The 53,686-nt window shown below is 49.0% G+C and overlaps 1 protein-coding gene and 2 long non-coding RNA genes across 8 annotated transcripts in view; 2 read left to right on the top strand and 1 right to left on the bottom strand.

Moving 5' to 3' along the window:
* LOC148007762 (uncharacterized) overlaps positions 1-523 on the top strand; it is a 16,205-nt gene extending 15,682 nt beyond the window's left edge. The window contains exon 3 of the long non-coding RNA XR_015652096.1: positions 1-523. This exon is cut by the window's left edge and continues 2,107 nt beyond it. This is a non-coding gene — a long non-coding RNA (uncharacterized LOC148007762).
* Positions 524-4,652: 4,129 nt separating this feature from the next.
* Positions 4,653-46,086, top strand: LOC120099888 (uncharacterized). Of its 5 annotated transcripts, XR_015652081.1 has the most exons (7): positions 4,653-4,704; positions 9,419-9,454; positions 31,369-31,456; positions 33,192-33,260; positions 40,176-40,263; positions 42,892-42,980; positions 44,691-46,086. It is a non-coding gene; the product is annotated as an uncharacterized LOC120099888 (long non-coding RNA). The 5 variants fall into 5 exon arrangements; XR_015652088.1 differs by lacking the exon at positions 31,369-31,456 and having other exon boundaries at positions 40,174-40,263; XR_015652083.1 differs by lacking the exons at positions 31,369-31,456; positions 33,192-33,260 and having other exon boundaries at positions 40,174-40,263.
* Mogat2 (monoacylglycerol O-acyltransferase 2) lies at positions 21,424-45,276 on the bottom strand. 2 transcript variants are annotated; one of them, NM_001109436.2, is given in 6 exon segments: positions 21,424-22,292; positions 24,385-24,584; positions 25,128-25,302; positions 25,641-25,845; positions 36,128-36,306; positions 45,157-45,276. In NM_001109436.2, coding segments are annotated over 6 exon segments (1,005 nt in total). In that variant the 5' UTR covers positions 45,248-45,276; the 3' UTR covers positions 21,424-22,137.
* Positions 46,087-53,686: the final 7,600 nt, after the last annotated feature.

Consider the following 53,686-nt stretch of genomic DNA (forward strand, 5'->3'; position numbering starts at 1 on the left):
TGCCTCCTAGTTCTAGTATTGCACCATATCCTACCTAGACCATTTTTAATTAACTAATTTATTTCACTGAATATCCTTTAATTATTGGATTGTAAGAGCTTTTCATAATTTAATAACAGCTCTTTAGTACACGAGAGATCTATTTAAGGGAAGAATGGTTCATTTTCATCTCAGCCCACAATAAGCTTCCTCCACTGCTGCAGGTTTGATGTGAGGTAGACCATCAAGGTGGAAAGAGCATGCTCTATAGGAACTTGCTTTGTTCTTGGTGTCTAGGGAGCAGTGAACACATCGAGAAAGGGCCAGGACCAAGATGCACCTTCCAAAAGCAGGCCTTCCTCAAACCAGGCCCTCCCCTCCACTCTTCTACTTATTAACAGCCCATTCAAGATTCACAGGGACTCAGTTGGTAGAGTGTTTGTCTAGCATGCACAGGGCCCTAAGTTTGATCCCCAGCACCACAAAGTCTGGGCATGTACCTAGAATCACCACACTCAAAGGAGGCTACATGAAACTCTGGCTCAAAAGAAAAAAAAAAAAAAAAACAAGTAAACAAGCCAATCAGTGAATTAAATCATTGTGTCAAAAGTTTCATGTCAGTTGTTTTCTGGAATTGCCCTCTCAGAACCACTCACAGTTCTGCTTGGCCAGTTTCCTAAGCACCTCAACCCCATGAAGTTGTCAGTCAAATTAAACCATTGTTATCTCCCACCGAATGGCCCAGCAATGACTTTCAAGTAAAAGAGCTAATAGTTTTGATGCAGTCTTGCTCAGGGCTCACCCCGTTTGGAAGGTTTCCATAAATACATTGTTGTGGGCAGCATCCCCCCACAGTTCTGCCCTATTCAGTGTAAACTGCTGTAGGCTTGCTGATAGTCACCATACACACAGTGGGGACTCTATTAAATGGGTCAAGCTTGGGCAGGCCCAGCTTCATCTACTCGGTCTTGAAAGTGGGTCTTTCTTAAAGACTTTAGATGAAATTTAAGTCTATTTGAGCATTAAGACTCATCAATTGGACAGCGTTCACAACTGGAAGAGCCCAGAAAGGTCCAGCGGGACAGCTCAACAGCAAGCTTTTATAGGCTGAACGAAAAAAGAAATAAAATTACCCAAAAATAAGATCAGCTACAGAAGGGCATTTGCCCTTTGGGAAGGAGGCTGGGCCACACAAAGTCCCCAGGTAGATGTTACTTGGCAGCTTCTGTTGCTTACATCAACTGGATTTTGTTGTTTTCATTACATGGGAACTCAGGACCTCGAAATCCTATCTGCCTACTCCCCCCCCCCCCCCCCCCCGCGCCCAGTTAGTTATTTCACAAACTTTCTCTGTGTCCCTGGAACCTCTCCCATGGCAGCCACCTGCTGCCTTGGATCCACAGTTGGTCTTTGGTAGAAGAGAGTTCTCACTCCTCCATTGTGGTGGCCCCCCTGTGCTTAGGATCATCGAAGAAGAAGATCCAGATCACAGGATGGAGACAATCTCCTGGCCCTCCCCAGGCAGGCTTCCTGTGTCTACCACTCCTACAAGGGTCTCTTAGGACCACCAAGGAATCGTGTTTTGGGAGCCGCTTGGGCTCTTCTCCAGAGGAAGCATGCAGAGATAACCTTCTGTTGTCTTTCTAGGGGCTTCTAGCAGACTTTTTTTGCTTTGCAAGTGGTGGGCCAGAGAAAGGGGTAGACTTCCTGACTGCAAAACAGCATAAAGCCCCATGCATCCTTGTGCGTACTCTTACAGTTAGAATTCTGGAGAGGAGTTTGTAAATCCAAACCCCTTCTTTCCCCCTCTGGACACCAGAACTTTATGAGTAAGCAAAGATGTTTTTAGATCACTTCTTAGGAGTTTGCACAGAGGCAGTCTCCTGTTGTATACCCACAAAGAAAGACTCCCATGAAGGACACTTGGTGACATGTGGGAAGCCCCAGAGGACTTGTCACGTGCACTCCAAGTCCAAACTTTGCAGAGAGAGATTAATGTCCCTTCAAATTCAAGGCTAGCCTGTACTCCAGAGTGAATTAGAGCCAGGCTGAACTTAGTGAGATCCTGTCTCTAAAAAGCAGAAGCCTGAGGCTGCAGCTTGTCTAGCATGGACTGAGTTCTAGTTTCCATCCGTAGTGCTGGCGACAAAGAAAAGGAAAGGTGAACTGAGAGAGAAAAGAAAGAGGGGAGGAGAGAGAAGAAAAGGACTGTGTCCCTGTAGGACGGTCCCAACTACAGAACTGTGAGCGGGGGCTGGGCTCAGACACCCCATTGGCATGACCTCAGCCAACCCCCTCTCAGTCTTCTGAGCTGTGGGGTGTAGCTCCCCACAGTGGAGCACTCAGAACGAGAGAGATCCACAATTAGGCTGAGTGGTGCGAACCCAGCCTCACCATACCTTGTAGTGTGGTCCTAACCTGGGCAAGCAACCTCCCCTTTCTGTGTCTTGGTTATTTCTCCTTCCAGAGTGTTACCCAACTTCACAGAGATGGTGTGAGATTAAACAGGACCATTTAATACTCAAAAACAAAGCCTCGGCAAGTAACCATTAACAGTCCCCGCTTCAGCAGTCTCAGCGATCAAGGTAGCAAAAGCAGCGCCCCTCCCCCACAACACACACACAGGTGGACGGCCTCAGGCACTAACTGCTGGAGAGACCCTGCAGGTTTTGTTTTATTTGTTTTGGTGAGAGGATCTGGTAGGCTCAGGTAATGAAGTGACTCACTTAGGAAGAGGAAGATAGGTCTGTTTGCTTTGTGACCTCTGGCCCAGTCCCGGGCTGCTTCAGGACAATCCTGTCTCTATGGTGGAGGTGACAGCATTAGGTCTGGGGCTGTTTGAATCTGTGTCAAGGAGCAAGGGGGTGGGGGATGGGGAATAAAGGACAGCTTTGGAACAGTCACAGAGATGACTATTTAAAGGACAGCTCACATAAATTACCATCCACAGAATGTGGGCAAGCGGAGCCCCGGGGTTCCTGGAGCAAAGCTAGCCATTTGATCTGGTCTAGCAGGGACAAGGGTGTGTGAGGCACGTAGGGTGCTGTTAATTCATTTTTGACAATAGAGGGAGGGGAAGGAATTAAAGAAAGGTCACAGAACTCTTGTAGAGCTGGACCTAGTAACTGAGCTCCCAAGGCACTGTTCTTCCCAGACATCCAGAGAATATGATACCTGTTCTGCAGATCTCCCTAGCAACTGTGCATCTCTCAGGTGGGAGCTAGCTCAGTGGAGAGGCACAGGGATGGGAGCTCCATCACTCTGACACCAGTCAGAAAAACTCCAGGAAGAGGAAGAAAGGGGATCTTATGTTGCTACTTCCTGGTTCCACAATCCTGATAGGAAGGCAGAGGAGGTTTGTTGAATGACTAAATGACAAAATTTATCTTTTATATATTTTCAAGCTCATTGAATCTTAAATCTTTACAGCTTGTGATAACCTGTGAGTCTCCTCTGCATTCTAGGTTGGGCACCAGGCACATAGGAAATGATCAATAAATCTTTCTTTTTTTCCTTCTTTTTGTTTTTATTGTTGCTTATTTGTTTTTGTTTGTTTGAGACAAACTATGTAGCTCTGGCCGTCCTGGATGGAGCTCACTATGTAGATCAGGTTGGCCTTGAACTCAGAGACTTTTCGGTGGTGGCTCAGTGGTTAAGGGTACCCACTGCTCTTCCAGGGGACCTGAGTTTGAGTCCCACACACACACACAGCAGCTAACAACTGTCATTAGTTCCAGTTCAGAGGATTCTACGCCTTCTTCTGACCTGCTTGGACACAAGGCAAGCTTGTGGCGCACATGTGTATACACAAGCAGAACACTCAGACACATAAACTAAAATATTGAAGGGAAAGGGAGCAAAGGTGTTGGAGAGAATGGAAAGTTAGGGTCTAGGCTCTATGAGAAAGCAAAAGTCCTGGACGTAGCGTGATTGGTGTGCTTGAACAACAAGACTTAAGTTACCTGTGTTGCTGTAATTAAAAGATTAAAAAGTGGGCTGGAAAGATGGCTCAGTGGGTAGAGGAGCTTGCTGCTGAGCCCAACCCTGAAAATACATGGTGGAAAGAGAACTGAGGTGTTCTGATCTCCAAATGCAAACCTCCTTCAGCACTGCATGTTATAAATAACATATAAATTGGAAAAGGGGACTCTTACCAAGATAAATGCATTTCTAACTTGAAGAAACAAGATGGTGTCAGGATGAGGGCTGTCAGGGAAGTAGGGCAAAGGTGAAGCCTGCATGACGCTTGTTCACCTCAGGGAATAGAAGGAAACAGGGTTGGGCTATGACAATCAGTAGGACCTGCTGATACTGAGACATGCCCACCCCAACCCAGGTGAGCTCACCTGCCCTGTGCATCCAACTGGGTGCCCAGAACTGTGGCTGAAGCCCCTAGGAAAGGCATGAGAGGTGGTGCAACTGGACCAGGGAGGTAAAACCCTTTAAAACCTTTCCCACCAGCACGTCCTTTATGTGGCGTCCTTTGACTGTCACAAAGCCTGGGAGCTTCGTTAAGTCTTCGAGCCACAGGACAGATTCAGTTATACAACCTTGGTACATAACAAGAATAAAAATAGCCACCAGATCTCAGAGCTCTCGGTGTGCCAGGGGCCTGCCAAGTGCTCTCTGTGTGCTAGCTCCCCACCTTAGACCTCACCAGGACCTTTGAGGTCACTCCCATGACGGTCTTCATTGACAGGGGTAGGAACCTAAGTCCCGAGCTGGGTAAGTAACCGGTTCAACTATTGTAAGATGTGGAACTGAGGCTTGACTCTGTTGTTTTGAGACGGGATCACCTGTAGTTCAGGGGGCCCTGGGGATCTTCTGATCCTCCGGCTTCTGTCTCTCAAGCCCTGGGAGAAAAATGCATGAACCGCCATGCTAAGTGGTGGGTGTTGGAGATCCAACCTAAGGCTCCAGGCATGGCAGCCGAGCACTCTACCACACCCATAGCCTGAGGCTCGGATCTCTGCGCTCTGAAAGCTCTGAATGCTGGCCCTCGACCCGTTTCCCTCCTGGCATTCTGTGCACAAGAGGTTGGGATGTCCCAGAGAATCGGTTGACCCCCTTAAAGCCACTCAGCCAGGTGCCAAGAGAGTGGAAGCTGGAATCCAAGTCTCTGGCTTCTGAAGTAGGGAGGGGCCTTCCATCATGCAAGGCCCACCTGACAGGTCCCAGCTTTCACCACCCAGAACCCGTCTGTTGGTTGACTTTGTTTTGCTTTGTCTCAAGAGTGTTGGGATTTAAAGGCATGTGCCGCCACACCTGACTTGGGTTTCTGAGACAGAGTTTCTCTGTGTAAACCTGAGTGTCCTGGAACTTGTTTGGTAAACTAGGATGGCCTCGAAATCAGAGAGCCACCTGCTTCTGTCTCCCAATTTACCAGGATAAAAGGCATAAGCCACCGTGCCTAGTTAAGGGGACCACCCCAGGACTTGGGAGACCCCAGCTGGATCAGAACCTTTCCAAACCTAGAGTGTTTTTGAGATCATGGCCAAGATGGCTTCAGCCCTGCAAGGGAGTTGAAGTGAACACATATCGCCTTAGCTGGCCAAGGAGGGTCTCTAAATCCCCACATGGTGTTTGCACCTCAGTGCCCTCTTGGTACAGCAGGTTGTGGGAGCCTGGGTAATAGTTCTAGGCCCATTCTTCCTGGCTTGTCCAGAAGCAGACTCCTAAGGTGAGGAGGACCCATGAGACTGGCTAATGAATGAAATGCCCTGGCAATTGGAAGGCTAAGGCAGGAAGATCAGCAATTTCAGCCAATCTGGCTACATAGCAAGACCCTGTGACAAGCAAGACAAACCAACAGTAATAAAAGAGAAATCTCAGAATGGAACTGGAAAAGCAAGGAAAGGCAGAAAACAAGCTGAACAAACCACCCAGCTAGGACCAGGGCTCAGCCCAACCCCGAAGGGGGCCCTGGAATGTGACTTGTGTCCTAGAGTTTGTTCCAACTTGCATGAGACAGCGGCATTTTCCCTCTTGGCTAAAGGTCACCAGACCTTTGCCATGGTCTGTAAATGGGAAGTGTTTTTGGGGGTCCTGGCAAACCAAAGAGATGAGCAGGGTTAGAAGCCCAGAACTGGAGTCTGAAGGTTGGCAATGCAAATCCCAATGCAAATCCAGTGGTGGAATTTGCATAGCATATTTAGAGCTTAATCTCCTGTACCACGAATTTCTAAGAGGGGTCGCAGGAGTCTGTTGGAGCAGAGAGCTCACCCTTCTCTCCTCAGAGTTCTGGTCTCTACTAACAGTACTGGGTTGATACAGAAATGGGTCAGAATCCCTAGAAACTGGGATCCCCAAGCATTGTGTTAAGTAAGAAGACTGGGGAGTGGCACAGGGCCATTGGAGCTCCCAAGAACCAGTTATAATGGTTGGGAGAAACTAAAGGGACCCCACTGTCACACAGGCATAGCCATTCACACTCTTTCCTAGGATACAGGAATATACTCTCAGGTGTGCACACTAGTAGTGTACAGTCACACACACACGCACACACGCACACGCACACGCGCACACGCACACACGCGCGCGCGCACACACACACACACATGCACACGCACGCACACGCACACGCACATGCACACAGCTGCCTCATCCTGCACATGCTTTCACACAGCCCATGCACACACAGCTACTCTTACAGAAACATCCACAGATCTGAGCACATGTTTGCAGCCCCCATGTACTCTACTGTTAGGCTCACATCAGAAGCCTGGCCATCCGAGGTCCTTTACATTTCTGACTCTTGAGTCAGAGAAAGGGGCAGGAGGTAGGCAGGCAGTGTCCAAAGTAGGGTCAGTTGCAGATGGCCACAGAGGACTGACCTTTGTCTTTGATAACCTAGATCACACCAGATCCAGGGACCAGGCTCGTGTTTGTCCGGGGGTTACCTGTGAGGACTGACCAAGTTTTCTTAGAGTGCAGCTGCTGACACTACTCCCACACAACATTCCACTCCCACCATTGACCCAGGCTTTCGAGCCAGCAAGGGACACTACTGTACAGATGAGAAACTGCAACCCTGAGAAGGAAATGGGGTGGGCCTCGTGATACCCAGTCCCAGCCCTTGCCTGCCCCTTAGTCAAGTAGCAAGAGTGGGCAGGAACCTTGTCATCAGTGAGCATGGCCATCAGTGTGGAATGGATCAACTCTGGCACTGAGGGACTCCAGTCTAGCAGAGGCCACAGGCATCTAAAGAGTGTGGTCAACAGAAATGGTGGGAAACAGGCTGTGGGAGGTCAGTAGAGACGTCTAACAAGAGGAGTGGAACCAAGGAAGCCAAGGAGGCAAGTTATGCCTTCAATGATGAGAAAGACTAAGACTTGGGTAGACAATGTGTCTTAGGCAGAGGGGGCACCTTGTGAAAGGTGGGGAAGCAAGGTATCTCAAAGAAGATACCCATCCCGGCTGCAGGGGAGAGAGTGACTGGCAGAGAAGGTAAGCAGTGAGGAGTGTGGACAACCAAGGCCCCAGGGATCCAGAAGGCATGTGCAGAAGTCAGGGAAGATTACTACAGAGATCGAAGAGGCCAGATGTCGCCGGCAAGCTGCTTCTGGCCATGTCATGGAAGGGAGGATCTGGGATGGTGTAGGACACATTGCTTAAATAGAAAGATAGGGGCTTTTGGACAAACGGACTACCACAGAGGCAACTGGAGGGTTTTCAGGACCAAAGGAGACTGTGGGGTGCCAATCAAGTAGAACAGAGGCATGCATGCCCACCAAAAATGTGACTGATGTAATTAAGTAACTAAGTATAATTTTCTGTGTCGTTACATGAGAGAGAGAGAGGGGGGGAGGGAGGGAGGGAGGGGGAGAGAGAGAGAGAGAGAGAGAGAGAGAGAGAGAGAGAGAGGGGTATATACTCAGGCATGTGAGTGGATATCAAAGAACATCTTTCAGTAGTTTGTTCTCTTTTTACTGTGGGTTTGGGGGGATCAAACTCAGGTCATCAGGCTTTTACTGCAAGCTCTTTGACTTGCTGAACCATCTCGTCGGCCCTGGAGTTCTCTGTTAAAGAATGACACTTTAGTTAACTTGGGCTCAAAGGTCCTATTTCCTGTCATCAGCCTGACCACAGGCATACAAGAACTGATCAATAACCACCACCCCCCCTTCAGCTCACGGTCATTCCAGAGCAACTTGCCGTTCACTAGCTGTGGTCTAGACCTGTGGGAGCTTAGGGACATGAGTGTGAAGGAAGAAGGCTCTCCTTCCCCGCCATCAGCCTCAAAGCCACCGTGCGTGTGCCAGCATCTCTATTACTAAGCATTACTCAGTTCCTGGATGGCACTGAGAGCCGATAGTGAGACACTGAGCATATGAACGTCCTGTAATTGTGACCTCTCGGGGCAAGATTAATGTCCATTTGCTCCTCGAATTGCTTCAAATCATGTGGACAATGATTCCTTGAGACACAATGAAAGCTGTGAACAGAGCCAAGATTGGAAGTCAAGACTCAGAACCCCAGTCCCAGTTTGTTTGACTAGCTATGGTGTCCTACCACAGAACTACTTTTGTGTAGGGATGGAGGATGCTGAGGCAGTGCCAGGCCTTATATGGCCAAGACGATGTGTTCTCAGACCCCTGTCTTTGACTTTAACCAGCCCAATGGCTGAGCAATTTGTCTAATCTAATTTCCTGATAAGGTGTCCAAGGCTCATACAAAATGATAACTTGCTCTTAGTCAGAGGAAATATCACACCCCAAAATGTCTGCCCTAAGTCCTGGAATTCGGGAATGCTCACCGTATGTGACAAGGAAGGAAAGTTTGCTGACACGATTCTATTAAGGATTTGGAGGGAGATTACACTCAATTATCTGGACAGGCTCCCAGTGCTATCACTTGTGCCTTTACAGACGAGAATTTTCTAGGTGGGTGGCGGTGGCACACACCTTTGATCCCGGCACTCCCGAGGCAGAAGCAGACAAATCTCTGAGTTCAAGACCAGCCTGGTCTACAGAGTGAGTTTCAGGGCAACCAGAGAAACCCTTTTCAAAACCACAGAAACAAAACAGGAATGGACGGTGGCATGCTGACAGGGTCAGAGAGAGTTGAAGACCTCACTGCTTCGGAAATGGAGAAAGGTCATAAGCCAAGGAATATAGTTTAGAAGACGACAGAGGAAAAACAGTCCATCCCCTAAGGCATCTTAGAGAAGGTGACCCTGCTGACTCCTTGTACAAATGACACTGCTGCCCCCAACTTCAGACTCCAGCCCACTGACTTGTTTTATTTTTGCCATGCTATGGTGCTGGGAACCCAGACCCTTGCAAATGCTAGGCAAGTGTTCTACCAGAGAACTACCGTGTGGCTAGTAGATGGTGGGGTTTGGGTTACATTCTACTTGTTTATGTGTGTGTGAGGATGTGCACGTGCCTTGGCACACGCGTACAGCTCAGAGGACAACTCTCTCCACTCCATCACACAGGTCCTGCAAATCAAACTCAGGTCATCAAACTCGCAGGTAAGTGCCTCTACCCACTGAGCCATCTCACTAGTCCTAGCGTCTGGTATTTTAAGAGTCCAGAAAATATTGCATCCCATAGCAACTTTTTAGACTGTAAGTGAACTAATGGCTTTAGAATAATTTTAGGTTTACAGATAAGTAGCAAACACTGAACAGAAGTGTCATACATACATACATACATACATACATACATACATACATACATACGGTGTTCACCATATGGAACATTTTACATCATTGAATTTTAGTCATCTCTACAGACCCAAGACTTGTCATTGTTAGTCTTATTAACTAAATTTCATATGTTAGAGACTGAGACCTCATGCAGGGTGTCCCATCCTTCTTAGACACCATTCCTGTGTGACAACATTCAGACCCTCGGACTTTCTGAGAACCTTTAGCTTTGAAAAGTACAAGTAAAATATTTAGCAAGAATATTCCTGAACTTACACAGGTTATGAGATTTATAATATGAGAAATATCAGAGACAGAAAGGGCCACTGTCATCCCTCCATATCAAAGGGACATAGTATTGATGTGGCTTATCACTGGTCACATGAGCTTTGGTCACCTGCTCAAGCTAATGCTTGCCAAAGGTTTTCCCCATGATGTCACTTCCTTCTCTGCACCCAACTCTTTCTACACCTTTGGAAATAGGTTGTTACACACACTCCCCTGGGAGAGTTAAGCTCCTCTCTCTTAAGGGAAGGGCAATCCCAGTATCTTTCAGAGAAGTAGACTTACCTTGTCTCCCTTGGTAACATTGTTTACTATTGGCATGTGCTTAGGGCTGTCTGGGCCATACTTTAGTTTGGCATCCCAGTGCTATGGTATTATTTTTTTCTTTCAAATTGTCCCTGACATGGTCACTACATCTTTCTATTGTAAGAACGTGTAAGATGACTCTCTCTCTCTCTCTCTCTCTCTCTCTCTCTCTCTCTCTCTCTCTCTCTGTGTGTGTGTGTGTGTGTGTGTGTGTGTGTGCTGTCATTGATGTTTGTTTGTGTGTTTGAGCTTGTCTTGACTTCCTGGCACCCCAAGATGCCTCATACTTTTATATATTTCCCCTGCTCATTCCTAGACTCTGGCATTTCTTTAAGTATCTTAAGACTCTCCTTTTCAATTGTTTATTCATTTATTGGTGTGTGTGTGTGTGTGTGTGTGTGTGTGTGTGTGTGTGTGTGTGAGAGAGAGAGAGAGAGAGAGAGAGAGAGAGAGAGAGAGAGAGAACCTTTATACCACATACACACATGAAGGGTAGAGGGAAACTCCCGGGAGTGGGTTTTCTACTTCCACCAATAGAAGGCAAACTAGAACAACTAAATTCAGGTCTTCAGGCTTGACTGTAAGCGCCTTTATCTACTGTGCTATTATCCTGGCCCTAGGAAAATCATTCTTTAGAGAAGTATTAGGAACTATGATCTGGGTTCAGAGAGTGCTGGCTGCTAGTGGATGCTGTTGCTTCTAGGCTCTCTCAGAAGCCAGAGCTAGGCAGCCCACGTGTGTGCACTGGCCTGTGTTATACACCAGGATTTTATTATGGTTTCTGTATCTATCCATCTGTATCTGTGAGAAGGTACCATGAGTTCATGTTGATTTGTCCCTTATTACATGGCTCATTCTGGTCTTCCTTCTCCAACACTGAGAGAAAACTGGCTCCCAGTGAGAACTTAGATGTTTGCTCTCAGCTAGAAGCCCAGCCATTTCAGATATGGGAACTTGCACATCTGGAAGAACTCCGCATCCCCGGACACAGCGGATGATTGTGTCCATTCCATTCTGACATTAGTTCTGCAGCTTCTCCTCCATTCCCTAAGGTTCTAGAACTACTTAAGTTTGTCCCTTAGCTTCCTACTCCATTTGATGACATTTTAAAGTGCTTTTCTAAAACAACACCATTATCACCATCTACATTCCTTCTTGGGAGTCCCAAATATAAAGTATATTTTTTTGTTTGCTTGTTTTTTTGGGTTTTTTTTTGTTTTTGTTTTTTTTTTTTTTTTTTTTGTTTTTTGTTTTTTTTTTTTTGAGCTGGGGACCGAACCCAGGGCCTTGCGCTTGCTAGGCAAACACTCTACCACTGAGCTAAATCCCCAACCCTGTTTGCTTGCTTTTAAAACTGTGCTTGTCACAGGCTGGCCTTGAACTCACTATAGAATTTCTGGTCCCTCTGCCTCTACTTTCCAACTGCTGGGATTGTAGACACGAGCCACCAACATGGATTTAGTTGTTCTAGTTTGCCTTCTATTGCTGTGATAAACACTGTGGCCAAAGCAACTTGGGGAGGAAAGGCTCACACATCCCAGTCACCCCACGGAAATCAGGGTAGGAACTCAAGCAGGAGCAGAATCATGAACCATGAGGAATACCACTTACTTTCCATAATACCACTTACTTTCCGTGGCTTCTGCACTCTGATTTCCTTTACAATTCAGGACCTCTTGCTCAGGAATGGCACTGCCCATAGTGGGCTAGTCCCTCCCACACATCAATCATTAATTGAAAAGATGTCCTGCGGACTTTCTCACAGGACCACATGGCAGAGGCAGTTCTTGATTCCCTCCTCCTAGCTGACAAGAAGTAGCACACTCATTTACATTTTTATTTGTTTGTTTTGTGTGTGTATGTGTACATGTATTCATGTGTGTACAGGTGTTTGCATGTGCCCCACATGCAGAGATTGTAGGTTGGTGTCAGGTATCTTCCTCCATCGAGCTCTACCTTAGTTAGCTTTAGAGATTGGGCAACTCACTGAACCTGGAGGTTAACGTGACTGACCAGCGAGCCCCAAGGCTTTGCTTGTCTCTACCTGCCACCTCCTCACGCTGGGGTTCCAGGCGGCTATTACCCAAGCTTTCATCAGGGTGTTAGGCATCCAAACTCTAGTCCTCCTGTTTTCCTGACTGATCCAGATCCTATTCCTTTTTACAATTTAAAAATTTACATCAGTGGTGCACACCTTTAATCCCAGCACTTGGAGGATCCTTCTGTGTTCAAGGCCAGCCTGCTTCCCAATGACTGCCTAAATCCCTGGCCATTGCTAGTCTGCTTTTTGTCTTTGTATTTTCTCCTTTTCTGGAATTCAAAGTCAATTGGAATCATAGAGTGTGAAGCCTCTGTGGTCTGGCTTCCTTCACTCAGCAAAGTGCACTTGAGTTACTATGCTGCTGTGAGTCAGGAGCTTGCTTCTTCAAGACTGTATAATATTCCACGGTGTGAGTGCATACTAGATCTTGTTCAACAGTCACCCATTCCCAGTCCGCTGATAACAAATAGCTGCAGATATCCACAGCAGGTTTACGTGGGGACTTGTTTCCTGATCTGCTGAGTGAGTGACATGTGGTCAGCTGGTGATTAGCTTTATGAGAAACTGCCGTGCTGGCTCCCAAAGTGGCTGTGCCATTTTCTCTTCAACCTCTCTGATCTTTGTTTTCTAAACTGGAAGTCATTGATATCACACCTCACAAGGCAAAGAGCATAGGCCCTGCCCCATATATGTTAAAATATTGTATAAAAGTACTTGTGATGTAATGTCAACTTAACACAACCTACAATCACCGGAGAGGAGGGAACCTCTTTTTTTTTTTTTTTTTGGTTCTTTTTTTCGGAGCTGGGGACCGAACCCAGGGCCTTGCGCTTCCTAGGCAAGCGCTCTACGGGAACCTCTATTGAGAAAAATTCCTCCGTAAGATTGGGCTACAGAGGGGAACACCCATGTAGAAGGGGAGGGGGAGGGGTTAAGGGGATGTTGGCCTGGAAACGGGGAAGGGGAAATAACAATCAAAATGTAAATAAGAAATACTCAAGTTAATAAAGATAAAAAAAATTAAAAAAAAAAAGATTGGGCTACAGGCAAGTGAGTCGAGCATTTTCCTAACTAGTGATTGATGGGGGAGGGCCCAGCCTTATGGATGGTGCCATCCCTGGGGTGGTGGTCAAACAGCAGGTTGAACAAACCATGAGAAGCAAGCCAGTAAGCAGCACCACTCCCTGGCCTCTGAGTTAGCTCCTGCTTCCAGGTTCTTGCCCTGTCTGAGTTCCTGTCCTGACATCCTTCAGTGATGGACTATGATGAAGAAGCCCTTTCCCCTCCATTTTGGTTTTAGTCATCATGTTTCATCACAGCATTGCTAACCCTAACTAGGACAGTCCCGATGTGTCTCCATAGTCATTTTCTAGTGATTTATATTATACGTTACAGGTAGGATGGGCCTGCAAAGGGTTAGAAAGAGCAAGACTCCAGGCCTTTATTTATTACAGACACTTTGAGGAAGAAGCATTGTCCAGCCCAGATGCAGTCTGTCAATTCTCTCCAATTAGACAGGGGCCTCTTCTGGTCCTTAATAGCTGACATTTTATTAATAGGGCTGGGGATTTGTTGCTGGGTTGGTTTTGTTTTGTTTTGTTTGTACTTTAACAGTTTCAATAACCATACTACAAATCCACAGACCCAGAGAGGCTAAGTAACAATGAGAGCTTAAAGAAGGGATACAGGATCTTCCTGGGAGAGGGAAATAGAGTAGATTTCGTGGGTGGATTGGGAGTGAGGGGGATGGGAAAAGGAGGGATCAGGTGTGGGGAAGGAGGGAGATGACTGGGAATGGGGGGGTATTTCAGAGGGGAGAAGCCTAGTGCAAACTGCATGGAATTTATGAGGGTGACACTAACAATGACCCCTAGTAACAGGGACATGGGACCTGGCACGGCCATCCTCTGTAACCAGGCAATACTTCAAAGGGAGGAATCGGGACCCCAAACCAGCCATGAAACCTCCCACTGACAATTTGTCCTGCTTGCAGTATGTGCTGGGACTAGAGCCTAGAAACCATAGAGACTTTATCCAGCATTTGATGGGAGCAGATGCAGTGTTCCACAGCCAGAGAACAGGCAGAGCTTGGAGAGTCCTGTGGAGGAGGAGGAGGAAGAAGAAGAGGAAGAAGAGGAAGAAGAGAAGGAGGAAGAGGAAGAGAAGGAGGAGAAGGAGGAGGAGGAAGAGGAAGAAGAGAAGGAGGAGGAAGAGGAGGAGGAGGAAGAAGAGGAGGAAGGGGAGGAGGAAGAAGAGAAGGAGGAGGAGGAAGAGGAAGATGAGGAAGAGGAGGAAGAGGAGGAGGAAGAGGAAGATGAGGAAGAGGAGGAGGAGGGGGAGGAGGAAGGGCTGGAGAACCAGAGAGATCAAAGATACAGTAAGAACATGGCTCACAGAACTGACCCCAGAACTCAAGTGGGTTCACAGAGATCAGGGAGCTTGTACAGGCCTGACCTAGGTCCTTTGCATATAAGTTATGATTGTGTAGCTTGATATTCTTGTACGACTCCTAACAGAGGGATCCGATGCGGGGAAGGAGGGAGATGGCTGGAATTGGGGGAGCACTGCATGCCTTTGGGACCCTTTTCCACCTACTGGGTTGCCTCATCCAGCCTTGATGTGAGAATACGCGCCTGGTCTTATTGTAGCTTGTTACACGCCATATTTGGTTGATGTCCTGGGAGCTCTGTCTGCTCTTTCCTGAGGGGAGGTAAAGGGGGTGGACCTGGGAAAAGAGATTGTAGTGAGAATTGTGGCTTCTTTAAGAAACACAGAAATTGGGGTTGGGGATTTAGCTCAGTGGTAGAGCGCTTGCCTAGCAAGCACAAGGTCCTGGGTTCGGTCCCCAGCTCCGATAAAAAAGAAAAAAAAAAAAAAGAAACACAGAAATTTTGTGGGGATATGCTTTTGTTTTAATCTCAGGTTGTGCGTTATGGAGTTGCTTCAGACAATCCATGGCAGCTGACTGTGATTTGTCTTGTGCTCTAGCAGGGGTGTGATTTTGCCAGCTGCAGGTAGTTTTTACAAGTATTTGATGTTTGGGATTCTGGGGACTTTTCAGAGGCTAGATAAATGCTAGAACCTCGATAGAAGTGACTTGTGGGCCGGCTGGTGACTGGGTGCCATTTGTTAAGTAGTCATGCACGAAGAGACAAGAAGAAATTATATATCCTGACGGTGAGGATCAAACTTGCCCCAAGGAACTCAGTGTCCCTAATCAGCAGGCATAGTCTAATAATATTGTCACTCCTTTCCCCCTCTATCCTCTTTCTCTCCTACCTAGTGTTAGAGGTTGAAATAGAAGAAGAGGAGCAGAGAAGGGTGAAAGAAAAAGGAACCCACAGAGTAGCCAAGGTCCCATTACAGGGGAGGTGGACTTGGGGGAGGAGAGGGAGGGGAATAGCCATTGGGATGTAATACATGGAGATCCCTCAAAAAGCTAAAGCCAGAACCATCATGTGGCCCAGCTATACCATTCCTAGATATTTATCCAAAGGCTTTAAGTGCTACAGAGGCACTTGCATATCAGTACTGTTCTTAACAACCAAGATGTTCATCAATGGAGGAGTGGATAAAGGAATTGTTTATATGCACAGGGAGTTTTTTTTTTTAACCACAAAGAAGAAAGGAGTTGTGTCATTTGAAGGAAAATGAATGCAACTGGAGACCATCATATTAAGAGAATTCTTCTTTTTTTTCGGAGCTGGGGACCGAACCCAGGGCCTTGCGCTTCCTAGGCAAGCGCTCTACCACTGAGCTAAATCCCCAGCCCCATATTAAGAGAATTTTATCAGCCTCATAAAGAAAAAATATTCCCTTAAAAGCCCAGCATGCCTATAGCACTCTGGAGGCAGGGACAGGAAGATCAGAAATTCAAGGTCATTCTTGACACTAGCCTGGGCTACATACATGAAAGCCTGAATCAAAGCATAGCAAAATAAAACAACAAAGCAAAACCAATCCTCTTTTTAAAGATGCCTCCCTAGCCAGCCGTGGAGGCACAGGCCTGTGATCTCTGCCCTCTGGGGTAAAGTAGGAGGGTTGAAAGTTAGAGGCCAGCCAGGGTTCCTTAAACAAGATCCTGTAGCGAAAAAAGTGTCAGGGGTTAGGGAGCTAAGGATTTGCCTTCCATTTCCCGGGTCCACACCTATTCAGTCTCCACTGGAGATGAACCTGTGTGTGCCTGGCCTCAGCATAGCCTGAACAGGAAATGTTCTGGTGGGCTCAAAGCAGTGGGAGAAGCTGAGGAATACCCAGAACTGGTCTGTGAAAAGCACAAACTCACATCTGCCAAAAGCTATCCCTGCAGGTCTTCAAAAAGGCTGAGTATTCACCAAATACTCATGGACAGCCATGGCAATTGAAGACATCAGGATTTGGGGGACATGATTTACATGGGGCACCAGCTAAGCATGAGGAGGGTGGTGTCTTTCATAAACGTACGTGTGGTGGCACCCACCTTTAATCCCAGCACTCCAGACTGACAGTTGGATTTCTGTGAGTTCGTGGTCAACCTGATTTACCTAGGTGTATTCCAAGCCAGTGACATCTGCAAAGTGAGACCGTGTCTCAGAACGATAACTAAGAACAAAAGCAGAACATAGATGCCCAGTTCAGCCCATTCTATCTGCTCATGTTGCCTGGCCCGGGCCCCACACCAGCTCCAAGCTCTTCCAGGCCACCTTCAACTTTGGGAAGGAGTTCCTGCCTCCCTGATGTCGAGGTTCTATAGGACAACCAGCAAGGACAAGTCAGGGACTGGTTCTCCTGGGTCACCACTTTCAAAGCCAAATTCTGGTCCATCACGAGGGCTTGATAAAAGTTTGCTGAGCACGGATCACAACCATTGAGCAGTATCCCCACAGTGCCCTCCCATCTGCCTTTGCTCACTCAGTGGTTTCCTCCCCTGCCTCCTCCTGTGTCCTAAGAAAACTGAGCTCCCGTGGGAGGGTGAGCCTTGGCCCATGCCACGTGGCCACAGTCTCTACTGTGATGACCGACCCCTGTCCTATTTGCCACCCAAGTCAACCATAAAGCAGTATCAGACAGGCTGGGCCGCAGCAAGCCCTTTGTCCCCTTGGGTGATGATGTCTGAGAACTTCTCCCCGGGTCAAAGGGCAGCCTGATTCCAGAGGAGACTCCAGCCACCCCCGTCGTTTGAGGACTTCTGACCCTCTGTATCACACTGATAGATCTCGTGTGTGTTTGCATGTGTGTGTTGGAAATGGAAGAGACGGCCTTCTGCACATGGTGGGGCACCCCAAGGGAGGCCCCAAGAGAGCCAGGAGGTGTGGGAACATGAAGATTAGTGCTTGTGCCTGTTATATGTGTAGAGTTAGGGAATCCAACTGCTGTACCAGTATTCTCCAGTTCAGAGGCTGGGTCCATGAAAAGCACCCTTTAACCGGAACACAAAGCCCTCTGTGAGCTCAGAGCCCTACACTTCTCCTGGCTGGTGCTACTGGTGCCTGTAACATGGGGAGTCTAAGGTCATGTGGAAGAGGGTGAGTCCTTTTTCTCAAGTCTTTTGCCCTCTCCTGTTTCCATCCTGGCAGCTTCACATCTGAAGGCAAGCCTGTCCTCCAGGCCAGCCAGGTCGGGAGTCACAGTGCTCGCTCCATTCCAACCTTTGCTCTGAGCTGCTCCACCCCTCCTCAGGCTTTCTCCTTGGCCCGCTGGGTGTCTGTCCTTCAGTGTTTTCCAGGCAGGCTGCCTCATGGCTGCAGCACCGGTGTCAGAAAAGGCCTGACTGAGCATTTGAGGGCTTGTCTTGTTACAGTGGCAGTTACCAGCACCTTCCCGCCCTCCTACCCTAGAGGGAGTGTGAACTGAGCAGAATGACTCACACCTAACCAAAGACGAAGGCAGAATAGACTTTCATGACTCAGAGGTCACAAAAGGCAGCCGGCCCCTCTCTTCCCACTCGCTGGATCTAGGAGAAGCCCCATCACCAGTAGCCCAACGAGAGGCCCAGTCCCTGATGTCGAAGAACGGAGGTTACCACTTATCAGTCATGTGAACGAGTGTGGAGGTGAATCCCGCAGCCCCTGTGTGAGCTTTCCAAGGTTCAGCCTAGTCAGCAGCCTAGCTGCCACTCAGAAGGTCCCTGAGTCAGAGCTAAGCCACTCCCAGGTGCCTACCCTCAGGAACTCGGAGTCAGTAAGCATTATTAAAAGCAGATAACCATTAAAATAACTTGTTGTGGGCAGCAATAGCTATAATCCAGAATGCAGGATAGGACAGTTTGCCAGCTTCACTTAGAGGATGGCTGAGGTCCTGTAGGTTGTGTGTGTGTGTGTGTGTGTGTGTGTGTGTGTGTGTGTGTGTGTGTGTCGGACTGTCTATCTGTCTGTCTGCCCTGTCTCTGTGTGTACATATTAGGCATAGGTCTTAGCTCTCAGAAGTTCCTGATTCCATGAGAGACAGAAAGTACCCCCATGCCCTCAAGTATCTGTGACCACAACCCTTTCTGCTTAAGGATAGACTAAATGTCTACCCTGACTCAGGGAAGAAGGCAGAGTAGACAGGGATATGACACAGGAGTGACTTGGAGTAAGTGACACTGACTGGATCAAAGACAAAGAGTATCCTGAAGGGACAGAAGGAGCCTAAGTTGGAGTGAGCGCAGCAGGGGTGTGGCCTGAGGTGCAGCACAGGGTGCAAAGGTTAAGGTGAGGCTAGTCAGGACTAAGGGCAGATGAAAAGGGGCCTGGAAAGCCAAAGGGAAGAGAGATACACATCATCCCAAGCACTGAAAAGGACCAGGGGTTTATGGACTTTGGGTTTTATTTGAGAGGGTCCATCAGGTCCTGTCAGTGGTGCCCAGTGAACACCAGGCTGCTGAGAACTGCGGTTGAAGAAGGGAAGCCCAGCCTGGGGAAGCCGAAGGATGCACTGCTCACCCCCAGGCCGGGGAAGCTTCCTGGATTAGATGAATCATGCTGGAGGATGAAGAGGAAGTATTAGGCAACAGGAAGGTGGTGGAAGGGAAATGTTCCGAGGAACAACTTGGGCAAGATCACAGAGGTGACCTGAGTGTGGTCATGGTGTCACTATGACAGAAGCTTAGGGCTAAGGACTAAGATAAACACCAAGGACCAGAGCAGGACAGGAGGCCATGGTGAACAGCGAGCTGACCCTAGGATTCAGGGCAGACATCATCTGTCTTCTACAGATCTGCCCAAGCCCTGCTCAACAGCCTCAGCCCTGCATCCAGGCTCCAGCCCACCTGCCTAGTTTCAGCCCCAGGCCCCGTGTCCCTTCAGCTTCCCCTGGACTTGAGCACCAGGACTCAGCAGGAAGTTGAAGGGAAGAAGGAAGCGCAGAGGGAGAACACATTCCTGCTCTTATCAAACAAGTCCCTGGGCTGCCTGTGTCCTTGTCAGAGGATGAGTCCTGGGCACATTTAGCTGGGCACTGGGACTCGATGCCGCCCTTTGCTCTTCTGTTGTCCCTGGGTGGCGGGAGTGTCTGATGCGATAACTGTGGCTCACAGCACCACACATTGTGGATTCCCAAACCTGTAGGTACCTCAAGAAGTTGTTCCTTTAGCACTCCCATCTCAGACTGTCCTGTGGTTCCCCACTGAGAGCAAGATTGACCTGGCACGATGGAGGGCCATGGAAGGCTTCTGAGCAGAGACAGTGGTGTCAGAGGGGGAAATGGAGACAGGCCAGCTAGGCCAGGCTGACTGGGCCCCTTGAGATGCAATAGCTTTATTACGGCCATGAGATGGGTGGGGGTGGGGCGGGGATTCTGCCACAGGCTTTTACTTTTAAAATTTTGGTACAGTTTACAAAGGTGGCCACCAGCGCTCTTCAGAGCCTTCTGCGATGTAGCAGCCCTCCTCTCCTGGCCTTGCGACCATTTAGGTGCAGAGGGAGTGACTGAGTTGACACTGCACACTGTGTAGCCCTGGACTCCCACTCCTTTGGAATCCAGCCATTACAGAGCACTAAAGAGGCTGTCAGGAGAAAGCTGGGCTCTGTGCCCTGCTGTGACAGCGTGTACAGCCACCCCAGCCTCACATGACCCACACATTCCATGCAGCTGCAGCAGCTGAGGCAACTCAGAACTGAGGTACACAATTCCTCCTGCTTTCAGCTCTTCGGTGGCTCTAACTCAGTGGTAGAGAACTGTTATGACCCCCTCTAACGGCCACCATCCTTTCCATGTTGCCCCTTAAGGCCCTGTCCACCACCGCTGCCTCCAAATCTTCCCTGAGATGGAAGACAGCACTCACTTCTCCGATCCCCTGCCTTCTCCTTCTGGTGTTATTATTTTATTTTGACAGACTCTCTCTACATAGCCCTGGTTGTCCTGGAATTCACTCTGTAGACCAGGCTGGCCTCGAACTCACAGAGATCCACCTGCCTCTACCTCTCGAGTGTTGGGATTCAAGACAGACATGTGCCACCATACCCTGCTTGGTTCTTGTCCCACACTATCCCATCTGAACCCCAAGTGCCTGAACCAGGTCCAGTAATTTCTATGTACTGTGCAGGATTCCACGAAGGCCATGGTATAACTCTATGACTTGGGAACTACTTGGGACACTACAGTGAAATATTGTGATCCTATGTCAGACCCTAAAAGAGGGTTAGAGGGTTTCACTGAAGATAGATGGGGCCAGGACTAGGATCCAATGTGTACTTCTCCAGGGCCTGTAGAAACTGTTCCTACTGGGGAGGGATCTGCTCCCCATTAGAGACGATCAGCAGTCAGGCACTCCTTCAACCCAGCCACGCCCTGTGCTCGTACTGCTGTTGTAGCATCTCCAATTCAGGAACCCAGCATTCTCCTGGCCAGAGTATCTATCCCATCTGGAGACACACAGCCCCCAGGATGGAAAGACAGACTGACTGACATGTTGGATTTTTGTTGTTGTTGTTTGGGTGGTTGGTTTGGTTTGGTTTTTGACACTGGGTTTCTCTTTGTAGCACTGACCAGGCTGGCCTTGAACTCATAGATTCCTCTCTATCTCAGCTTCCCAAGTGCTGAGATTAAAGGCATGTGCCACCACAGCCCAAGATGGCATGGTCTTCTAAGACCCGATCTGACCCAGATCTGAGGAGGTGAGTTGGGCACACGTGACGAGGCTGAGGGCTCAAGCTGAGGTTCCAATCAGCCCCATTGGTTTGGAGAAAGAAAGAGAAGGGAGTTACGACAGACTCCTTTTATTTATTGAAGCAACATGTACAGCACTGCCCTTTTGTGCCAAGACAGAGGCTAGAGTTCACTAGAAAGCATGAGTAAGAGGCTCCCTAGGGGAGCCTCTGTGATGTGAGAGGTGTGGCTCCCAGGTCATTAAGGCTGAGGAAACCGAGGCTCAGGACATGGGAAGGAGATCTAACCTCGGTCATAGTCAGTGAGCTCTGTCCTCCTTAACTGTCTCTGGGCTCCTTCATGTCATAGCTCAGAGGACTCAGAATCTGGAAGAAACATAGAGTGGGTGCCAGGGCATACATGGCTTCCCCTCTCCAGCTCAGAGGGTAAGAAGAGGCATCCAGGGGGCATGTACAGAGAGGCCTGGGGTGCTGGCTCCTCTTGCACTGTCCCTCAAGGGTAGGTAAAGAACAATTTTGTTCTCTTTCTCCATGGCTGTCCTTTGGTCATGTTTGAATGACATTACAACTGTGGAGAGAGACCTCAGGAATTGCTCTCTGCCTGCTTTCCCTCCCATTCTACAGATGTGCAGACCAAGGACAGGGAGAGCTCAGAGCTTTGGCTGCAGGGACGAATCCCAGGGTTAGGAACTGCCTCCATCTTGCCAGCTGTGGCTGGGCTCCTAGGAGTTCCTGGTGGCTGTGGAAATCCCTCTCATCCCAGCACTCCTGCAGGCGCTCAGATGCAGCTGTCTTCCGGCTGGAGACACTTAGCAGAACTCCAGATGCTGGTCCTCAGGGACGTTGAACTTGAGTTTGTGCTCCTCAAAGAGCTTGCATAGCTCCTTGATATAGAGCTGGTGAAGCCGGTTCACCTCCTCCTCCGAGGGATGTGGTATCATCTGCACCTCGATGGGCTTCCCCACTGCAAGGGACAGAGGAGGACAATGACCCAAATGAGCCCAGGGGCCCTGGGAACAGGTCATCCTACAAAGTGTCTCACTATCATCCTCTCCAATTTCAGATACCCCCCCACTTTCCCTCACCGTGTGTGTGTGTGTGTGTGTGTGTGTGTGTGTGTGTGTGTGTGTGTGTGTGTGTAAGTTCGTGATGTTTACACACATGGAAGCCAGAAGCTAATCTCCAGTATTGTTCTTCAGATGCCATCAACCATACTTATGGACACTCAAGTCTTTCATTGGCCTGAAACTAATTAATTAATTAATTAAGCTAGACTGGCCATCTAGTAAACCCCAGGGATCCTTCTGTGTTGGGATTAAAAGCATGTGCCACTGCACCGGGCTTTTTTCATAGGTACTAGGGTTTCAAACTCAGGTCTCCTTGCACTTTATCAACCAAGCTGTCTCCCCAGCCATCAGGTACTGAATCCCAAGGTTTTTGAACAGTTCACTCCCAGACTCTTAGTATACCAACAGCCAGCTTTCAGTGCTGGGTGATACGCCTGTTCTTTTCATACATTCTCTCCCTTAATCCCAGGCAGACAAACCCTGTCATTATTCCACTTAATCAATGTGGCAATGGGGTTCAGGAAAGTTAAGTAACTGATCCGAGTAACCAGGTGGAAGCAGTACTCAGTTCACACATCACCTCCAGGGTGCACACGTCACCTCCAGGGTGCACATGTCACCCCCAGAGGGGCCTGCACTTCTAGAATGGAAGTGAGGGGCCACAGGCCAGGCAACCCTTCTTCCTTCACTGGCATGTGCCCTGGTGTGTGATGTTCCCTAGTCATAGGGAGGGATCTGGAAGACTCTAGAAAAACCTCTATCTGCCTGACTGGGAAAGCAGGGCTTTCTCCTCCTGGAACTATCTCTGGAGCCAGCAGCAGCAGCAGCAGCAGCAGCAGCAGCAGCAGCAGCAGCAGCAGCAGCAGCAGCAGCAGCAGCAACATCCAAATAAGTGAGGATGTTGCCATACAAGCAGTAATGCCCACGATGTAAGGACTGCCAAATCTGTGCTCCACTAACAAACGGGTGGATGGGTGGATGGACAGATGAACGGGTAAACAGATGGGTGGATAGGCGGAGTTGAAACGAATGGAGTTCTCTTTATAAATGCCAGAGTGAGAATCCAAGAAGAAAACAAAAGAGGCATGCAAACAGCTGAAGAAAAAAAAACTGTTAAGTCTGTACACCAAAGCTGTTCATTTCTTACAGAAAGAGCCCCCAGAGTCTATTCAAACTTTATTATTAGTTGGCACATGCATTTTTAAAACTCTCCTTCTGGTACCTGTATCTGTAGTCACATGCATGTGTGAGCATAGCGAAGCCCAGAGGTCAGTCATACTTCATCCTATGTTTTGAGACAAGGTCTCTCACTAAATCTGGAGCTTGCCCACTGGCAGACTGTCAGCCACCAAGCCATAAAGATTCTATTTTGGTCCCCCCAGCCTAGGATTACAGATGCCCACCACCATGCCTTGTGTCCAGCTTTCATATGGGCACTGGGGGAGTGGGGGTCAAATTGCAAAATCATGCTCGCTCAGCAAACACTAAGCCTTCTCCCCAGCCCCGGATCACAATTAAAGCATCCTTCTTTGACAAAAGGTCAGATAGATCCCAGTTAACAACCTTAGTTCTGTCCCTCAAAGGCAATGCGAGCTTTTGGAAGTCATTTTACTTCTTTGAGCCTCAGTTTACACCAATGAAATGGAGAGAATAGTCCTTTAAAGGTTACTAGGACAAACCAAGCTTCCATATGGTAAATGACGAGTGTAATATCTGACATGTGACAGGTCCCCTGCCCTCTCTTCTTGAGAATGAGTTCTCAGCCATTAGAACCTCCCTTTGAGGATAGGTACTGAGCCAGCAGACCCTTTGTGTCTGTTCAGCTCTTATCCCAGGCTGCCTTCCGGTAGGGTTATCTCTGTGGTGGTGGACATCCCTGTCTAGACTGTGGGATGGGAGCATATCTCGCCCATCCTCCAGTTCCCTTGTAGCATCTAGCTCATGCCCTGTTCCTGCAGCCTGCCCTGCCCAGTCTGGATCTCAGCTTACCTACGGTGGTGATGGGCTGGCGGAAGGGCACGAGGCCAAAGCTGTACTGGAAGACACCTCTGCCATGGAAGAGCGGAAGGGAGATGCCCATGATCTTCTGCAGCCAGTTCTGGATCCAGCGCAGCCAGGTGCCAGGGGTGTTCTCAACTTGGTTAAACAGGTTGTTCTCCCCAAAGGAGAAGATCGGCACAAGAGCTGCCCTAGAGGGACACAGGAGAGGACACATGGAAGGACCCAGGAAGGCATGGGTGGAAAACAGCTAGAAACTGAAGCAGACCTGCCGCCTTGACCCCTCTCTGACCTTCAGAGGCCCTTCTCAGGCTCCCAGTCTCTTTCATGGCTACCATGATGGGTAGACCAGAATGTTCTAGAACATTTTTACTTCTTATCTAGAAAAATCTCCTTCTCACGCCAATTGGCTCAACTTCCTCAGATGCTCCCCATGTGGGAGAGCAGCTCCACAGGTAAGGTCCCAATCTCATTCTTCCAGATTCCTGCTGGTCTGCGAGGTCATAACAGCGATAGGGAACACATCCCTTCTCACCTAGCTCCACCAGTTCCCCCAGGCTCCTCTAGGGAAACGTATCTAGAAACTTGGCTGTGAGATACCAACTTAAGATACCAATCTTCGTCGTGTGCCCGAGGGTCTCCTTGCCAAATAGAAGCTACAGTCAGCTTTGCTGTCTCCCCAACACAATACAAGCCTACGGTGGACCTACAGGGTTGGCTCCAGAGTTCCATACCCATGTGTCAGGGCGAGCCTGATGAAGCCCTTGCGATTCTTCAGCAGCAGCCTGTAGGCTCCGGGCCTGGCATCCAGTGCTTCCTGTGCGCCCCCAACGATGATGGCTAGCAAGTTCCCGCCGCCCTTTCTGCTCAGAATGTGATCAGCACTCACCTTTTCTGACGAGACCAGCCCTGGAGAGAGAGAAAGGTGGGTCAGCTACTACTGGGTGAAGGCGGCAGGACTGTGAAGATGGGTGCAGCCCAAGAAAGACCATCACAATGTCCACAGAAGCCATGATTCCCCCAAACAACACCTTGCACCACCTGGGATCTCTGCATTCTCTTCTTTCTCCCACCGCCTCATGGGCTTTCCCAGAACAGCAATGCAGGATGTTGTTCTTTGGGTCTAGCCTCTGCTATCACTGACCAAGTACTTGGAAGAAACACAGAGCTATTGACCGCCTTCTCTCAGATCTCCCTATCCATCCAGCCTCTTCCTGAGCTACCTGGGGCTGGGTAAAGAGACTCACCCCCAGACATGATGTAATCTCGGAAGATGGGGGCCCGGAACCACACAGTCAGCATCATCAGATAGGAGCGAATGCCTGGGAAGAGCGAGGTAAAGCCTGTGCTTTCAGTGCACAGGTTAAGAAAGGCTCCGGCCGCCAGGACTCCATGGGGGTGAAAGCCTGCGATGTAGTTCCGGGAAGGGTCCAGCTCAGCTGTCTTGACCAACTGCAAGAGACAGCAAACTGGTGATGAACAGCAGGTCCTGGCTCGTGTCAGTCTGGGACTCTGAGTCTCAGGATGTTCATAATCCTAAGTACACTGGATGCTTCCACAGAGATAGGGGCTGTGTAGGACAGTGGGCAACATATGGGTGCCCACAGACTGAGTGCTGGCTTTGGGCAAATTGTTCACCTGATGCCTATGGATGAACCTGGAACATTTGGCCTTGTCCCAGGAAGGCCCTGTCCCTTCTGCTGACAGGCTCAAGCAGAAAGACATCGGAATTCCTGGTTACTGGGTAAAAGCCATGATGTTTTGAACTGGAATAGCTCCTATAGGCTTATATATTTCAATGTTTGATCTATAGTTGATGGCTTGAATGGGAATAGCTCCTATAGGGTTATATATTTCAATGCTTGGTCCACAGTCCATGGAACTGTTTAGGGAAGGATTAAGAGGCATGGCCTTGTTGGAGGAGTATGTCACTGGAAGCGAGCTTTGAGATTTTAAAAACCCACATCAGGCCCAGTCTGGCTTTCTCTCTGCCTCTAATTTGTGAATACACCCTCAGCTATTGCTCAAGCACCATGCCTTCCTGCTTGCCATTATGCCTCCTGTCATGATGACCATGAACTAACTCTCTGAAACTGAGCAGGCCCCTAGTTAAATATTTCCTTTTATGTTGCCTTGGCCATGGAGTCTCTTCATAGCACTAGAAAAGTAACTAAGACAAAAGTCCCAGATGCCAGGAAAGCAAGCGACTCCCAGGACCCAACAGGGATGATACAACAAAGGGGAGGGAGAACCTATAGAGACGTATCCAGAGGTTAGGCATGGTCCCCGGTTGAGGGATGGGCCCACCCTGGGCCCACCCACCCATCTCAAAAATATTAACACAGAATTTTTCCTGTCTAAAGGAAGTGCAGGTACAAAGAATGGAGCAGAGACTGAAGGAAAGGTCATCCAGAGACTGCCCTACCTGGGGATCCATCCCATTTGCAGACACCAAATCCAGACACTATTGCCGATGTGAAGAAGCGCTTGCTGACAGGAGCCTGGTATAGCTGTCCCCTGAGAGGCTGTGCCAGAGCCTGTCCAATACAGATTTGGATGCAAGCAGCCAATCACTGGACTAAGCAGAGGACCCCAAGGAGGAATTAGGGGAAGAAGTGAAGGAGCTTAAGGGGTTTGCAACCCCATAGGAAGAACAACAATATCAACCAACCAGACCCTCCAGAGCTCCCAGGGACTAAACCATCAACCAAGGAGGGACCCATGGCTCCAGCTGCATATGTAGCAGAGGATGGCCTTAGCTGGCACCAATGAGAGGGGAGGCCCTTGGTCCTGTGGAGGCTCCATGCATAGGGGAATGCTAGGGTGGTAAGGCAGAAGTAAGTGGGTAGATGGGTGGGGGAGCTCCCTCATAGAAGCTGGGGTGGGGATGGGATAGGGAATTTGCAGAGGGGAAACCAGGAAGGGGGATAACATTTGAAATGTAAATAAATGAAATAACCAAAATTAATTAATTAATTAATTAGGCAAAGGATATGAGGGCCACATGGGGGCACCACCATGCGGGCATCACCCCATTTTAACCTCACTCAAAAGACAAAAGAAAGTACGGGGAGGAAACAACAGAGACCCTGTCACAAAATAGGGGGAAGGCAAGGACTGACTTGTTCTCTGATCTCCACTGGTAGGCCATGACATGCACAGACACACAGGCAGGCGCGCACACACACAGGCAGGCGTACACACACACACACACACACACACACTGCTCTGCCTGGGTGGTATCTACATTCAAAGGTCACTGCTGGAGACCATGTTATAGGTGGGAGCAGTCCTGTCTCACTCTGTCAGGAACCTGTTTTCCCCTCCTCAGTGCCCTGTGCTCTGGGAGCCACAGCCATGGGAGTAAAGAGCAGCCCACAGTCCCCTGGCTGATCCTGGGCAGAAGGCCTCCTGGCGGGACTGGCACCAGGGACTTTGCACCCCCTGGGAGAGAGGCAGCACTTTTCGCAGACTAAGCTTTGCCAGGTGAGCAGCCATCCTGTCAGCAAGCTGAAACGCACACACAGTAGCAGCTTCCCTGAGGATTCTTCTTGCTGCCTCTGGGGCCACAGAGGTCTGGTAGTTGACCTTAGCAGCTTGTGAATAAAAACAGGGCGTGAGTCTGTCTGCCCATCCAGGCTTTAGAGCTTCCAGTTCTCCTGCCCTTGATCTTCACTTGACCTATGAAAAGCCCTTATGACACTGGGTCCCCCCAAACCCTCCAGAGTACCACTGGCCCATGCAAGAAGGATTTCAGGAGCCACAGGCAGAGGGGCTATTGCTATCCCAGACAAGGTCCTGCCCCTTCCCCTAGGGGACCTAGGAGATGGTGGAAACCCTAGTGGGACCAGAGCTCTGCCTATTGTCACTGAGAGAGGGGCCTTAGCAGGACCCCACCAGTTGTGGTCATTCTTTGCTCCTTATCTGGGAACACTTACTATTTAGATTCTGCCCTTCTGTGAAAACAAATGGAAATTTTTGAGTGCAAAACAAAAGAGAAGGGAGCTTTCATCCCAGGGGCTCCACTGCTGAGGAATTTAGCCTACAGAGTTGTTTGCCCTTTGGTCAACTGCCATCTGAGCAACGCCATCAGTGGAAGCATCAGTTTTGGTTAATATCAGAAACTTGTCCCCCACACAGATGTCCACCAACAGGGCTTGTCTGGACAGACTGGGAATGAGGCACATAAGGGACAACTACAGCTACAGAGGATTATGAAACAAGCTGAGACGGTTTGTTAGGTGGACAGCAAGGAGCAGGACAGGGTGTGCAGGACATGGTGACTGAGCATGGTGGTCAGAGTTGTCTGCCGTGTGTGTGTGTGTGTGTGTGTGTGTGTGTGTGAGAGAGAGAGAGAGAGAGAGAGAGAGAGAGAGAGAGAGAGAGAGAGAGAGAAATGGCTGCACCAAACACTGATGGTCAAAGATGACTGACTGGTGCGTGTGTGTGTGTGTGTGTGTGTGTGTGTGTGTGTGTGTGTGTGTGTGTGTGTGTGTGTGTCTAGGCCAGAGGACAATCTCAGGTGTCATCTTCAGAAATGTCACCTCCTTCCTTTGAGACATTGTCTCTCATTTGGCCAGACTATCTAGCCAATGAACCCTGGGGATCCTCCCTGTCTCTGCCACCCCAGTGATGGGATTACAGGTGACCACTATACCTGGCAGTTTTACATTAGTACTGGGCATCAAATCCAGGTCTTCAGGCTTGTGTGGCAAGGGCTTTACTGCTGGAGCCTTTCCCCAGCCCTAGGATGGAATCTTTGTATACCTGCTTTTTTGTCCTCTTGAATTTTGAACAAGAACACATTACTACTTTAAATAAACAAATGAGCAAGTGAATAATTGTGCCCCTCAACAGTGAAGCGTTTGTGTAGAGAGAAATATCCTGGTGAGCATTGGGGACCCTGTGAACTGACATCTGCATATGTATTGACAGCATGACCCATTGACAGGTGGTTCCTACTGGCACCTTCTGTGCTAACCAGCCACTGTTTCCTGTGAAGACTGGAGGCTGTGTCTCCTATGCATCCTGTCTCCATAATACGACAGGACATGGGACAGAGGAGATGTCTTGGGAAGAGTAGACTGAGGGAAAGATGGAAAGAAGCCAGTGGAAGAGGCTGATGTGGCTTCCTCAGAAAGGTGGCATCTTCGACCCCAATCCTGTCCTCACACATCACCTGGATTCCACTGCAAGAGACAGCACCCTAAGCTAAGAGTCTAGAAGCTCAGGATCGGGCCAGACCCTGGCCTCAGTTGTTAACAGGACAGTGGTAATGATGCTTCGCTGACAGGCTTGTTACAGGCTCCCAGGAGGCCAAGGAAGAAGGAGGAGAAGTACACCGGTCTCTCTGCAGCCCCCTCAGTTCTGTTAGAGTAGGGGAGGGTGGCCAAGCAAGGTGGTAGGTGTCTGGAGAAATCCGGGCTGGGCCTGGCACTGGGCAGCAGGATTGAGAGGAGGCATCGGCCAGGTTGCTAGGCTCTGGAATACCTCATTTTTTATTAGCGTCACCTGTCTACCATAAGACCCAGTCTTTGAAAGTCTATGGTTGAGTCAAGTGGAGTCTCACCACTGACTCCAGAGCACACTTCAGGCTCCAGAAGGAAGTCCACATCCATCGTGACTCATTCCTTTCTTGGCAGCCCTGGTAACTGCCAATCTGTTGTCTATCTCTCCGGGGTTTGCCTGCTCGAGACAGAGTGCATACAGGAAGCTGCACGCATATGACCTTTGTAACTGGATTCTTGGACTTACTGGCATGAGTCTGAGGAATCTAGGTCTCTTTCAGTCCATGTCGTGGATCGTACTTCACTCCATTTTTATGAGCAAGTAATATTCCACTGTGTGGACAGTTAGTTGGTTTATCAGCTGAGGAACACTTGAGTTCATCTTTCATTGGCTGTTATGAACAACATGGCCCTGGATATGTGTGAACATGTTTTCAGTTCTGAAGGGAAGTCCTAAAATACTACACTTAATCGTAAGACCCTCCTCTGTGCCTGCACAGAAGACCCCAGTGTTGTACAGTGCTCTATCACACTAGCTCAGTCCGGTCTTTGCGCATATGCCCTGTGCCTTCTCAAACCCTTCTGTGGCTCACGTGCTCCAGGGTCCACTGTGCTCTTGGCTCTTTTAGGTACACAAAGCACCCACTCCACTAGCTTGTAACATTTACCTGGGCCCTAGGGGCTGGCTGCAGGGTGATAACCCATTGCACAAGTGAGCAAGCGGAGTGCAGAGGCGATAAGAGAACTGCCAAGAACCACGGAGGTCACTTGGATCTGAGACCTGCCATCTCTTGCAGAGAGCATAGGAAGGAGCCAGAAAGCCTTTGCTTCAGGACACAGAACACTCAGGATTAGCTTTAGAACTTTCTAGTCAACTTTGTAAAACCTAGGAGTCCAGGTTTCCTCCTCAAGCTTACTCAAGCACTCCAGGGCAAGTGGACCGATATTTCCATACGGGGAAAGCGGTTCATGACCTACTTGTGCACCTAGATTACTTGGCAGGAAAACAGGACTTCCCAGATCTGGTGCTGGTCTTGTGGGTGAGTGCCTATTCCTTGTGTGTGTGTGAATGTATGCAAGTGTGCATGCATGTGTGTGCATGCATGTGTGTGCATGCATTTGTAGCCGGTTGGGTAGGCACGTGTGTGTAAGCAGGGTCTGGAGCAACTTCCCTGTATCCTCCAGCTCAGCCAGACGAGTTGATGAAGAAAAGGCTATCCTATCTGCCCTTGAAACAGCCCTGGGTGTGGGTTTGGCCTCCCCAGAGTCTCAGTTAAATTCTCTGCCCCTCCTTCCTGCCACTCCATGAGGTCGTTTGACTGGGGTTCTCGGCCATTTACGGATCTGTCCCTCATTTCTATTCTCCCATTACCATCTTGAAATCAACATACAACCCACAATTCTCACCGAGGGTGTATTTCTTATGGCCCAAAAAATATTTTAAGTTTTACCTCTGAGATCATTACAGAGTTGAAGACATTATGCCCACACGAGGCCCTGGGAGCTGAAAAGAGTGTTGGATTGGACAAACATTCCCAGCACTGACTTTGTGCCAGGTATGGTACACACACCTACCCACTTTGTCCTTCACTGTCACCCCGGAGAGCAATGTTGGTATTCGTGCCCCATTGTACAGAGGAGGAAACTGAGACGCATGGCCCTTCTTTGGCTCACACAGCTACTGAGGGAGCGGAGCTGGGCTAAGCCTGGGCACCCTAGCTCCAAACGCAAAGCCCTCCCAGATGCTGTGTGAATGGCTGTGGGAGTTAATGAAGTGGGGGTGTGCTCCAGTCAGGCCCCCTGCACTGGTGACCTGGGGAACTGGGATGGCTAGAGCGAAAAGAGGGGATGGGTAAGGGCTTAGGTTGCAGGAGCTTGCAGGCCATTGCAAAAGTGAGTTTTGTCCCAAAGAAGGGTGCACTGTGGAGCAAGTGGAGTGCAGAAAAAGAAAGGCTCATGGTTGCACTTATGGTAGAGGGAAGGAGGAATGAGTCAGAGGGGGGAGTTTAGGACCCAGAACACAGGTTCTGGAGCAGTGGTCCTCACTAAGGGGAGCACATTTGCCATCTCCTACCCCTGTCTATGGACATTTTTGGTTGTCACAGCTGAAGGCAACGGGGCTGGCACATAGTAGGTAGTTGCCAGGGTGAGAACAGTCAGAAACGAGGGCTTATCTAGCCACGGTTGTCATTAGGGATTGAGAAAGGCTGCTGGAAGCTACTGGCTGGGAGGGACAGCAGTGGGGTGAGAGGTGGTCCACATCCCTCCAAGCTGACTCAGACAATGATCTGTGTGACGTGTCCAGGAATTCCTGACCCCAGGTCAGGGTCCTGGCCACAGAACTTGGTCCTGCCTAAGATCTTGGCCTGTGTAGACAGTGTTTATTCTGGGTGATGAAATCTCCACAGGGACACCCAGCTCCTGGGCCCACCTTTCACATGTGGTGAGGACTGCTCCCTCTCTGAGAACTGCCTGACACCCCACCGCTAGGTCTTAGAGAATCAGTAAAGGTGCAGTGTTCTGATTTTGTTTGATATTTTCACCCCTGGGAGCTAGTTTGCAAAATCATGGTAACAATCAAAACGTGAAAGCCATCAGAAGAACACTTTGTTGGATGGGGAGTGCAAAGGCTTGGGGGGTGGGGTGGGGTGCAGCAGAGCTGGAAAAGAAAAGAGCCTAGAAGGGAGAGACGACACAGTACCCTGCGAGGTCGGTGGGAAAGATAGTCTGCAAGCTACAGCCCACTCCTGGTCACTCCGATCTTAGACCAGGCACATCCCAAGAAACCAACATGAGACCAGCATCTCACCCTCTGCTGGCCATCACCAGTATTGCCTGCCCCAGGCGGGTGCTTCTGCACAGAGCCTGAGGTAGGCAAAAAAACAGACAGCCCCCGACTGTGGAAGGATCAGGAAGATGGTGAACATCCCCTGTCAGCCCTGCTGCCAGAAAGCCAAGTGGGCAGAGGCAGATGCCCTCTAGAGCCTTTGGTTACCCAGATCTGGAAAGTGTCACTTCTGGAGGCCTCCAGGAAGCCCCACTAACCTGAACCTTCTCTTCAGTCACTACTCAGGCTAAATTTTACTGTGGTCACACTGAACAACCATTTCCGGCTCAGGAGGCCTCTGGACGAGCAACTGGCCTCTGCCTGTGCTGTCCCCTTTACAAAAAGGTCTTTTCTCTGTTTTGCTCAGGACTATACCTCACAAAGAGAAAGAGAAGCCAGCGCCAGGATCTGCAAAACTCAGCAGAGCCCAGAACTAACCAGGCTTCCTTTGATGCCTCTTACAGGTTCCCAGATCACAGATTGCACACTGTCCCGGAGAACCCAGACCTCCCCAACACAGGGCCTAGAGAGAGGTGAGGCAGGGGAGGGGAGTCAGAATCACAGTTCAGAGGCCCTGGAGTGAGGACTTGGGACTCTGCCCTAGACATGCTCTTGGGTTCCAACAAGCTATGCTTGTGCTGTGCTGTGCTGTGCTGTGCTGTGCTGTGCTGTGCTGTGCTGTGCTGTGCTGTGCTGTGCTGTGCTGTGCTGTGCTGTGCTGTGCTGTGCTGAGCTGAGCTGTCTGAGCTGTGCTGTGCTGTGCTGAGCTGAGCTGTCTGAGCTGTGCTGTGCTGTGCTGTGCTGTGCTGTGCTGAGCTGTGCTGTGCTGAGCTGTGCTGTGCTGTGCTGTGCTGTGCTGAGCTGTGCTGTGCTGAGCTGTGCTGTGCTGTGCTGTGCTGTGCTGTGCTGTGCTGTGCTGTGCTGAGCTGAGCTGTCTGAGCTGTGCTGTGCTGTGCTGTGCTGTGCTGTGCTGTGCTGTGCTGAGCTGTGCTGTGCTGTGCTGAGCTGTGCTGTGCTGTGCTGTGCTGTGCTGTGCTGTGCTGTGCTGTGCTGTGCTGTGCTGAGCTGTGCTGTGCTGAGCTGTGCTGTGCTGTGCTGTGGAGATCTTGGGAGGAACCCCTGAAGAATAAACAAATCTGAGGAGTGGAAGTGAGCACTCATGCATCTAAGTCACCCAAGCTGGTCCAGGCTCCCTCCCATTGAACACTAAAATGTTCAGTGCCCTGGATTGACAGTCCCTGCTAGCCCACCCTGTTTCATGCCAGCCCTTTTCTTTGGAGACCCTGCTCAGGGGAAAGTTATGGGCTCCTGTATGACCATTGTCACTCAACCTTCCTCAAGCCTTATGGGGCCCTAGGACTCTCAAAAGGGAACAGGGTAGGATCCTTGATTGGAGTCCTATGATACAAACAAGTTGCTTAATCTCCGTGAGCCTGTTGGTCCCACCGCTCCCCTTTTGCTAGCAAGGAACTTGAGTCCTGGAATGAAGAAAGGTATGGGACTCTGCATGGGGGTAGTGGGGAGTCAGGCTGGGTGAGGGTCATAGTGTCCAGTTCCAGGTAGTGTCCTACTGACTCAGTGACACGGTGTGAGACCAGCTATTAGTAAGGTTCTCCATGGGCTTTGTCTGCACAGTCTGTTAGAATAGACACTGTCCAGGAAGGTATTCGGTGTCATCTCTATCTTGTTTGTTTGTTTGTTTAAAGATTTACTTATTTTATTTGTATGAAAATAGCTGTTTTCAGACACACCAACAAAGAGCATCAGACCCTATCACAGATGGTTGTGAGCCACCATGTGGTTGCTGGGAATCGAACTCAAGACCTCTGGAAGAGCAGTCAGTTCTCTTAACTGCTGAGTCATCTCTCCAGCCCCGTTTTGGTTTTTTGTTTTTGTTTTTTGTTTTGTGTGTGTGTGTGTGTGTGTGTGTGTGTGTGTGTGTGTGTGTGTGTGTGGTTTTTTTAAAGACATGGTTTCTCTATGTATCTTTAGCTATCCTGGAACTCACCCTGTAGACTTCAAACTCAGAACTCAAAGATCTGCCTGCCTCTGCCTCTGCCTCTGCCTCTGCCTCTGCCTCTGCCTCTGCCTCTGCCTCTGCCTCTGCCTCTGCCTCTGCCTCTGCCTCTGCCTCTGCCTCTGCCTCTGCCTCTGCCTCTGCCTCTGCCTCTGCCTCCTGAGTGCTGGGATTAAAGGCATGTACCACCACCTCATGGCTTCTTTCTCATTTTTTAATGATTTCTTTATTTTTATTTTATGTGCATTGGTGTTTTGCTTGCATGTATGTCTGTGTGAGGGTGTCGGAGTCCCTCAAATTGGAGTTATAGACAGTTGTAAGCTGCCATGTGGGTTCTAAGAATTACACCCGGTTCTCAGGAAGAGCAGCCAGTGCTCTTAACTACTGAGTCATCTCTCCAGCCCCTGTTTGTTTGTTTTTGAGACAGGGTCTCTCTCTTCATAGCTTTGGCTGTCCTGGAACTCACTATATAGACCGCGCTGGTAGAGCTCTTCCTACCTCTGCCTTCCAGTGCTGGAACTAAAGGTGCATTCCACCATGCTCAGCTATCTCTATTCTGAGTGTGGCCAAACAGAAGTGCAGAGAGACTAGGCAACCTGCCTCAGGTCACCCCAATAGATACATGGCAGATCTAGATGAGGATTGTGTGTGCCTAGCTTCACAAGCCATACTCTAACTGCCCACACCTGGCCTGCATCCCACTCCCATCTCATCCCATCAGGAAGCTGGCACTGCCTGCGGTTCTTGGGTTCAGTCTACCCAGATCCCATCAAAGCAGCTCGAGTCTGCTCCACTCAGGACCAACCTTCAAGTTCCAAGGCCATGCACGTGTTCACAATGACCCAAAAGTGCCATGAGCCAAATATGCCAGGATTTGAGGACACTCACAGTAGGAGATATCTCACTGCTTAGGGACACTGAGGCCAGCATAGGCCAAGCCTTGCCTAGGAACATTCAGCCTGCCCATGGTAAGGCAGGATGGACTCTCAGGCAGTACTATACCAGTGCAGAAATATTAAACCTGTAACAGAGTTTGTTGTGTGACTCGGGTCGCACCCTCGAGTCCCCCTATCTATTCAATGTAGTATTCCGATGATCCCTTAAGACCTACTGATTGTCACCTCACTCAGAACTAAGACTGCTAATAGCTGGCTTTGCTCCTTTAAGACACACATATCCCCTTCGAACCACATTTATTCATCAGTGACCATATTAGTCCCACATCCAGAGAGAAGCTATGCTCTTCCATAGGCCTTGCCCAGCCCCGCCTCCCCCACCCTACCCTCCCCACCTCCCTGCCAGCCTTCTGCTTCTCATATCTCCTGGTCCCACAGAAATAAGTGGTCCAGGGACCCTTTGACCCCCGCAAAGTCTGGTACTCACAGAGACAGGGAAGAAATCCTTCATGTACTTCCATATGGCCATGCGTCTGAAGAATTGGATGGGCCGGCCTCCCTGCCTCGGCCTGTCCCAGTCCAGGTACCACCAGGTGGCATATAGGACTGAGAAGAGCCAGAACCTCGTGAATAGGAGGCCGATGAAGATGAAGATACAGAGCTGGGCTGAGAGAGAAGCCGGAGAGTTAGAGCTGCAAGGAAAGCAGGTTAAACCCCAGCTTAGCTCTTCTATGAATGACTGCGCCCCGCACCTGCAGTGCCCTTCCCACACATGCCTGCTGCGCCCCTACCCCGCGCCTGCAATGCTCCCCCCACCCTTACGCCGGCAGCGTCCCCGCTACTCCTGCAGCGCCCCTCCCCTACGCCTGCAGCGACCCCCCATGACTACAGCAGGTCCTCCCTACCCCTGCAGCGCCCCCTCCCCTGTGCCTGCAGCGCCCACCGTCATGCCTGCAGAGCCCACCGCCATGCCTGCAGCGACCCCCATGACTGCAGCGCCTCCCCCTACCCCTGCAAGGCCTGCAGTGCCCTCTCCACCTGTGCCTGCAGCACCGCCCCCATCCACCTTGAGCCTGCAGCGCCTCCGCCCTGTCCGCCCTGTCCGGCACACACCACTGAGAGAAGACCAACTTCCATGCCTCAGACACCAGGACATGCCACGCTGGCCTGGGGCCTAGTCTAAAGTCGTTTCCCCGCCACTACAGCCTTCACAGCTTCCATCCCCAGGAAGGCCATATGCATTCAACAGGAGCTTGAATAATGGAGCCATGGATTGAGTTAAGTTCTGCCTTCTGATTACCTAAATCCCAGAGGAAAAAGCAGCACTCTTCTTTCCAGGCCCCTTAGTCAAAGCTAAGCCCAGACTCCTTTCTAAAGCCCCGTCAAGACTTCTGATTGCTGCAAGACACAGCCTCGAAGCTCAGCCTGGCATCAGCCCTGTGAGCTGGTGCTATCCCTTACAGTTCTTGGCACGCCTTACCACTTACATGGCCAGTGCCCCAACCAGCCCAGATTTCTGTGTTCCCAAACTCGGTCCACTCTGCTTTGTGTATTGTGGAGACATCGTCTGGTTAGGCTGGGGCACAGCAAGGCTAGGGCCTGGATGAATGCAGAAGTCTATCCTACCTACGGTTCCGCAACCCTTGCTGCAGGTGAATCCTGCCCATCTCAGGCGCAGCGGGTTCTCGGGGCAGCTTCCCATCTGCAGGAGCATCGTTCCCATGGACACTACCCCACCCTCATGGTTAAACATCCCTTCCATTCACTGATGCTTTCCCTTTCAGTGTCATAGTCAAGCCCACGGATCTATATCTGCTAGTCAAGTGCTTTCACCACTGAGCCACATGCAGGCCCTGACTTCTTTTTGTTTGCTTGTTTTTGTTGGTTTTCTTGTGAAATGGGATCTCGAGTATCCCAGGCTGCCCTCAAACTTCCTGTGTAGTTAAGGATGACTCTGAACCTCAAATCCTTCTGCCTCTGCTTCTCAAGTACTGGGATTACAGGTGTCTACCAAGCCTGGTTTATAAGGATCCAACCCAGGGCTTTGTGATGCTAGGCAATCACTCTACCAACTGAACTACATCCCCAGCCCTCAAACCCTTTCTTTGTAACTGTCTGTCTGTCTATCTATCTATCTATCTATCTATCTATCTATCTATCTATCTATCTATTTGAGACAAGGTTTCTCTATGTAGCCCTGCCCTAGAACTTAACTCTGTAGACCAGGCTCGCCTCGGACTCAGAGATCTTCCTAACTCTGCTTGTGTGCTGGGATTAAAGGTGTGTGTCACCACTACTGGGTGAGCCCTCAGATTCTTAAAGAAAGCCAGTCACAGTTGTGAAGCACTTGGAGAAGATAGGTGGACAGACTTGCTGTGTGAGGTTGTGGGGTGGGGTTTGACCAGTGTGAACCCTAAAGATTTAGAAGTCAAAGGCTGTAGACTCATTCTGCATGAGCCAACTACTGGTGGGCCAGCCATGAGTGACCGATAAAATCTTGTCCCTGTGAAGCTATCTTCTCAGGATTGTGTTTGAGGCATTTTATGTATTTTTTTTAAAAGATATAGCTGTCCTCAGACACACCAGAAGAGGGCATCAGATCTCATTACAGATGGTTGTGAGCCACCATGTGGTTGCTGGGATTTGAACTCAGGATCTCTGGAAGAGCAGTCAGTGCTCTTAACCACTGAGCCATCTCTCCAGCTCACTTTATGTATTGTTATAAAGGTTTGTTGGTCTTTGATTTTGCATTTGTATCTGGTGGGTGTGCATGTGTGTGTTCATATGTAGTGGGCGTGCATGTATGTGTATTCATATGTGATAGATGTGCATGATGTGTGTATTCATGTGTGGTGGGTGTGGTGTTCACATGTATAGGGGTGTGCATTTCTGTGTGTTCACATGTGGTGGGTGTATATGTGTATGTTCACATGTATGTAGGGTATATATGTGTGTGATCATATGTGATGGATGTGCATGTGTGTGTGTTCATGTGTGGTGGGTGTGCATGTGTGTTAATATTAGTGGGGTTATACATGTGTGTTCATGTGTCGTGGGCATTCATGTGTATGTTCACATGTGTGTGAGGTGTGCGTGTGTGTGTGTTCACATGTGTGTAGGGAGTGCATTCGTATTATGTCAGGATCTTCATCAACTGCTCGTCACATTATCCCATCATTTCCCACCTTATTCTCGCTTGAACCCAGACCCCACCAGTAGTACACGCTAGTCTAGCTACCTCAGTCCAGCATCCCCTGCCTCTGCCTTCTAAGTGCTGGAATTACTAGCCGACTGCCATGCCCACCCAGAGTTTACATAACTCTGCTCCTCACACTTGCATTGAGTTGCCTCCCCACCCCCGTTCTAAAGTGTTTGTTTCTAGAAAAATGTACTGAACATACAGTGTGTCACCTTGCCACTGTGAGTGCACAGTGCAATTAAGTGCATTCCTTATTCAGCCATTGACGTCATCTGTCACCAGGACTCTTCCCTAACAGAAACTCCATACTCAGGGGGCACCACCCCACCCCCTCCCTATCCCAGGGGAGGCACCTACCCGTGCTCACCTTGATTCTAACTGCTCCAGGCACACTATAGTGTGGGGTCATAGGAATTCTCCCCTTTTCCACTAATGTTCCATTGTGTGTGTTTAACACATTTTTGCTTCTCCATTAGTAGATAGATTGAATTCATGTTTGTTATTTGTTTTAAAATGCAGTGAAATTATTTATAAATAAAAACGGCAGGGTGCATGGAAAGGCGGGGGGAGGGGGGATTCCTACACAAACCTAGACAAATGTGTGAAAACTCAAAGAAAAGACAGCTACAGTCAGCACTTCGAGGGCCGACCTGTCCCTCCAGATATCTGCCTCTCTCCCTGGACCCCTCTAAGGCATGGATGGAGAGACAGGACCAGTGGCTTATGGCTTTGCTACTTTCTGTTTGTCTTAAATATTTGCAGAGGCAGTTGTACAGGGCTTGTAATCCATTGCCAGCCTGAGTAGGAACAGAGGCCAGCACAGATGTTCCCCACCTGGAAGGGACAGAAAGATTCTCCAAGCAGGAGACAAGGAGGGAGGGAGGTTGACTTAGACTTTATTTTTTTATGCTTTTTCTTAAAATTTTTTTGTACTGGGAATAGGCAACAGCTGCTGTAATGTGTACCTGCAATCAAGGCTAAGACACTGCAAATTCACACCAAACCTCACCTACCTAGAGAAACCCATATTGCAAAAAAATTTTCTCTCTCCCTCTCTGTCTCATCTCTCCCTCCCCACACCCCTGTGTGTGTGTGTGTGTGTGTGTGTGTGTGTGTGTGTACACGCACATGTATATACGCATGCTTGTGTGGGTATGCAGTACCCATGTGAACATGTGTATGTTGAGTCCAGAGGTCAGAGGTGTCTTTCTCTATCACCCTCCACATTTCCCCCCTCTGGAGCCGAGGACCTAATCAAGGGCCTTGTATTTGTTAGCAGGTGCTCTACCACTGCCATAATTCCCTAACCCCTCCCCCTTATTTTTTGAAACGAGAGTTTTTCACAGACCCTGGTGCTTGCTGATTCAGCCAGGATGATTGGTGGGAATGTTCCTGTCTGCACTTCCCAGAGCTGGACTTACAGGGTATGCTACCATATCCAGCTTGGTGTGAGGGGACAGGCATGAGGGCAGGGGCATGAGGAGGGCAGGGGCATGAGGAGGGCAGGGGCGTGAGGAGGGCAGGGGCATGAGGAGGGCAGGGGTGTGAGGAGGGCAGGGGCATGAGGAGGGCAGGGGTGTGAGGAGGGCAGGGGTGTGAGGAGGGCAGGGGTGTGAGGAGGGCAGGGGTGTGAGGAGGGCAGGGGTGTGAGGAGGGCAGGGGTGTGAGGAGGGCACAGGTATGAGGAAGGCACGGGCATCGGGGGACAGGGAATCAACTCCGTTCCTCACACTTGCACAGCAAGCTCATTCCCAACTGGGCCATCTCCCCAGCCTAATCCCAATTTTTTAACATTAAAAATAAAAAAACAAGAGGCTGGGGATTTAGCTCAGTGGTAGAGCGCTTGCCTAAGAAGCGCAAGGCCCTGGGTTCGGTCCCCAGCTCCGAAAAAAAAAGAACCAATAAATAAATAAATAAATAAATAAATAAATAAATAAATAAATAAAAATAAAAAACAAAACAACAACGACAAAGCAAAAACACTAAGACAGCGGCAGCCCTTTCCCTTTTGGGTTAGCCCAAAAGTCTCTGCAGTGGCTCCCATTTAAAAGGCCTCTCTCAAGGAGAAAAATTCACTGTTAAACAGCGGCGTCCTGGAGGGAAGGATTATGGGAAGTCTTTTACTTAAAGGTTCGAATGACGTTTGAATGATTTTCTTTTGCAGACAGAAAAAAAATAAGTTTAGGAAAGAAACAGAGTATACTTCCCCTCAACTAGAAGGGAAGTCTGGCCATCCGTCTCCAGACTTATTTCTCTGCTCTGTTACCAGCAAACCCAGATGGGTCTGCTTGGTGATTTAGGAAGGTAGCCCTTCCTTCTTTCTTTCCTTCCTTCCCTTCCCTTCCCTTCCCCTTCCTTCCTTCCTTCCTTCCTTCCTTCCTTCCTTCCTTCCTTCCTCCCTCCCTCCCTCCCTCCCTTCCTTCCTTCCTTCCTTCCTTCCTTCCTTTACCCCATCTTTAAAAGCTTGCAGTTTCGGGGTTGGGGATTTAGCTCAGTGGCAGAGCACTTGCCTAGCAAGCACAAGGCCCTGGGTTCAGTCCCCAGCTCCGAAAAAAAAGAAAAAAAAAAAAAAAAAGAAAAAAGAAAAAAAAAGCTTGCAGTTTCTCTTGTTATTGTTTTGGTTTGGTTTTTTGAAAACAGGGTCTCACTATGTAGCTCTGACTGTTCTAGAACTCACTATGCACACCAGGCTGGCCTCGAACTCACAGAGATCTAGTGCTAGGATTGAAGGTAAATGCCACTATGCCCAGCTAAGCCTGAGGTTTCTTACACCCCTACATTTTGTTGTTTTGTTTTGCTTTGCTTTTGAGACAGGGTTTCTCTGTGCGTAGCCTTGGCTGTCCTAGGACTCACTCTGTACACCAGGCTGGCCTTGAACTCAGAGATGCACCTATCTCTGCCTTCCAAGTTCTGGGATCAAAGGCTGTGTCACCATGCCTGTCTTAAACCCCTACATTTTAGAGACTCAGAGAGGATAATGCACACTAGCTAAGGTCACATAGCAAGCTAGCAGGGTAATACCTGGGATTCAATGCTTGACCCATGCCATTCATTCATTCATTCAACAATATAAAATGCAAAACAAAACCATGTAGGAACAGTATGGACCAAGACTGAGGGACCTTACTCCCAACAAGAGAGATGTGAGAGAGGAAGGAACAGAAGCAATGAGTAGCCCATCTGGAAAGCATTTGGCTTGGGGCCTGAGCCTTTGGGGCCTGGTCCTAATTGACGTTCCCAACTACTTCCATGCCATTTTGCAAAACACATCCCATATGTCCAGCTCGAACCAGCTTGAACCAGCTGTTCAGATTGCCCTGTCTTTTCTTCCTCCTTCAGACTTCCCAGCCTGGGAAACTGGGTATCAACGGGCTTTAGACTCACACTGTATTTTTCTTTTCTTTTCTTAAGATTTATGTATTATATATAAGCACACGGTGGCTGTCCTCAGACACACCAGAAGAGGGCATCGGATCACATTACAGATGGTTGTGAGCCACCATGTGGTTGCTGGGAATTGAACTCAGGACCTCTGGAAGAGCAGTCAGTGCTCTTAACCTCTGAGCCATCTCTCTAGCCCCACACTGTATTTTTTCTTGGAGTGTATGTGGTTTGTAAGCATGTATGTATGTATGTATGTATGTATGTATGCATGTATGCTCATATGTGCCAGTGTGGCAGCTCGGGGATGCTGTGGGAATGTTCTTCTATCACTCTCCAACCTTTATCTTTTTCTATCTCTCTGTGACTCTCTGGTATAGGGGCAGGGTCTCTCTCTCTCTCTCTCTCTCTCTCTCTCTCTCTCTCTCTCTCTCTCATCCAGGGCTCACTGGTTGCACTAGTCTAGCTAGCCAGCTTGCTCTAGGGACCTCTTGTCTCTGCTTCCTTTGTGTTGCTATTATAGGCAGGCCACCAACCCCACTGGGCACTATTAGGAGGTGTGGTCTTGTTAGAGTGGGTGTGGCCTTGTTGGAGAAAGTGGGTTTTGAGGTTTCAGATGCTCAAGCCAGGCCCAGTGGCTCACTCTCTCTTCCTGCTGCCTTTGGTTCAAGGTGTATAACTCTCAGCTCCTCCAGCACCAGGTCTGCCTGCACACTGCCATGTTTCCCTCCATGATGACATTGGACTAAACCTCTGAACTGTAAGCCAGCCCCAATTAAATGTTTTTTTGTTTTTTATAAGAGTTGCTGCCATCATGGTGTCTGCTCACAGCAATAGACTAAGACAAGATCCAAGCTCTAATCCTCACGTTTGTGCAGCACGTGCTTCACTGGCAAAAGCATGTCCCAGCCCAAAGCTTCCCTTAACCATACTGCCTCCGCTTACCTCTGTTATGACACATGTGTGTGTATGTTCACCTGTGGGTGGGTGTGTGCACCCACATGTATGCATGTGTGTGCAGGCCAGGGGACAGCCCTGAGCATCTACCTCAGGAAGGCTGCCCACCTTCTTCTGAGACAGCGTCTCTCATTAGCCTGAAGATCACCCGCAAGGCTAGGCTAGCTGCCCAGCAAGCTCTAGGAATCTTCCTGACTCCGATTCCCCAGTGCTGGGATCACAAGCATGTGTCACGACGCCTGGCATTTTGTGCAGAGGTTCTGGGAATCAAGCTCAGACCTTCATTCTTTGGAGACACTGAGGCCATTCCTTCAGCACCAAAACCACCACCACCACCATCATAATAAAAAATGAGGCAGGACAGCAAGTATTTTAGACATTTCAGTACCTGTGACAAGATGCAAATTGAGAGGCACTATGGGGGGCACTTAAGTGGCCGTTTAAAATTTAATCTTTTAGAAACCGCAACCACTTTTGGATCTTAGACTGAAAACAAAACAAAACAAAACAAAACAAAACAAAACAAAACAAAACACCACTCAGGCTTGTCTTGGCTCTGATTTGGTGACTACTGGTGGGTACTCTGATTGCCTTTGATCTCCCCATCCCCCACACAGCAGGCTCAGGGACCTTTAACACTTGACTGGACCTTGTCACTTCCCTGCTGAATCTATTGTTCTCCTTTGCCCTCAGGATAGGGAGTAAAGTAAAACTTCCCGTTCTCCCGTGAAAGAGCCGAGAACCCTTTCCTCATATGGCTCCAGTTGGTCCTCTCCAGCTCAGGGGAGCCCTGACTTCTGTGCTCTACTCCCTGGTCTTGCCAGGTCTATGTAAGAGCAGGCCGAGGCAGGTACCACAGGCTGCAAGGATGGGGTAGATTCACCCAGTTAGACACACTCCTGTCCTCAAGGACACAGGAGGCACGCTGAGCCCGGAGTCCATTAGCCCCTTCGAGCTTGGGGCTATGAACTACATGGCTCTGGGTCTCCAGAGCCCTTTGGCTCAAGCCATCCCTGGGCTTAAGCCGCCTGCCCCCTGTTTTCTATACCCAGCATTTACATTCTGTATCCACATCTCCTCCCAGGGCCCTCTGCCCATCCCCCAGCCCTTCTTCCTCTGGAAGGAGCGGTTGCCAGGCTCCTGGTTTACAGCCTGGGCCTTTCAAGTATGCAATTCCTCTGCTTGGCTGTTACCAGGGGGTACTTAAAATGCTCACTAACCCTGGAATAGAGGTGCAGACCCATTTAAAGTGGATGCTAGAGGTGTGATCCTGGAAAGACCACTTTGCAGGAATAAACCTTGTAGCGGAAACATTGCGAGATGGTCCTAAGGGAACACATATACACGTGCGCATGCGCCTGTGCTAAAGCATGTACTGAGCTTGTGAATGTTTTGACAGCCAGCAGTATCGGGATCCAGGCTGAATCTGAGTCCTGGGGTGGCAGTCCTTTCCCAGTGTAACAAAAGAGATAAGGCTCCCTCCCTTGTTCTCCCTGCCACCCTTCCTTCCCAGTCCACAGCGGTGCTGGAGTGAATGGTATACAGCCACACCTAAGGAACCAGGTCAGGTCTGCTTAGCTTTCTGCATTTCATCTACAAAGATCCCTCAGGATGACACTGGCATCCCCATCATACAGCTGGTGAAGCAGAGGCCCGTCCCTTCTTTCCTTGCCTCAGTTCCAGCTCCCCTTTTCTGAAAGGTAAACTGGAGAGCTTCCACCCGAGCATCCACCAACATTGGATGCTCCCATAGCCCTCTGCAGCTTGCAGTTAAAGCCTAGAGGAAACTGTCCCAAAAGTCCAGAAAAGTAAAGTCTGCCTAAAACATGGGAGACCCAACATATCCACACGAGGCTCTGGCAGACCCCAGAAGAGCTCCTGAGCCCAACAAAGACCCTTCCTGAATCTCTCCATCAAGCATCCTGTGCTTCCGCTGAGGCTGCCCTGCCCTTCCCGTGTGCCTGTGGCTACCCTCTTACCCAAGGCCAGGAAGGAGAAGACCCACTGAAGGACCGCGAAGGTCTGTAGCCTGCGCTCCCATGGTACCAACAGGGGGGCGAATTCCACCATGCTGAGCTGGCTCAGGAGGCTCCACACACCCGCTGTACTCTAGGTTGAAGGGGCGGGACCAGCCCCGTCCCGCCCAGCCCTGCTCCGCCCAACCCTGCCCCGCCCAGCCCAACCCAGCGCCAGGGCCCCCTTGCTCCGCCCATGCCAGATCTTTTTTCCTAAAGGAAACCTTGGAATCCCTCTACTGGGACCAGGCTAAAGGAAGGCGGAAGAGAAACCTGTTTCATCCTTATCTGTCCTCTTAAGCAATGTCTTATCTGCCAAACCACTATTTCCACCCTCGAGGATCTGCTCTAGCTACCGTGCAAGAAGATGAAACCCCAAGGGCAGTGTTTCTCAACATGTGGGTCACGACGGGGGGGGGGGGTGTCAAATGATCCTTTCACAGGGGTCACATATTAGATATCCTGAATATCAGATATTTGCATTACCATTCATAACTGTTGGGAGCGATGCCCTTGAAGCCCTCCATTGTTGATGTTGTTATTATTATGGTTAGAATTAAGTTTGACTAGGTTCATGGAAAATCCCCAGCCAGCTGCAGAAGACTAATACAAATCTGGTGGTCAAAATGAATAATAATATGATAACATCTTACACGTTAAGATACCCAATGTGATGACCTGTAACCTTTCTGAAAAACCAACATCCTGCTAACTAATAGATAGGACAAACCTGTGACTTTTCTGACATCCTGTCAACATCAGCCGATTCCCTGACCACACAAATATTGTGTCCTTGGCCTGCGTAAATGTTTCTTACGTCCCCCCTCCCTCTGTTACCCATGTTATGGTATAAATTCAGTCTTGGGGAAAAATAAAATTGTCGCCTTGATCAGACTCTTGTCTTGGCGTCCTTCTTCGTGTCTCTTGTCCCCCATTCTCTTCCAGGTACACCCACACCCTTCTCTTACAGTAATAAAATTACAGTTATGAAGTAGCAACACAAATAATTTTATGATTGGGGGGGTCACTACAACATGAGAAGGAACTGTGCTAAATGGTCAGAGCATCAGGAAGGTTGAGAACCACAGCCCAAGGGGAATGGAGTGACGACCCCTCAGCTCTGCCCAATACCGTCCTCGCTTCTCACATGTCCACGGCTCTCCCTGCCCGAACAAGCTGCAATAGCTCTCATGGGAAAGCCCCGTGTGCCCACATCTTCTCCATCTGCCTTCCCTTTGCTTAACTAAGCAGTGGAATTCAGAAAGACCGTGTTGAGGGGCGGGAGGGGCGGGAGGGGCGGGAGGGGCGGGAGGGGCGGGAGGGGTGGGAGGGGCAGTGGTCTTTCCATACCCACACCGTGTAGGTCCTCAGCTCCACAGTTCTCACAACATCATTCCACAAAGCTGTGCTGACAGGTTCGCTACTGAGGGTCAGCAGGCTCTGTCACCTTGGATCATTGCACTTCCTGAAGCCTCTTCCTCCAGTTTTGCCTCCGGGCTCTCAAGCTACTCTTCCTTGGGCTCCTTCATTCTGCTTACTCTAGATCAAGATGGCTGCTAGCCCCTGCTTCCCCAGTGTTGTTGGGATTAGAGGTGGATACCGTTATACCGGACCTTGATTCCTCTTGCCTCTTGAAGGTTGTGTTCAGGCTGGTAGCTTGTTTCCTGTCTCTGTAGAAAGGTCTTCCAGACCTGGAGCCTCCAGCTCTGACCTCTCCCTCCACCTGGCCCTAGACTTGAAGACCTCGGTGGTTACTTGACTGTCCCTCATAGCCTGCACGTTTCCCTGAACCCAACTACCATGCCCTGTCTGGGCCAGCTCTACCTTTACACCATAGCAAAGGGGAATTTCACTTCTCTGGTTGCTGATGCTATAACCAGAGTCACATTAGAGCTTTTGTTTTCCTCCAGCCATGTCCACCCATGACTAAGTCTATTCATTCTTCTGAATGTTTCCCTTTGGGGGTGAAGAGATGGCTCGGCAGTCCAGAGTGCTTACTGACCTTACAGAGGACTCAAGTTTTGGCCCCAGCACCCACGCAGCTTAGTTCTCAACCACCAGGGGATCTGACACCTCTGGCTTCTGCAGGCACTAGTGTCAGGAGCCATGCAGGAGAAGCTCCCTGGAGATGGCCCTCCCTCTTGCTCAGCTACGAGGATGGGGATACTCTGCAAAGCCATGGCTCTGAAGACTTCATTCCAGCGTTACCTCTTACTACTGATGCGCCTTCTCAGGTTTGTCACTGTCATACTCCTCATTCACTTCCTTCTGTGTCAGTGGAGACTGGGAGACCCTCACTGCCCATAGCAGGGTGTGATCACTTCCTGGGAAAGTTTCCTGCAGATCAACATGAGATGAAAGTTCTTGAGATAATGCTGAAATTCCTTGATGTAAGGAATTTTAGGAAGTTAGCTTGATTTAAGTGATTTCGGGAAGTCAGGATAGTTGATAGAAAGTTTAAAGTCAGAATCAAAAATAGAATGTGCCCCTTCTTCACAGAACAGCAAGAATTGCATGAGTTTGAACAGGAACACAGTGAGCGCTCATGCCTTACAAGCATGCAATTGAAGTAGAAAGAAAAATAATCTTGGGACAGGTTAAAGATCAAAGGAAGCATTCACTCTAGGCTGGGCCTGAGTTCCTCGGTCTTATGATCTAGGGATGTGGTAACATGTTTTTAGTGTGCACCATGAAATAGAAAGGTTATGAATAAACAATAAACAATTCCATTATAAGAAGAGAGAACAGATGATTAACCCGTCTAGCTGATCAAGATTTCAAAAATAAGATGAGAGATAGAGGACCTGTTCCTTGGTAAGTCAGATTATCCTCAGCCAAGTACAGGAGACCTGCTACTGTAGACTCGGCCCGCCCAAACTTTGTTAATCTCTGACAAAAGAATTTCTGCTTTGGGGTTACAGTGAGCTCGTAGAGAGAAAGATAGATGAGAATCGTTTGGTTAGATACAAGTTTCAGAAAAGAAATACATAATCAACAATCCTGTTTAATTTCCCCTTGTGTCATGATTCTAATCTGTTTTTGAAGAATATGTTTTTTGTAGTGATTAAACTTGATAAACAGAAAAATTTTGCCTAAAGTGGATAAAAAGTGTTAAGAGGAAAGAAATGCTGGAGTCTGCCTTTGCTTCAACCACTCTGTGTGTGTGTGCGTATGTGTGTGTGTGTGTGTGTGTGTATCTCTCTGTGTGTGTGTGTGTGTGTGTGTGTGTGTGTGTGTGTGTGTGTGATTTACCCCTTTTCTTTTTCACTAATTGCTGGCTGCCATAGGCAGCAGCCCTCGTCAGCCACACTCTGGACTGACCTCCGTCAGCTCCTCTTAATGCTAAAGCCCATCAGCTACTTTCAGCACTCACCCCAGTCCCCATGCCACACCTTCTGCCTGACTCAGTTTATCCTGTGGTGCCAAAGCTGACCTTTGACACACCAGTACTCATGTGCATCTGCACACACACACACACACACACACACACACACACACACACACACACACACAGAAAGAGAGAGATAAACACACATACACAGATAAACACACACACACACACACACACACACACACCGGATAAAAGGATTTTTGTCTCTGTGAAGGTGGAAATTGGTTTTAAATGTATCACATGTGTTGGTCTATCTTCTGTCTCTTCAACAAAGTCTCTGATCTGGGCCCATGAGTAGTGGCGCTTGCCTTTAATGCCTGCACTGGGGTCTGTGATTTCAAGGCCAGCCTGGTTTACACAGCAAGTTCCAGGTCAGTTGGGGCTACATAGTCAGATTCTATTTCAGCAACAAAACAAAACAAACAAAAAACAAAAACAAGAACAAAAAGAAATAAAGCTGAGATAAAAAATTTATAAAGAAAATGCTTTTATCTCCAGTGACCTAAGGCCTCCCTCTAAGCCCCACCTTAAGGCTTACACCTGCTCCGAGAAAACCACTCCATTACATGTGGAACTTGGCACATTCACCCCGCCACATCACCAACCATCAGACAAAAACCCACGTGTGTACCAAGTGGTCAATTTTCACAAAAATAAAACCACTCCTGCTGCCTCGCTCTGTAAGTGACCAATAAGCAGGAAGAACATGGCCAGTGTCCCTCCTGTGCCCACCCTTCACGGGGCCTTCCCTTCCCATAGATGACCTCCATCCTCATCTCTGCTTTTCTTTTCTGGATTTATTCATTTTTATATGTGTAGCCTGAATGTATGCAAACACACCACATGTGTGACTGGTGCCCTCAGAGGTCAGGAGAGGTTGTTAGATGTCCCAGACCTGGAGTTATGGATGATTGGGAGCCCCCACGGGGGTGCTGGGAATCAAACCCTGGTCCTCTGCAAGACCAACAGGTGCTCCTAACCACTGAGCCTCTCTCCAGCTCCCCTCCTCCACTACACATGCTTTGTTTTAAAAGACAAATTTTCCTCTAGCCCGGCTATTTTCAGACTTACTATCTAGCCAAGGATGACCTTGAGTTTCTAGTCCTCCTGCCTCTACCTCGTGAGTGCTGGGTTAACAGGTGTGCACAACCACACTTGGTCTATGTATATTTCAGATGGCAGCCAAAGCCTTGTGAACCACAGGCAAGCACTCTGCCCGACCGACCATCACTGATGGGCTCTCTCTCTCTCTCTCTCTCTCTCTCTCTCTCTCTCCTCTCTCCTCTCCCCCTCCCCTCTCCCCTCTCCGCTCGCTCTCTCTCTCTCTCTGCTCTCTCTCTCTCTCTCTCTCTCCTCTCCCCCTCCCCTCTCCGCTCTCTCTCTCTCTCTCCCTCTCTTCTCTCTCTCTCTCTCCTCTCTCTCCTCTCCCCCCTCCCCTCTCCTCTCTCTCTCTCTCTCTCTCTCTCTCTCTCTCTCTCTCTCTCTGCTCGCTCTCTCTCTCTCTCTCTCTCTCTCTCTCTCTCAGTTTCTGAGACATCGTTTCCCTGCATAGCCCTGGATGTCCTGGAACTCACTCTGTAGACCAGGCTAACCTCAAACTCAGAGATCACCATGCACCACTCCATCCCAACTTTCAATTTCAATTGAAAAAAAAAATCCCATACAATATATTCTGACCGTAATTTTCTCTTCCCCCAACCCCTCCCAGATTCTCCTCATCTCCCTAACCCTACCCACCAAATAACACACCTTTTCTTTTTCTCTCTTTAAAAAACAAAACAAAATTAAACAAAACACATTGAGGCAAAAGTCTACACAGATGTCATTAAGTTTGTCTTGCATACGTAGGTCATCTACACCTGGGCATCAGGCCTACACTGAAGAGTAGCAAATACCCCTGGGAAGACTCCATTGGAAAAGACTGATTTTTCTTTGTAATTGGGTACCAATTGCATTGGGCTCTTGGTTAGGGCAAGAGCCATTTCCTGACTCAGTACTGAGAACCCAATATTAGTGTTTTTAAATATATTCTTGCCTCGCCCCCTTTTTCAGGACAGAGTGTCTCTGTGTAACAGCCCTGGCTGTCCTGGAACTTGCTCTGCAAGCTGGACTAGCCTTGAATTTACAGAGACCCAACTGCTTCTGCAGTATCTCATGAGCCCAGGTGACCTTAGACACACGGCCGGTGATGACTTTGAACTCCTGACCTACCAGCCTCTAACTCCTAAGTACTGGGACTGTGGGTGGGCACCACCCCAGTCTTATCTGGGTTTTTGAACTTTATAAAAGAGAATTATACAGCACGTACTCTTTGGAGACTGATTGCTTGGCTCAAGATTTTACTTTTGAGTCATCCATCTTGTATGTTGGTGGGGTACCTCTTGCTGTACAGTATTTCATGGTGTGACTATTATGTAATCTATTTTCCTGCTGATAGTTTCTGGCTGCATGAGTTGTATTACTCTAACCTCCCCCTCTTTGTTCGTTTTTTGAGACAGGTTTCTCTGTGTAGCTTGGCTGCCCTAGAACTAGTTCTGAGGATCAGGCCCACCTCGAACTCATGGAGATCTGCCTGCTTCTACTGTGAAAAATTCTCGCACATCTTTTAAAAAGTAATCTTTATTATAAGAGTTGTTTATCTTGTGGGTGGTGGTGTATGCCTGCTACAGCATACGTGTGAAGGTCAGAGAACAACTCTGTGGAGCCAATTCTCTCCTTCCACTTTTACATAGGTTCTGGGGTTAAATTCAGGTTTGGGCCCAGCAGCAAGCCCCTCTATCTGCTTAGCCATCCTGCTAGCTCCTTGTACACCCTGTGGAACACCTTTTTGTTCCCTTCTCTGAGCTATGTGCTTGGGAAAGGAGTTGGTGGGCCATGGTATAACCACAAATCATGGTTTTCTGAAGTGGAGACACAGGCATGATACAAGAATTCAGGTTGCTACTGGTCTTTCTCCATTCTGTGACCCTTGTTTTGTTTTTGTGATGCTGGGATTGAACCCAGGACCTTGCCCATGCTAGGCAAGCACTCTACCACTGTGCTTCAGCCCCAGTGCATAGGAACCATGTGGATGAATGTTCTCTGTGCTTAGTTATCTCCCTAACAACTAGTAAGATTTAGCACACTGGTCATTGGGTATCATTTTCTGGGTATTTCCTGTTCTAGCCATTTCTTGACAGAAATGTTCCAAACATTACAGAGCCATTTTCTGCACAGCCGTTTTCCTACAGAAGATGGCTCCCACTTTCTGGTGGTTTCAGCCCTCGATTTTTCATTCCCTCCCACAGTCTCAAAACTACTGTTGAATCCAAGAGGCAGTGAATATCCAAGTTGGGAAGGACAACCAAACTATTTTCCAAACGGACACAAGGCCCCTGGATCCTCCTCCTCTCTGGCACTGGATGGAACTGAGACATTTTTGTTTTGTTTTGTTTTGTTTTTGCCCAGGGTATAAAATGCTTTCATTTTGCATTTCCTCATCACTGAAGTTGAGTATCTTTCTTAATTAATTCCTTTATTCCTTTTCTGTGAAAAGCTTAGGCTTAACTTTCCCCATTTCTTTACAGTGTTGTAGAGCTTTTGAAACTCTGTATTTGAAGACACTGTTGTTTGTTTGTTTGACAGGATGTTGTTCTGGAACCCTGGCTGGCCAAGAGCTCACTAAAGAGCCCATGCTGGCCTTAAGCTCATGACAGCCTTCCTACCTCAGCTTCCAGAGTAACGGGGTTACATGTGTGCACTTGTGTGTACCCGTGAGGGTTTTCCGTGGGCATGCAGGCTCAGATGTGTGTGTGTGCACATGGAGACGGATACCAGGTGCCTTCCTCAAATGCTGTCCATCTCAGTTTTTGAGGTAAACATGGAGGTTACCAATCCAGCTAGACCAGATGGACGTAAAGGCCCTGTCCTCCTGCCTCTGCCTTCCTAGGATCACAGGTGAGGTCTGGGGTCCCAGGTACGCTCTGTGCAGCTTCTTATACGGGTGTCAGGGGTCTGAACTCAGAGCCTCACCTTTGCACAGCAAGTAGATGACCGACTGAACCATCTCCCCATTCTCTGAAGGACTTTAGAATGCAGTTGTTATGGTAACATGGACTGTTCATCGTTCCGTTTTGGGCTTGTCTTTTTAATCTTATTTAGATGAACAAATTATATAAAATTTCAATGTACCCACATGAATCATCTTTCATTAGACAGATATCTTTTCCTACTTCTGTTTTCCATTAAGAACTGAATTTCAGGGGCTGGGGATTTAGCTCAGTGGTAGAGCGCTTACCTAGGAAGCGCAAGGCCCTGGGTTCGGTCCCCAGCTCCGAAAAAAAGAACCAAAAAAAAAAAAAGAACTGAATTTCAGATGAGCAGTAATGATGAACATCTTTAGTCCCAGCACTTGGGAGACAGAGGCAGGCAAATCTTTGTGGCTTTGAGGCCAGTCTGATCTACTGAGTGAGTCCAGGACAGCCAGGGCTACACAGAGAAACACTGTCTTGGAAAAATAAGAAAACAAACAAACAAAAAAAAAAGAATTAAAATTTTCAGGGCTTTAACTCTGGGTTTTGCAGAATGTGTTTTAATGCCTTTTGATATATAGTGAGTTTTCTTTGGTTGGTTGGGTTGGATTGGTTTGTGTTTTTTGAGTTTTTTGTTTTGTTTTGTTTTGTTTTTTGTTGTTGTTTGTTTTTTTTTAGACAAGATTTTTCTATGTAGCTCTGGCTGTCCTGGAACTCACTTTGTAGACCAGACTGGTTTCAAACTCAGAGATCCACCTCCCGCTGCCTCTCAAGTGCTGACGAGCTCCACCATCACCTGGTTGGCCACCTGTTCTTTACTTGGACATTAGGAGCCATTTCAGACCAGCATGGCCAATGTACTGAGTAAAGGCGTACGCCATCATATCCTGGCTACTGCTAGACTGAGTTTTAAATGTAGAATTAAGGTTCCGTTTGAGTCCTTACTAAACCCATCGAGATCCAGCATTTTCTTTGTCCTTTGTCACACTTTCCATTCCCTAACTAGAGCAGCACCCCACACCTTCCCTTGAATGTGAAATCCCCAGGCTCGGAAACCCAAGAAGTGAGAGGGTGCGGGTAGAGGGGAATTGGA

Source organism: Rattus norvegicus, chromosome 1 (assembly GCF_021556685.1).
Source record: "Rattus norvegicus strain SHRSP/BbbUtx chromosome 1, alternate assembly SHRSP_T2T, whole genome shotgun sequence".
NCBI classification, from domain to species: Eukaryota; Metazoa; Chordata; class Mammalia; order Rodentia; family Muridae; genus Rattus; species Rattus norvegicus.

Excerpts from the sequence above, each read along its gene's own strand:
- Mogat2 (XM_087589479.1), bottom strand. The coding sequence starts at position 36,169 with ATGGCCATATGGAAGTACATGAAGGATTTCTTCCCTGTCTCT. Across the intron at positions 25,846-36,127 it reads AGGATTTCTTCCCTGTCTCT|TTGGTCAAGACAGCTGAGCT; the intron begins GTGAGTACCAGA and ends TGTCTCTTGCAG. Across the intron at positions 25,303-25,640 it reads AGATTACATCATGTCTGGGG|GGCTGGTCTCGTCAGAAAAG; the intron begins GTGAGTCTCTTT and ends CTCTCTCTCCAG.